This window comes from Lactuca saligna, chromosome 2 (genome assembly GCF_052625555.1).
Source record: "Lactuca saligna cultivar CGN05327 chromosome 2, ASM5262555v1, whole genome shotgun sequence".
NCBI lineage: Eukaryota > Viridiplantae > Streptophyta > Magnoliopsida > Asterales > Asteraceae > Lactuca > Lactuca saligna.
In genome coordinates, this window is record NC_136418.1 from 113,974,674 (window position 1) to 114,045,910 (window position 71,237).

General features: G+C 35.3%; 1 protein-coding gene and 1 pseudogene across 1 annotated transcript; one reads left to right on the forward strand and one right to left on the reverse strand.

Annotated features, from left to right (window-relative positions):
- The first annotated feature begins 43,690 nt into the window (after nt 1-43,690).
- On the forward strand, nt 43,691-45,593 carry LOC145031385 (NC domain-containing protein-like protein). Its single transcript, XM_078979928.1, has 3 exons — nt 43,691-43,884; nt 43,968-44,041; nt 44,774-45,593. Exons 1-3 carry the CDS (start codon nt 43,865-43,867, stop codon nt 45,508-45,510), a joined length of 831 nt encoding a protein of 276 aa, XP_078836054.1. The 5' UTR covers nt 43,691-43,864; the 3' UTR covers nt 45,511-45,593.
- A 1,674-nt stretch (nt 45,594-47,267) lies between these two features.
- On the reverse strand, nt 47,268-53,414 carry LOC145029995 (protein LEAD-SENSITIVE 1 pseudogene; annotated as a pseudogene).
- Between the last annotated feature and the right edge of the window lie 17,823 nt (nt 53,415-71,237).

Sequence of the window (71,237 nt, forward strand, 5' to 3'; positions counted from 1 at the left end):
GATTGGAGGTGATAAGGTGTGTGCTTGGTTGACTGGGAGGTAATTTATGGATACTTGGTCGTTCCTACATGGTTTACTAGGATTCTCGTTGTAAACAGGGGGGATATCAAGTCCTAGAGTCAACCATTTTGTCTTATCCTCATCGTAGGCCGTAAACACCATAGAGTGGTGGTGTTTACGCCCCAAATAACTCCTAGAATGGAGTTTTCACCAAAAGGGTGGTCCACCAAGGTGTTTACGCCCTAAAGTGAGTTTCCTTTTGGGTTTACGGCCAAGGGAGGTCCTACTAAGGAGTTCACGGCCAATTGGTGGTCCACTAAGGAGGTTCACAGCGAAATTCTTCCCACCAAAGGTATTCACGGCCAAATCATTCCCACTAAAGGTGTTCACGGCCAAACTTTGATTCTATTAAAGTGTTTTCGGTCAAACCATGGCCTATTAGAGGTTCACGGCCAATCATGGCCCAATGAAAAGGGTTTGTGGTCTTAGATGGTTCCCAGGAAGGTGTTTATGGTCTTAATTAATTAAAAACTCACATGTGTTGGCCTTATAGTTCGAGTGTTCAAGATTGTGGCACAATTACAAGTTCCTGTGTTAACATCTCTTTATCCTTGTTTGATTGAATTTTTACTGAAGACTTATTGCAGCTTGAAATCTAAATTTATTTGTCACACTTTGCCTTGCTAACTTGTTTACTTTTAAGAGGTTACCTTATATGTGATTTCTAAAGTGTATACTTTAATGTACAAGCACTTATGCCCTTTTTGTTTTCAAGGTTTTCTTTTTAATAGGGTTACAATTTAGACCGTGCTTAACCCAAATATTTCGGGTTGTCACATGCTCTATTTTATTGGATGCCTCTTGATGGTGATGGAAAAAACCTAAATGTTTTACAAAATCCCTTTCTTTGATTCAAAAATTGTAACAACCCGAAATTTCGTATTATTACTTGTAACTCTTTTCGTAACTCATTTCGATAATCCAAACGCCGTTTCCAATTTCGTCATTTAATTAGGTCATAATTGTGGGACTTCTATTATGACTTAATGAGTGTCTAAACGTGTTTAGAACTCACATTAGCACTTCATATTAATAATTGGAAACATTTTTGAATTTACCATATCGGGTTACGGCAACTTAATCGGGTGCAACCAAAAGTCCCGCCTAACGCCGATATCGGGTAGAATTCCACCGTGTCCAAAACTTAGACACTATATAAAGTGTTCTAAGCCTTCATTTGAAGCTTTTGGCTTCATCTCACTACTCTCTCTCTTTAACCTCTTTCCTCATCCAAAGATTCAATGTCTAAAACATTCAATTAAGTCTCCAAATCTTTGAGGTAACATCCCTAACTTGTTGTGTAACCTCTTAGGCCTTCAAATTTGTGTTTAATCTATCATTTTGGACCTGGAACATGTGTTTACAGTCAAGGAGTAAGCTTGGGCCGTAAACACATAATATTGGGGTTTTTGAGCAATTTAACCCTTCCAAACCAACATTGGGACTTAGATATGACCTTGAGGCTTGCAAACCCGGAATTGGAACACATTAAACTTGGATTATGAGGGATTAACATCAGTTTATGGCCAAGGTATGTGCTTGGGCCGTAAACTCCTCAAACATGGGGAGTAAACTCACTTAAACATGTTAGAATGCCTTGTAACTTCACCAATAGCCTTGGAATAAATCCTAGAACCATCTAAAAATAGTTTGGAGACCTTAAACACATCAAACTCTCTCCATTTGGTAGTTTACGGCCATAGAACATGCTCCAGGGCTGTAAACTCCAAATTACATGTCATTTGATGCCCTAAAGTCATACCAAGGCTTGGAAAATTAACTAGAATCACATGTGATTGTCCTAAGCACCTCAAATTAATTATGGTATGAGATTGGGGGAGTTTACGGCCGTAAACTCCCTTTTTACAGCCGTGAACTCCCATAAATGGTGTATAAGTCCATACAAATTAATCCAAGGCATTTGATAAATCCATTCTAGCATTCACCATGTCCTTCTAAGCCATTTAGCACTCAAAACCACCCAAACATGAGTTCACGTCCGTGAACTCATGTAAGTAAGAGTGTATGGCCGAAAACTCCATTAGGGAGTTTAACCTTGAGGGGTAAACTCATTTCCCAAGTCCCTCGCATCATTACACGTCCGAAGATGTCACCCGGGTCACTCCAAACACTCATTTTGAGGTGTTTTAGTTCATTGGAGTGTATTATCCTATCTAACTAGTGGTTTAAAGTCTAATTAGATACCTTTGGGTACCATTTCATATTGCATAGGAACACCGCGTGTTAACAAGCCCTGAACATACGTTTAGTGTCCGAAACAGTTGCGCCTTCTCGTCTGGTGAGTTCATACCCCTACCCTTTTTCACTGTTTTCAGGGGGGACACAAGCAAAGTACAAGGGATTACGTTTACTCAAAGCATGTTTTCATGTGTGTGTTTCACATCTTATATGCTTTTAACACTGATTGCTACAAATGATAACCATTTGAACATGCAGATCACGTAAACATATATTTGTGAAATGGATTTTTAAACTGTTACGTTTTACATATATTTCACAAATGGTTTTCCACATTTTATCAGTTAAAAGCATGACATTAGAACATTTGAACATAACACCTGTACACTGTTTTGTCCTCGATAACACTCCATAGAAATACGCGAGTGGAGGACTATCATATTATTACTAGTAAATTTGTTAGTCCTGTATGATTGGAGACACGTCCTCGGTGAACACTCCACAGAGATACGCGAGTGGAGGACTGCACCCGTAACCAGAATCTCTGGGATTTAGAGAGCGTGACTTGAGTGTATAGATCTATACGGGGTTGACTACCCTACACCTAGCTGCTAGCTACAGCCTAACCGAAATGGTTCAAGGGTGACAAGAGTCATAAGGTGATGTGGACTACTTATTGCCATATCTAGTCTATTGTATGGTTATGGAACTCGCAATTAGGATAACATAGATTTACTCAATAGTAATAATGAATAACGTAATACACCTTTTACATTGATAACCAACATTCAGGAAAGTATGGGACTTTCCTAGGGAAAACATTGAACATAACCACGTTTTACAGAGTACATCGTTTACATTGATAACCAACACTCAGGAAAGTATGTGACTTTCCTGGGGAAACATTGAACATAACCATGTTTTACAGAGTACATCATTTACATTGATAACCAACATTCAGGAAAGTATAAGACTTTCCTGGGAAATGTTTACATAACCAAAAAAGGGTAACAAACTGGATAACTTTACATCTTTCACAATTGGTAACACGCAATCAGGAAAGTATGGGACTTTCCTGGGAATACATTGGTACATAACCAGAATAGTATGTCATTCCAGATAACCTAACTGTACATTTTCACAAGAGTAAACATGTTTTCAGTGTACAACTTTACTTTACATGTCGAGAAACAATAACCAACCTTTTTAAGAAAATATGGGATTTTCTTGGTGTGAATAACATTTCAGAAACAGAAAGGAAACTTGGACATTTCACAACACAAAAACCGATTATGAACTCACCAGTGTTATGTTGATTTTCAAACCGCTTGTGTTCTCAGGTCAGCGTTAGAACAGGTACCCGAAGATCCTTTTTGTACGAAGACGGAGCACTCAGAAGACCCGTTTCATTTTGTTCATATATATATACTATGTATCACAACTGTACAACTTTACTTTTGAAACAATTATAAAACTTTTCTTTATGTAATGTAATGGTTGTTTTACTTTACTTACTATGTGCATTGGATTTGATACTCAACGTGGAGTCCGCCTCGGAAATGTTTCCACCTTTGGTTTTCGGGGTGTGACAAAAATAGATTACATACAGTGGGGATGTATGGGGCAACTCGCCCTTTATTTTAAGGAATTGACATATTTATTGTAACATCTATTTTCCAGGTATTTTTATTATCATCTCAAAAGTATAAAAATATTGCTAAAATGGTCCTTACACGGGGCATACACTATGTGTATGCTGGGAGTAACTCAATAACGATGACGGGGAGCTCATTGAGTACGTTGGGTGTACGTAAGGAGTACGCAACGCATATTGATGCTGATTCTAAAACCCTAAATTTTAGGGTTGATACCCTATTTAAGCACCTTAAGTCCCTTGATGCCTCTTCATGCTCAGCCCCTACTCTCCCTAAAGTACTCATTTCGAAACCATAGCTACTCTGTGAAGATCCTGATCATTTTGAGTGTCTTTTATGAACACGGAATGCACTAAAGAAGCATTGGTGAGCTTGGAGCTTGAAGATCCAGAACGTCTATCCTATTTCAAGCCTCAAAAGGTATAAAAGAAGGTATAAAGCTTGAACCTTTAAGATTCCTTGGTTTAGACCTATTTTCAAAGGGAATCAGGGGTGAAAATAGGACCTAGGGGTGAAATAGACCTATTATAGCCTTGGTATTAAGGGACTTCACTAAGCTTTGTACTTATGGTTTATGTTTGAAACGTTTTTCAGCTACTTCCGGTTCCAATGGGAAGAGATCGATGTGATTAACTCGCATCCACCAGTGTTTCACATATATGATATAATTTGTACTATGATTACTATTTTATACACTATCATACTTTGATTGGTTTTAGAATTAATGATTAGTGTTTTGGTTGTTTTCAAAAATAAAAATTTTACTTAGTATATTTGGAACGTTTCAAGTTGGTTAGAGATATACAGACACACTCTCAGGTGTGCTGAACTTAAATTGAGGAATTGGTAAAACCTTTTGCAAACAAAAATGATCTTCTAAAAAAGAATTCTTATAAGGGAAAAAGAGTGTGATGCTTGCAATCTGTAACATCCCAAAAACCAAGACCCAAAATTTCATTTTTAATTTAATAATTATAATACCATTTGTTTGAAAACATCCATAGTATCAACTCATATCAAAACCAATGTATCAATAATCAAAATGTGTCATGATAAAACAATATTAGAGTATATCTCCAAAAGATCGCATGTGTTGAAATCCTAGTGTGATGCGCTGCAATCATGTCGGCTCCTTTCCCTTTAACGAAGAGGTACCTAAAACCAAAACCGAATACCGTATGCAGAAAGCTTAGTGAGTTCCCCCATTATACCACATACCATATAATAAACATACTAACTATCATAACCGGGTCCTGTCCTACACCTTCTGTCTTTTTCAACCAATAACCGCCAAGCATATATGGGTGTCGGCCTACCCCCTTCGGTCACTGCCTAGCATATCTGGGTGCTGGCCTACCCCTTCGGTATCTTTCAACCATTCACGGGGACTATTTCATCCCTACCACTAACACATAATATCCTAGCATATAAACACATATATCACCTACTGCCTAGCATATATGGGGGCTAGCGTACCCCTTCGATCCTTTTGACCTAATATGGGGTCTAATCCACCCCTCCACCCACTATCACATAACATCATAGCATAGTAGCACATAAAGCATAATAGATACCGTCATACTAGAAAATTATCACAAACACAATCATCTTTACTATAATCAACTACTAGTAGGTCGACATTGGTGCCTTCAACCCAACTTAAAATCTACTTAGTGAAAGCGTGTCCTCACCATCATTTTCATGAATCGAAGAGAAACCTTATGACACTTAGATTTTATGGTGTATGTGTTCCTATCCATGTGAATTTTTCGTAACCACAAGGGGAGGTTAGTGACAAATCCAAACTCATATCGACCGAACTTGTGTAATCTTAATCTCTTACCACCAGGCTGCACAAGGGTCTACCATTGCGTCCAAGTAGTTGTCTAAACAATAATAACTTGTAGAACTCATATGTAGAGTCAACTTTAACTGGAATGGAAACAGAAGTAAGAATATGTCAACATGATGGGTTACAAACCTCAAGTCATGCGCTAGTGATAAACTACAGGCTTTATTCTTGATTAGTTCTTGAAAGTCTTTGAGGATCTTTAAGACTCCCACTGACCTCTTTTCATATAAGATTCTCTAGTTAAGAACCATTCCTTGAAAAAGAAAATATTCAAGAGTTAGTATGGATTCATATCAAGACAAACACTTCACACAATTGGCCTTAGTTGTTCTTTGTTTTATCCAAAACATCACAACTTACCAATTTCAAATGTATAAGAGTAGAACACATTTTACTCTTACATTTGACAAGTGTTATAAACCTTCTTTAAGATATGTCACTCAAGTTACAATCTTCGAGTATGACTCTAAGACTTGTTTTGGAAAGAAGTATGCATCTTCTTCATTTAACCGCTTCAACATCTTCTTCATACACCAAATATGTACACTAAGTTTTTCTATGATCTTTACTTTGTGAAATAGATCGATTAAACATAATTCCTGTGATTCTCATTTTGAAATCCCAAATCCTTACCGCAAATGTAAGAATTCCAAATTCCTGCCATTTAGCTAAATATGTTAGATTTTAAACTTATATTCCCTGATCCTCTTGTAATGATTATGCTCAAAGTCACAAATACTTGTCAACAAACATTACCGAGTATTCCAATGGAAATCAATTCCATGGAAACGAAGTCTCATATTCAAAGTAAATCCCTTTGAAATTCTTGCATTAAGTTTTTCTAATCTTACACATATTTAACGGCTAACTTCCACCTATGGAAACATTTCCACACTTCCATTTTGACTATCACTTCTGAACAAGAGTTTCCTCTTTTCAAAATATGTCAATATGGTCATTTCCAAAAATTTACACCATACTTCCAACTATCCATGAGCAACCAATCTTTGGTGAACCTGAGATTGTCCTCAACAACTGCTTAATCATTTTAATCATATCCAATTCTATACCTTTTCCCCTCTTAACGCTTTGAGCATTTGGAAAATATTAGAAAGGATAGATATTATAGCACATATAATCGATCCTATACTCGAAGATATATGGGACACAATTCATGATGTCTTACATAAAGACATGAACGTAGATCAGTCTTTTGCTACAATATTTTTTATTTGACATGTTTTCATAATTCGACTATGAAAAGGATGCCATAATCATAATCGAATTTGAGAACGCAATATATATATATATATATATATATATATATATATATACATATATATATATACACACACACACACACACACACACACATATATATATATATATATATATATATATATATATATATATATATATATATATATCCTTGACTAAAGATGATTAAAATCTTAATATAAGCTTTTAGAATTGAAATGAAGTATAATTCCTTTCCCTTAAATATAACAAAACAACTTTTCCCAATTGAATCTTTTGTTTTCTATAATTAACATTGCTAACTTGCAACACTTATCATAATTATCATGCTCCCACTAAATGATCATTATTAACATAAAACTTATGCTCCCACTAGCTATGACACGTATTCAGAAATCAGTTGGACTTCGAGAAATCAATACATTATTGACTTTCTTATCAAAGTTTAGATTTCTGATACGAAATGCTTTGATAAACATTTATCGAACTCATACACCTTTCCATAGATAGCTCATATGTATGTCTAAACAATTTCCAGACTATGAAAGGGATGTCGTAATATAATCTCAATTGTTCAGACTTTTTCCACTTCTCACAAGTCCACGTTAGTGTGCCGGTTAACCACACACGCTCCACTAACGATTTTGAGAATGCAAATATCATAATTGCTAACTGCTTAAAATCTACTTAGTGAAACCGTGTCCTCACCATCATTTTCATGAATCGAAGAGAAACCTTATGACACTTAGATTTTATGGTGTATGTGTTCCTATCCATGTGAAATTTTCATAACCATAACAGGAGGTTAGTGACAAATCTAAACTCATATGGACCGAACTTGTGTAATCTTAATCTCTTGCCACCTGGCTGCACAAGGGTCTGCCATTGCGTCCAAGTAGTTGTCCAAACAATGATAACTTGGAGAACTCAGATGTATAGTCAACTTTAACTGGAATGGACACAGAAATAAGAGTATGTCAACACGATAGGTTACAAACCTCAAGTTGTGCGCTAGTGATAAACTACAAGCTTTATTCTTGATTGGTTCTTGAAACTCTTTGAGGATCTTTAAGACTCCCACTGACCTCTTGTCATATAAGATTCTCTTGTCAAGAACCATTCCTTGAAAAAGAAAATATTCAACAGTTAGTATCGATTCTTATCAAGACAAACACTTCACACAATTGGCCTTAGTTGTTCTTTGTTTACCCAAAACATCACAACTTACCAATTTCAGATGTACAAGATTAGAACACATTTTACTCTTACATTTGACAAGTGTTATAAACCTTCTTTAAGATATGTCACTCAAGTTACAATCTTGGAGTACGGCTCTAAGACTTGTTTTGGAAAGAAGTATGACTCATTTTCTTCATTTAACCACTTCAACATATTATCGATTGTGGATGGTTTGAATAACTTAGTCATTCGGTAAGAATGACCTAGTTATTCTGGAAGTCAAAACATGCAAAGTGAAACACAAGAATAATCAAATCCAATATGGTATTAGAACTTATGAATATAAATAGAACACCTTTTATTTATTACCATATTAATTACACATTATTCATTGTATAATGTTTCATCTAATCAACTTTATACTTGAATCAAAACAATAGTCATGTCATACTCTAAGCATGCACACTATGATTATTCGATCAATAGTTATGCCATACATCAAATATGTACATTAAGTTTGTCTATGATCTTTACTTTGTGAAATAGATCGATTGAACATAATTCCCGTGATTTTCATTTTGAAATCCCCAATCCTTACCGCAAATGTAAGATTTCCAAATTCCTTCCATTTAGCGAAATCTGTTAGATTTTAAACTTATATGCACTGATCCTCTTGTAATGATTACGTACAAAGTCACAAAGACTTGTCAACAGACATTATAGAATATTCCAATGGAAATCAATTCCATGGAAACAAAGTCTCATATTCAAAGTACATCGCTTTGAACATCATTCTTGCATTAAGTTTTTCTAATCTTACACATATTTAACGGATAACTTCCACCTATGGAAACATTTCCACACTTCCATTTTGACTATCACTTCTGAACAAGAGTTTCCTCTTTTCAGAATATGTCAATATGGTCATTTCCAAAAATTTACATCATACTTCCAACTATCCATGAGCAACCAATCTTTGGTGAAACTCAGATTGTCCTCAACAAGTGCTTAATCATTTTAGTCATATCCAATTCTAGACCTTTTGCCCTCTTAATGCTCTGGGCATTTGGAAATTTTAGAAAGGATAAATATTATATCACATGTAATCGATCCTATACCCGAAGCATATGGGACACGATTAATGATGTCTCACATAAAGACATGAACCTAGATCCGTCTTTTGCTACAATATTTTTTATTTGCCATGTTTTCATAATTCGACTATAAAAAGGATGCCATAATCATAATCGAATTTGAGAACGCAATATATATATATATATATATATATATATATATATATATATATATATATATATATATATATATGTATATATATATATATATGTATGTATGTATGTATATATATATATATATATATGTATGTATATATATATATAGAATTTCGTTATGTTGAACCATTCCAACATAAAATTCATATATATATCCTTGATTAAAGATGATTAAAATCTTAATATAAGCTTTTAGAATTGAAATGAAGTATAATTTCTTCTCCCTTAACTATAACTAAACAATTTTTCCCAATTGAAACTTTTGTTTTCTATAATTAACATTGCTAACTTGCAACACATATCATAATTATCATGCTCCCACTAACATGATCATTATTAATATAAAACTTATGCTCCCACTAGCTATGACGTGTATTCAGAAATCAGTTGGACTTCAAAAAATCAATACTTTATTGAATTTCTTAACAAAGTTCAGATTTCTGATACGAAATACTTTGATAAATATTTATCGAAATCATACACCTTTCCATAGATAGCTCACATGTGTGTCTAAACAATTTCTAGACTATGAAAGGGATGTCGTAATATAGTCTCAATTGGTAAGACTTTTTCCATTTCTCACAAGTCCATGTTAGTGTGCTGGTTAACCACACACGCTCCACTAAAGACTTTGAGAATGCAAATATCATAATTGCTATCTAATTAAAATCTACTTAGTGAAAGCGTGTCCTTGCCATCATTTTCATTAAATGAATAGAAACCTTATGACACTTAGATTCTGTGGTGTATGTGTTCCTATCCATGTGAATTTTTCGTAACTACAAGGGGAGGTTAGTGACAAATCCAAACTCATATCGACCGAACTTGTGTAATCTTAATCTCTTGCCACCTGGTTGCACAAGGGTCTGCCATTGCGTCCAAGTAGTTGTCCAAACAATGATAACTTGTAGAACTGAGATGTATAGTCAACTTTAACTAGAATGGGCACAGAAATAAGAGTATGTCAACACGATAGGTTACGAACCTCAAGTCGTGTGCTAGTGATAAACTACAAGTTTTATTCTTGTTTAGTTCTAGAAACTCTTTGAGGATCTTTAAGACTCCCACTAACCTCTTGTCATATAAGATTCTCTTGTCAAGAACCATTCCTTGAAAAAGAAAATATTCAAGACTTAGTACGGATTCTTTTCAAGACAAACACTTCACACAATTGGACTTAGTTGTTCTTTGTTTGCTCTAAAACATCACAAATTACCAATTTCAAATGTACAAGAGTAGAACACATTTTACTCTTACATTTGACAAGTGTTATAAACCTTCTTTAAGATATGTCACTCAAGTTACAATCTTGGAGTATGACTCTAAGACTTGTTTTGGAAAGAAGTATGAGTCATCTTCTTTATTTAACCACTTCAACAATTCATGACTCCTCTTCTTAGCCATAAAAATGCACTAAGATGTCCTTAGAGGATGAATTTTTATATGGTCTCACAATCATTATGATGATCATAAAACATGATACTAAAGTACCCACCCATCTTTTCAGACTGCAGAAACTTTTGTCTCTCTGCCTAATTTGATTCTTCTTATTTGGTCTGCCTTACATTGAAAATCTTCCAATGTTTTTGAATTATAATTAAACTTGTAAGTATAATCATATTTACTAAACTTTAGTAAATCATGATGAATAGTCTTGTCGTTCTCTGTAGTGGACCTGACCAGCGCACACTCAAGTGTACCCGATCCTATAGTCCTTCACTTGACTCACATATAGATGTGATCAAGGAATTAATCTTAATTTCCCAAAGATGAAAATTCTCATTCACCATACAAGTTACATGATTCAAAATTTCTATCCAACTGAAACTTGGATGATGAGAATCTTTCCTTATTTGGCAAATTACAACACTACCACAAACGAAAGAATCAAATCCACTTACCAATATTGCTACTAATGGAATAAAAAAAGCAACAGTTTTTCACAAATTCCATTGTAAGGATATTTAAAATAAATAAAAAAAGAAAATTTTCTTTTATTTAAAAACTTGCAAAAAAAACGTATCCTTACAATGCAAATGTTTATGAAAAACTTGTTGTTATCTATTCCTATACAATATATCATAACTCTTAAACAACAGCTCAAAATTCATAATCAGAATCAGCATATACTTCCTTTAAGCTTCCTCTCTTTTATTTAAATCTTAAAATATCAACATGCGACCTAGTCCCATCATGTAATAAGAATTTCACAACAGGAAATTGATAGAGTTAGATAGCGGACTTTACTCGAAGTAGAGTCAAACTGTTTCACTTTATCAACGTTATGATCTTTCTGGTAGATAAGGAAGCTTCGCAACCAATGCCCCTTCCTTTGGCAATAGATACATATGGACTCTTTGGGAATGGTTCACATGACTATCTTAGACTTAGCCTTTCTCTTTACCATTTTGGTCAACTGATTTGAGTATGGTCGATCCCGTTCCATTGGGAAGAGAAAGCTTTCCTGGATTTCAATGTTACCATTGTCAAAGTCCATGGAAGTTTGGGAAGTCGATCTTCCAATCAAATTTGCTTTTACTAGTGCTCCAAATCATTGCTGATTCGGCAGTACCAAGAAAATAGGTAAGATCATTAAGGGTCATGTCATGGACTGACATATAGTAGTCCTAAAGGAACTCACTATGTGACGTAGAAAGTGATTGAAGAACCTAATCAACAACCAACTTCCTCAAGACCTTGACACTCAACTCTCCCGGATTGTCAATATGTGACTTTATCTCCAAGAAGTTAGCACACATAGACTTTGCTTGCCAATAGGTCTTGAGTGACATTGAACTTTTCAAGAACTTGTGGGTTAAGGAGAATAATTGGAGGAGGTGAAGAAAGAGAATTATGATTTCCATGAACCAACCATGGGACATCATCTTCATTAGGAAAGCTTGTTCCAAGGGATTTGGGAAGATCATAGTTGTCTAAACCAGACATCTACAATGGGAGATATTCAAGTTAGTTGATTTATGTCCTTAATATAATACCCAATATGAAATATTAAGGCTAGGACCCAACACAATACTTTTATAACTTGGAAGAGGGATTTCGTAATCCAAGCTATAAAATATTTGAAGATAGTCGAATGACGATTCACCAATTTCCACCATGAAAAACGAAATAGGTATTAGGTTTTAATTGGTTTGAAACTCCTAGATCTTTTGAGATTCATTTAAGAATTCAATGGCATGTTTAAATCTTGATTGTACCCTCTCAGGTTTGTGACTGGGATGTCGAGAATCAGAAACAAGGTGTGAATAACCATGCAAATATACCTGGTACCCTTAATATTTATCACTTAATCAATGTGTCGGTTAACCACACGCGCTCCACCGATTCTATGATAAACATTAAGTTACCCTTTGCCTACCTAGTTAAATCCAGGCTACTGTGCCGGTTAACCATACACACACCACTACCGACTTAAGCAAAGTGCAAAGTGTAATTTCATGGGTTAGCACAAAATTCACATTTTCCTAAAGTAACTAAGATTGGGAATTTATAAAAGGTTTATCTACTTTATATTTATCATTATACTTATAATGAAGGGATAATTATAGTCCTTGTCCTACCCGTTTGGCTAACGACCCTCCACCAGTCAAGGAAGCGGTGGGTGAGAGTGGAAACCCATTAAACTGTCATTTTATAGGTAGTAACCTTATACCCCCTTATAGAACGACTTTGTGAATGAGGCCTACTAACGGTAAGATGAATTTGTTCTTATACATATGTATAACTGTTAACTATTAATATTATAATAGTATAAGGGTTGAATTTTAACTTTTAAAATTCTAAGGGTTTAACTTGGAATTATAGTATTCATGGGGAAACTTTACAAATTCCAAAACTTGAGGGAAAGTTTTGAACAATTCAAAAAACTTTTCAATTTCATAACTTATGAGTTTAAAGTAGTTTTAATAAATAAATAAATAAATAATAAATAAAATAAATAAATAAATAAATAACTCTTCAAGTTCCATAACTTGAGGACAAGTTACGGAAGACTTTAAAGCATTAAGAATGAGACTCTTCATTTTTTTCATATCTTATGGAAATATTATGAGTTTTTTAAAAAACATAAATGTGACTTTTCATATAACTTGAGGACAAGTTACAAAAACACATTTTATGAACAACTTTTAGATTAATTTGGATTGAAAAAAAATTATCACATAATATTTCTATTAACCTAAAGAACTCATAAGAACAAGATAATTCAAATCAAACAATTTTCATGTAATTAACCTAACCATTAAACTAATACAAAACATGAATCTATTTGACAATTATCTATTGAATTGGATTAGAATGAACATTACCACATCAAAAACAGGTTTGTAGGTTCAAAAACAGCTTAGGGTAATGATTCTAGTCCAATTCCAGTCTGAAATTTTGAAAATATGTTGTCAGGGGCTTCTACTCATCGAGTGTATGAACCTACTCGACAAGTAGGATGAATTTCTTCTTGGAATTGGCGACTCCATCAGTGGACTCGGTGAGTCCAGTGCCCAGAAAGCGAGAACTTTCGATTTTTAAGCTATTTCAGCAAGTATAACTTGAAAACACGCCTTGGCTCCGATATCATTGATGGCCTTAGTATACTACAACATCCTATGTTGCACATACAACCCTAAATACCTTGGATATATGTTTTCACTAATTATACGTCAAAATGGATTTCAAGGCATTAAACTTATAACTAGCATGCATTTTCATATACCAAGTAAGATACTAGTTAGAGTCACTAACCTTTTGTGTTGTAGTTTGATTCCATGGAGCTTAAGAGCCGAGTGCCCCAAGTGTGACACCTCAATAGGTTCACACAACATCAAAAAAAAACTTGGAATAACTTGAGAGAAAAGTCCTTATGCTCAAAATCGGTTAGCCCTCTCATATGAACCCCTTAGGGTTGATTTCTTGAGCCATGGGGTCTTTATATATTATGGCTATTAGGGTTACCCCATGTAACTCATGTCCTTCCATATTCTTCATGCTCCATGGGTTAAGATCTCCATGGATTATCCATGGATTACTTTATGGGTTTAGTCCAACATGAATAACTATGGATCATAAGCCCACATATATAATAAGGGATGATTTACACACTCAATCCACATATATTTAATTAGTGTCTTTTGATCACAAAATTAATTCTTGATCAATACTAATTAAATAATATGATTTCATATTAATATATTAGAACTTATAATATATTAATAAATCATAAATATCCTTTTCTCACAAAAGCCTATCCAAATCGTTCCGATGCCATGCAACCCAAATGGACCATGCCAAGTCGGGTCGAATAGATACCAATAGTAGTTATGGGCTTAGACATCTAATCCAACAGTTAAGCATGAGAATCACAACATAGATATAATAAACATCATTCATCGTTCGCGAGGGGTTCCCGAAATGAAGCTTCGATGGTCTAGTTAGTAAATAGATGAGAGAATTAGGGTTTATCTGGAAATGGAGAAAGAGGTGATCCCTTATCTTAGAGGAGAAGCATTCTATTTATACCTATCTTCATGGGGACAGGGTCCCAACGATACTTCTTCGTCCCTTTTGAGGCGACAGGACATGGGAACATCCTATTGGCGGATCGTGATCTACTAATGGTTATCTGCTATTAGTGCAGAATCTTCAAAGGGCGGCACCCTAAGCACTACACATGTCACCCTGGGAGGCAACTGGTATTGTTTTGTCTTGTTGTTGACACGGGTTTCTTGTCTTGAAGTCATCCTTGATGTTTAAGCGCCAAGGGATAAGTACCAGGCCGCGAGGGTGAGGGCCCGAACTCGGCATCAAACAAGCGACAATCATTGACTATGTCATCCTTAGGCAATAGATCAGTTATTTTTGGCTTATTCCTAGAAGGATAAGTTAACAAGTCCTATAGGATAGTCAATATCAACATCTGTCCAGAGTAGCTGAGTTGTTCTATCTTGTATCTGGACATGTGTTTGGGGGGATGGCTTCTGATAGCCGCTAGTATAACAGAGTCGTTCTGCGTAGGCAGTTTTTACTATGAAAACTTCTCGGGTCTCCCGATTCATATTTTGAACTTCCCATATTTAGAGACGGTTGGTTTCTTTTGTGTTCGCTACACTTTTCTACCATCTTAGTTTTTCCTATTTATTCATTCTCTTGTGTCATGTTCTGTTCTTTGTTCGTGACGACGTTCGTTCGATCTGGAAATGACCCAACACCAGAGGAATTAGAGTCTTTGAAGTTCTAGTTTGGGTTTATGCTTGATCATGTGGTGCAGTTTCCAAGGGAAGGGGTTATTATTTATCAGCCACCAGCGGGGAAGGTCGGAGTTCCAATGTCGATTTTCGAGGCGGGGCTTCATCTTCCGATCTCAAATTTATTTGATGAAGTCAAGTGAAAGTATGGTTTTTTCAATCACGACCTTATGCCTAATTCTATTAGCAATATCTTTGGGTTAAGGTTGGCTTGTCGGGCCCTGGGTGTGCTTCCCCAATTATGGGTTTTCCATGCTTTCTTCAATTCATCCACCCAATCTAATGTTCACACTTTCTCTCAGCATCGTAACACACATACACACACGTTTATTGTTAACCAGAAGGCCCCGCAGAAGAATCGTGTTGTTACATAAAGTGACCCTCTTAAACTTAAAGAATCTGCAATCATACTTTTGTCTACCGCAATTGGAGTTTCTAACGCACTCAAGAGTTTTCTACCACATACGACATTAAAGAAATGACTTTGAAGAGTAGTAATCCACAGTGACTACCGCAAAGAAAAATGTTGAAGACTTGTATTATCTGACTTAGCGTATTAGCATTACTTTATCCAGTGAAACTTGCATGGTCACTTAAGTTAGTAGAGTATTAGTTTTTTATTTCAGTTGTAACTTTTTGGAACTCTATAAATAGATTTTCCTTTCTTCATGTAATTCACTAATTCTTCATGATCCGTTGAACTTTCACTGAAATACAAAGATCATTCTCTTACTTCTCTATCCTATCTAATATTTGATATCCTCTTCATCTTAAAATGATCGCACTTACTAACTTGTGTTTGATTGCAAACCGTGTTAAGAATCAGTTTGATGTTTACTTGATATAACTTGTTATTTATATTTCCTTTACATTTCCACACTTTATATTTCCACAACTAACTATCTAAAAACTCTAATTTATTATTGTTGACCTTATTTGATCCTTGAGATTAACTTATTCCGTAACTATTATCTTGTTCTAACATTTGTTCAAGTGTTTCTCAAAAAAATTTCTCTCAACAATTGGTATCAGATCCAAAGTGGTTGCTTTTTAAAAAACTTTGATTTTGAAAAGCCTTCTATACCACTAAAGGTCATTCTAAAAAATCGAACAAAACAAAGGAAATATGACACAAGCATTATCATTGAATGTTTCTAACGGTGTTGGAGACTCGAATAGAGTACCAATTATTGTTGCTAGTGAGTACCACCATTGGTCACAAAGAATGGAAAGGTATCTCAAGAGGCTCGGAAGAGATATTTGGAGATCTATTGAAGAAGGACCCCATGTCCCGATTCTCACTCCTGTTCAACCAGATTTATTTCAAGCCAAACTAGGTGAAGGTCAACCCGCAATGAAATGACCAACAAAAGATGATTGAGACAAAATGGAAAATAATGTCATTGCCTTCTATGAAATCTCTTGCGGTGTGGCTCCAAATAACTTTGATATTATCATCAACTGCAAATTGGCGAAAGAGATCTAGGTTGTGCTACAAAATCTCTATCAAGGATCAGAACAAGCACACGACAAGAAAGTCACCACGACACTAAACGAGTTTAACAACTTCAAAGCTCTTCTGGGTGAAGTCTCAACGACTCTTTCAAACGATTCAACCTCATTGTCACGAAGTTATCAAATGCGGGTATTGTCCGAAGCAATCATCAAACAAACCTATAGTTTCTCAACAGTTTGGGAAGACACTGGTCTACCACAAAGATGATCGTGCAAGGAGATAGCAATATCCGTACTTTGCCTCTAATCAATTTATATGGAGAACTTCAGGCACAAGAATCAACTGTGCTAAAAGATTGTACTGACCTCGGTAGACCTCTTGCCATGATTGCTCAAACCCCATATGCCAAAAATCCACAATATTCCTACCCCACAAACTCATCTTATCAACTTCCTTTTGACAACCCACCACAATAATATGAAGCAAATTTGGAATACGATGATGAAGAAGAATTTCAAAATGCCATCGCCTTGATTAGCCAACAATTCAACAGGCTACCACCATCATCATTTTGTAAAAATCAGCAGTTTACAAAACCACCTTTCAACCGTAACTTCAATCTTCAAAACAACCACTCAAGATATACCCGAAATCCTAACCATCCACCGTAACCACAAAATGCACATCACACAAAAGAGGCAGTACAGTCCAACAAACCATCAGACTCTGGTACCGCAGCCGAAGAAAAGAATGAAATTACCATATGTCACAAGTGCAATAAGGAGAATCATTTTGTCAAAGATTGCAAGTCGAACATGGTTAAGGACAAGGCATTATATCTAAGAATGGCCCAAGTAATGGAGGAAAAAGAAAAGGGAAGGGCATATGTTTCCCAAGTGAAGAGGGATCATCAAGTGTGGTCATTCGGAGATGAATACAAATAGTTTGACAACAAGATGAAAGGAAAGATCTGCATGGTTGCAACTGATGAAGAAGACGGATCGACGTAGCTGCAAAGGAACTACTACTATATGGCCAAAGATGGCATCCTCGGCATCGTCGAGTAGGTAAAAATCATGATCCATTCTAATAATTTCAGTGTGCATGTTTGTGAACAATATTTAGAAAGACTTAATGACACATGTGTTGTTGTCCTTTCAGACTAGAACAAAGCATTATATGAAAAGAATATAGCGACCCAAGAGCTGTATCACTTGAGATGAAGACTTGAGGATAAGATACTTAAGGTTGCTACACTAGAAAAAAAATTGTTAAAAAAGGATGCTAGAATGTTGAATGAGTTTCAGTTAGATATTACTTTAAATCAAAGGAATCTTACCCAGAAAGAAAATGTACCATTAAATCAATTAATAGAAAAGCTTTTTAATGAAACTAAAACAATTGAAAACTTAGTAAATAATGGATCCATAGATAACACCTACAACTGGGGTTGGTTCAATGGTACTTTACTGTAGTGAAATCTACTCCTCATTTCAATGCTCAATGTCCATATATCCCTCCGGATCGTGAGTTTCATTATCTAGTCAATAATAAAACGTTCCCCGAAGACATAAGATGTCATTTTGGCAGACTTCATGAACTGGGTAACAATTGTGTTATCGAGGAAATTCTTCCTGAATCCTCTAGTCAACTACCCGTCTTTGACACAAATTGTAGCAATTTTCAGTCGTCTTCGGATGCAGATAAAGAAATAGTTATGGAAGGAACATAATTATTGTCAACTATTCACCCTTGCCTTCCATAAAGTTTTCAAACAATAACCCGTCCTTGACATATTTTGTGGTAGTCCAGTCATCTTTGATGCAGACCGCAGTCAAAAGCACAGTAACCATTCAACCCATTTTTCATGAAATACCAATCAAAAATTTCGAATATGTTCAATGTTCACAAAGTCCTGAACCTTATATTTCGGATGACTCAAGTCCATATTTTTCAACTCATTCAAATACTTTGAAGAAATAGTAGTTAAAGATTTCTGATTGCAGTTCTCCAAAAAAAAAAAAAAAAATTATCTTTCAGATAGGAGCTCATGTCCCGAGGTAAAAAGTATTGGATTAGTGTCTAAGTCCATAACTATTTTGGTATGTACTTGACCTGATGGTGCATGGTCCTTTTGGGTTGCCTTCACCAAAGCAACTTGATTGGAGAAATGAATAAAGAGAGAGAGGATAATATGATTTATTAATATGTTATACGAATAATATATTAAAGGAGAAATCATATTTGTTTAATTAATATTGGTCAATAATTAATTAAGAATTAGTTTTGTGATCAAATGTAATTAATTAAACTAGAGGGGCTGATTTGTAATTATGTGATAGTTACAAAATAAGGTAAGGATTATCTTATTTATATGGTGGACGAATTTAAGGTTGGAAAGCCTTAGAATTCGAGTATGATAAGGATTTAAGGATTATCTTATTGGTTGCTTAATGGATAATCAACTAGATAAGGATAATGACTGAAACCCTATCTCTACACCTATATAAACACCCCTAGGGTCATGAATTCGTGTATCCCTTCCCAAGAGGTCCTAGATACGAATTCTAACCTCTTACCTATTTCTTTATACCTTCTCCATTTGCTTATGGTGTTTGTGAACCATTAGAGGAGTGACACTTGTGACTCTAAGCATTCCAAAGTCAATTCAAGGAGATTTGTGATTGTTATTGCTACATAACAATCAAGGTAACACTATAAACTTATTCTCATGTTAATATGATTATATGTATGCTAGAATTAGGGTTTATAGTCTTGGATTCAAAGCATGTACAATAGAGAAACCTAGATCCAAGCATTAGGGTTTGTATGAGCACATAGGATGTCTTATGACCAAAACCCATCAGTGGTATCAGAGCCTAGCTTGGTTTCAATTGTATTGATGCATTGTATAACTGAAAAATTCGATTTTTTGGATTGTGGAGGTTGGACTCGCCGAGTCCATGGCTGAACTCGCCGAGTCCATGCCTGACTCGACGAGTCAACTCGTCAGATAATGCTTATCTCGGGATTTCTTGCTGTTTTTGCATATGGATAGTTACCTTATCATGTTAGATCAATATAAATCCGATTTTATGATATATATGACTATATTCTTGATCTAATTAAAGATAATTATCAATTAACAAGATAATTGTTTCCTTATAAGATAATTGATTAATTATTTTGAGTAAATTGATAAATTGTTTTGCAAGAAATCATTAAACAAATCAAATATGGATAATTATGTAACTAAATGTTAGTTTAGATTATTTATTATTTGATCCTTGTTATTATGAAAAGTTTCATATTTTCCCCCTTTAGGTTTTATAGTTTAAATTTGAACCCAAAAGTTTTGGAGTTTTGAAATTTAAATAGTTAAAACCCTAATGTTTTGAAAAAGGTCTCAAAACTTGCCCTCAAGTTTTGGAATTTAAAAAGTTGATTAAAAGGTTTAATTAGAAATGTTAAATTCTAAAACTCTAGTAATGTTTTGAAAAGTTCAAATCACACCCTTATGGTTTTATTAATTAATTAAGGAGTATAATTAAAAGAGGTTTAATAAATCCATAAAAGTTTAGGTTAACCTTTTAATTGAATTAAAAGTGTAATTGTTAAAGTTAACCATATAGTATTTTAAAAGTATAAAATACACTCTATACTATATATAACATTAAAAGTCTAACATTATATATATGTATGAGTAAAAGTCAGTCTTACCGTTAGTAGGCCTCATTCACGAAGCTGGTCTATAAGGGGTGTTTAAGGAAATTGCCTATAAAATGGCGATTGAATGGGTATCCACTCTTACCCACCGCACTCTTGACTAGTGGAGGGTTGTTAGCCGAACGTGTAGGATAGGACGAAACCTTCCATTATAAGTATAATGAAATACCAAGTAACTAAATGTTTTTCAAATTCCCAATCTTAGTTACTTAGGCAAAAAGTTAATTGATGCAATTCCATGAAATTACACTTTGTGCCCTTGCGAAGACGTTAGTGGAGCGTGTGTGGTTTACCGGCACACTAAATGGTTCTAAGCAAAGGTAGCAAAGGGTGACTCAATGTTTTTCATAGTTCGGTGGAGCGTGTGTGGTTTACCGGCACATCGAATAGGTGATTGTAACATGTGAGGGCACCATGTAGTTTGCATGGTTATTCACACCCGCTTTGTGATCCTCGGCATCCCAGTCACAAACTAGAGGGGCATATCGAGATTTAAACATGCCATTGAAATGTTCAATGAATCTCAAAGGATCTAGGAGTTTTCATAGATTTAAAACTTAAATTTCTTTTTCGTTTTTCATGGTGGAAATTAGTGAATCGTCATTCACTTACCTTCAAATGTTCTGCAATTTGGGTTACGGCATCTCTCTTTCGAGTTGTAGGATATTGTGTTGGGTCCTAGCCTTGGAATTTCATTTGGGTGATTTACCAAGGACTCAATCAATCAACTAACTTGAATTCGTTTTTCTCCCGATGTCAAAGTTCGACAACTATGGTCTTCTCAAATCCCATGGAACAAGCATTCCACATGAAGATGATATTCCACGATTCGATCGAGGAACAAGAAATCATGCTTCACTTCCTCCTCCTCCTCCAATTATTCTCCCTAACCCACAAGATTGTAAAATTGAAAGGTTCAATATCACTCAAGCCCTTTTGGCAAGTAAACATAAAGAGGGCAAGTCGGTGTGTGCACACGTCTTAGGGATGAAGTCACACATTGATAGATTAAGAATGATGGGATCCGTTGTCGGTAAAGCGATGGTTGTTGATTGGGTTCTTCAGTCACTTCCTAACTTGTATAGTGAGTTCGTAAGAAAGTACTATATGATGAACCGCGATGTGACCCTTATAGATCTCACCTATATGCTTATTGTTGCTGAATCAGCAATGGTTTGGCGCAATAGAAAAGCAAAGTTGATTGGTGAATCTGCCTTCAAGACCTCTATGGATATAGACAATAGCAATGAAAGACATGCAATGATCGAAAAGTTTGATCATAAGAGAAAGGCAATGTCTGAGGTAGTTCCATGTGTTGTTCCAAAGGAGTCAATTTGCTTTTATTGCCAAGAGAAGGGGAATTGGAGACAAAGTTGCCCTATTTACCTAAGAGATCTAAGAGATGGGAGAGTCAAAAGTATGACTACGCTTTAGGTAAGAATCCACTATCTAACTCCATTAAGTTCTTATTCATTGATTCTTAATACATGATGTGATAAGATTGCATTTGAATGTTTTGAAGGATCGGTGAAAAGAAAGGAAGCTTGATAAGAGAGCAAGATGAATCTAATCACAAGAGATGGATCTCGATCTCATGGACTTGAAGATTGGATTTTGAGCTTAGATAGTTATGATAGAGTTGTTAGAAAATTTTCTTTTACATAGTTTTCAATAGATTTTGCATTGTAAGGACAAATGTTTTTCCGCTGCTTTTATAAATAAAATAAATTTTGTTTGACTTATTTATTTATTTGTTTACTTCCTTGCAATGAAATCGTTATGTGAAAATTGATGTTTGCATATTTCTACAACGAATGGATATGATTCTTAGTTATGTTATTTATGGAAATGTCGAGAATTTACCAAATAGGGAGAGTTTCTCATCGTCCAAGTTTCAATTGGACAGAAACTTGGAATCATGCAACGTGGATGCACGATGAATGAGAAATTACGTATTTGGAAATTAGACTAACTCATTGACAAAGTGTCAAGTGAAGGACTAGGAGATCGAGTACACAAAGTTGTGTGTTGATCAAGTTCACCATAAGAGTAACAAAGATATTCGTCATGATTTACTAAAGGCTTAGTAAATATGATTACACTTATAAGATTAAGTGTAATTCTGAATTGATTAAAGAGTTTAGATCAATAGTAGAACGAATAAGAAGAATCAAGTAGGCAGAAAGATAAAAGTTTCTCCATTCTAAGAAGAAGGGAGAGTAGCTTTTATGCTTTATAATGTGTCTTAATGATTAAGAACTATATCTCAATTGATCCTCTAAGTGAATCTTAGTACAATTGTATGTCTAAGAAGAGGAATCAAAGATTGAAGAAATGGTCAAATCAAGAAGTCAATCATACTTCGTTTCAATAACAAGTCTTAAAGTCAAGATTGTGACATTGAGTGAATAGTATTAAAAAGGTTTATAACATTCATCAATTGTGGAAAGTTGTGATGTATTGGATAAGACAAAGACCAACTAAGACCAAAATTATGAAGTGTTTTAATAAAAGCTACACTAACTCTTGAATATTTGGTTGTCAACAAATGTTTATTGACAAGAGAATCTTATATGTCAAGGAGTCAGTGGGAGTCTTAATGGTCTTGAAAGGTTTCAAGAACAAATCAAATAAACCTTATTGATCATCACTAGCACACGAGTTGAGGTTTACAACCTATCGTGAAGACATTATTTTGTTTCTGTGCCAATCCAATCGAGTTAATTATGCATGTGAGTTCTATGAGTTCTCATTTGAATGCATAAAAGGCAAGGACCTTGATCAATGGAAAGTACATTGATAGGAAAAGGTGAGCTGCTTAACTACTTGGAAGACGTGGTGGGCAGCTGTGCTACCATAAGGCAAGAAATCAAGATTAAGGAAGTTCGATCCATATGAGTTTGAATTTGTCGTAAACTTTAGTTTTAACAAATTCACATGGATAGGAACACATACACCGTTTAAATCTAAGTGTCATAAGATTTCCTCCTTCATGAAAAATGATTGTGAGGAAATGCTTTCACTAAGAAAAAATTTAAAGGATAGTGATTGTAAAATTGCATTCTCGAATTCAATCATGGTTACGGTATCCCTTTCCATAATTTGAATTGTGAGGTTTGGAAATTAGTCTTAATTGTTTCGACACACATATCAACTATCAAAGGCAAAGGTGTACAAGTTCAAGAAGCCTTGATAAAAGATTATCAAAGCACTAAGTATTAGAAACATGAACTTAAGAAATTCAATAAGTATTGTTTTTCTGAAAGTTAAGATGTTTATAAATACATGTCGAAGCTAGTGGGAGCATAAGTGTTATGTTTTATAATAATCATCATGATAGTGGGAGCATAAATGTTATGATTGTATGATTATTAAGGCACGTATTGCATAGTTGGCAATATTAATTATAGAAAACAAGAGTCATACTTTGCAAAGTTGTAAGAGTTGAAAGGTTGTTTTGCTATAATTAAGGGAGAGAATATTATTCTTCATTTCAAATCTAAAGGATTAGGTTGTGGAATGTTAATAAATTTAGTCAAGGGTACATAGTGTGTTCTTAAAATTTCGATTATGATTACGACATTCCTCTTCACAATTCGAATTTTGAGAACATAGCAAATAAAACATTATGCATCATGTCCCATACGCTTCGAGTATAGGATCGATTGCAAATGATTTAATGTTTGACCATTCTAAGATTTTCCAAATGTCTAGTGCATTTAGAGGGAAAAGGGACTAGAATCGGTTTTGACTAAAATAATTAAACAACTATCAAAGGACAATCCAAAGTTCGACGAGGATTGGTCACTTGTGAGTAGTTGGAAGTATAGTATTGGAAATAATGGAAATGTTTCCATATTGGATGGACAATATCGACATCATTACGAATAGATAAGATTCTATTAAGAAATTAGTTGTCATATGGAAAATATGGAAGCGTGTCCATATTGGGAAGTAAATATTGAAAATCTATGACTAGATTAGAAACCTTTATGCAAAAGGATGTTCAAAGGAATGTACTTTGAGAGAGAGACATCATATCTAAGGGATTGTCTTGTAACAATCTCCGATAGAGGACTTTGTAATATCATTGGCAATAGTCTTTGTGACTTTGGTGCAGTGACATTACGAAAGGATCGTTGCATAAAGTGTTAGAATCTAGCATATTCTATAAGTAGCAAGAATTTGATATTCTTACACTTAAGAAAATGGATTTGGAGTTGTAAAATGAGAATGATTGGAAATGTGTTCAGTTTGTCTATTTCACAAAAGTAAGAACCATAGGTAAACATTGTGTGCATGCTAGGAGCATGGGACAAGTGTAATAATTCAAGTAAGAAGTTGATTACCCGAAACGACAAATAATGAGTAATCGATATGGTGATAAATAAAACGTGTTTTGTTTATACTCAAAGGTTTGAGGCCATATAGGATTAGTATTATTCTTGTGTTTCACTTTGCATGTTTTGACTTCCAGAATAATTGAGTTTATTAAGAATAATCGAATTATTCGAACGGGCCACAGTCGTTCATATGTTGGAAGTAGATATGAATGAAGACTGTCATGAATTGGTGTGTGGATTGTCTAGAAAAGTATTAGACATAAGCAAATGTTTGCTGCAACGTTCATGAGTGCTTATGAATATGATTTGAGCATTGGATTAAACCCACGCTCACTTGGATCACTCCATGAATTGTATTACGAGTGATTAGTGAGACGATAACATCTTATATTCTTGAAACCGAGATGTGTGAGTTGTATCTTGTGAATTGGTTGCACATTGATAATATGTAAACGCACCAGTAACTTGGTGTTATAAAACATATTGTTGTGTGTAATTCGGTGAGTGAGTGCAAGCGAGCATTGTATCAAAGTTTATCCGTTCCTTTTATCCAAAGTAGGATAAAAGCGATATCTTTGGGCCCCTCGATGGTTTAGTGATGACATACGTAAATGCTCGGCCGGGCTGAGGCTAATTTGATTTGTTCAGTTAGTCTGTCGTCATAAATCAGAAATCGAGAAGTAGTACAAAGAGAATGATTAAAAATCATATCTCATACGATATCTAGAATGGAGGAATATATGATCCCTTATCTAAGGACACGCGTATCTGATATGATCAGAGTTGACAACGGCTTTGGAAAGCTACGATTGCAGATCAGGATCTGAAGTCATACGCAGAATAGTTGTTAGACTTATCCAAGTGGGAGACTATTGGATTAGTGTCTAAGTCCATAACTATTTTGGTATGTACTTGACCTGATGGTGCATGGTCCTTTTGGGTTGCCTTCACCAAAGCAACTTGATTGGAGAAATGAATAAAGAGAGAGAGGATAATATGATTTATTAATATGTTATACGAATAATATATTAAAGGAGAAATCATATTTGTTTAATTAATATTGGTCAATAATTAATTAAGAATTAGTTTTGTGATCAAATGTAATTAATTAAACTAGAGGGGCTGATTTGTAATTATGTGATAGTTACAAAATAAGGTAAGGATTATCTTATTTATATGGTGGACGAATTTAAGGTTGGAAAGCCTTAGAATTCGAGTATGATAAGGATTTAAGGATTATCTTATTGGTTGCTTAATGGATAATCAACTAGATAAGGATAATGACTGAAACCCTATCTCTACACCTATATAAACACCCCTAGGGTCATGAATTCGTGTATCCCTTCCCAAGAGGTCCTAGATACGAATTCTAACCTCTTACCTCTTTCTTTATACCTTCTCCATTTGCTTATGGTGTTTGTGAACCATTAGAGGAGTGACACTTGTGACTCTAAGCATTCCAAAGTCAATTCAAGGAGATTTGTGATTGTTATTGCTACATAACAATCAAGGTAACACTATAAACTTATTCTCATGTTAATATGATTATATGTATGCTAGAATTAGGGTTTATAGTCTTGGATTCAAAGCATGTACAATAGAGAAACCTAGATCCAAGCATTAGGGTTTGTATGAGCACATAGGATGTCTTATGACCAAAACCCATCAAAAAAGCGGGACACTCACTTTAAAAACAAAACTTTCAAACAAGCCAAATCTTCAAATCACTAGAGTTTTGAAATCCACTACTACCAAAAATATTTCAAAAGTTACGGCAGTCAAAGGATCAAACAAAAAGGAATGTACAGTAACAAAAAACCTTTTCAAACACTCTGGCAAAATCTCAAAAGAAGGCCATGTCTTTCCAAAAGTATTCATTTCAAAGTTATTCCTTAAATGATCCAAATTGGAAAGGCATCTTACCAACTCCTGAACCATCAAAATCACATCAATCTGTTAAAAAGTCAAACCTAGGAGTAACTCACGTGTCAAAACTTTTTCAAATTCCAAGAGCACCGTAGTAAAAAACAACCCACATGTTGGTCACAAGACTCTAACCACACCCTTCGTACCATTGACCAAGTATGGTGTCTGTATAAACGAGAAAAATCTTTCCTTTGGATTTTATCTGCTAAAATCGTATCGTCCAATCCAACTTCATAACATTCCAAAAGTTAAGAAATATCTGGAACTAGGTTTAAAAATGGACACAAAACCTGTTCCTAAGTCCAACGTGCATATATCCAGTAAGAAGGTTTATCATGTGTCCTCAGGCTCCAAACCTGTTTAGGTACCCAAACTAACCCATTATTTGTAGGAAATGTGCAAAGAGGAACAAGAAGAGGAGTAGTTAATTAATAGTGCCTGCTCCTTGCACATGAAAGGAAGGTTCGAATACCTTCACGACTTCAGGCCAATCTATAATGGAGGACACGTCACGTTTGGAAACAATGCAAATGGAATCATCAAAGATTATGGTGTACTGACTATAGGAAATTTCTCCATCCAAAGAGTTTCTTATGTAGAAGGCCTCAAGCATAACTTGATCGATGTAGGCCAACTATGAAAAGCCGATCATCAAGTTGAATTTGATAGTAAATATTGTTACATCATGACAATCGATAGAAACACCTACTTTATCGAATCAAAGGCCGAAGGAACAATGTATCCTTCGGATGTCTCATTGATCATTGGAAAACTGCAGTTGTGCTTTCTGTCATAAGTCGTATCTATGGTTAGTTGGTTGTGGCACCGCAAGATAGCTCATCTAAACTTTCAGTATATCAACAACTTGGTCAGTGAAGAACTCATTCGTGGTCTCCAAATTTTGAAGTACAATAATGATACATTGTGCCCAACTTGTGAGTGTAGAAAACAAACCAAGGGAAGTCATGCGTTGATTGTTGACTAGTCAGTCGTTGAACCTTTGGAGCTACTTCATATTGATCTTTGTGGTCCATCTACCGTAGCCAGTCTTCACCACAAGAAATACATACTAGTTATAGTCGATGACTATACTCGTTTCACTTGGGTCTTCTTCCTGAGGCTCAAATATGACACACTGTAGATTCTGATCAACTTCATAAAAGAAATTGAGCTCTAGATCAAACTACCAGTTAGAAGGATAAGGAGTGAAAATGGAACCGAGTTCACTAATCAACTCTTGAATAGTTTCTTGGTTTCAAAGTGTATTAGTCACAACTTCTCAGATCTCTACACACCGCAACAAAATGGAGTAGTAGATCGAAGAAATCGCACATTTGTTGAAGCAGCTAGATCAATGTTAAACTTTTCCAACCTTCCTCTTTACTTTTGAGCCGAAGCAGTGGTAACTGCAAGCTTTGTTCAAAAACCGAAGCCTCATTTGCAAACGTCTTAACAAAACTCTATATGAGAGCCTCAATAATCGTAAACCGAATGTCAGATTCTTCCGTAGTTTTGGATGCAAATTTTTTGTGATCAACAACAAGGACCACCTTAAAAAATTTGCACTCAAATCAGATGAAGGCATTTTTCTTGGCTACTCTACCAACAAAGTGGCCTATAGGTCTCTCATTAGACGTACAAGACTGATAGTCGAAAGCTTCAATGTCAAATTCAATAACTATTATGTCTGCAATATTGTTCCTCCAACTGAAACAGATCATCCTGGAAAGTGATATCCCAGCCTCCTCGGATCCATTGAATATAGAAAATCAACTACATTGATCTATTTGCTCACGCAGAGACGACCCATCTCTCTGAAATCCTTGTGTCTCTGGTAGCTCAACAACAACATGCAGAAGTATATGGTCCAACCCTATCTGAAGAATTGTCATTAATACTTCCACATCGTTGGTTAAGGGGGGAAAGTTTAACTCTGGTTCAAATGAAAACCATCAAGGTTCCAGTACTCGAAGATGCAGCTTCGGTTTCTACTCACAGAATCATTTCTCAATCAAATGCTTCCTCGAACTCTGATGATGAAGAAATTGAGAATATTGACACAAGAACAGATCCAAGGGTTATCACTTATTCATCAACCCAGGGGGAACCATCTTCGGTTCACGGGGAACTCCCATCCGTAATTTAGGGGGAATCTCCTTCAACTACCGCTCAAAACCCTACAATCCAAGATACTTCTACGGGTTGCTCCCAAGTCAAGGGGGAACTAGAGTCCTCTGAGGTTGAATATATTCCCTGTACCGCAGTTGTATATCACCAACAACCTCATGTTCACAATTGGAAATTGGATCACCCATCAAGTCAAATCAATGGAAACCCATCCGCAGGAATACAAACTCGATCCTCTAGTGCTGCCACTATGCAACCTTCATGTCCTCAGTTGAGCTTCGAACCATAAAAGAAGCTCTCATGGAACCCGACTGGAACACCACAATGCAAGAGGAGTTAGTGAGTTTGAAAGGAACAAAGTGTGGAAAATGGTACCAAAGCCAAATGGCCACCTAATCTTCGGTACTAGATGAGTATACAAAAAACAAGCTTGATGAGTCTAGTGTGGTAGTATGAAACAAAGCAAGGCCAATTTTTAAGGGGTGCAGTCAACTTGAAGGCGTTGACTACGATGAAACATATGCCCCCGTAGCTAGATGGAAGCAATACGCATTTTATTCGCATATGCGGCACAAAAGAATATCAAAGTACATCAAATAGATGTAAAAAGTGCCTTTCTGAATGGGGAACTAAAGGAAGAAGTTTACTTGCAACAACCTCCAGGCTTTGAAAGTCAAGAATTTTCAAATCGTTGCTACAAACTAGAAAAAGCAGTATACTGTCTTAAACAAGCTCCAAGGGCATGGTATGAGACTCTTTCTGAGTATCTTGTCATGTCTGGTTACAAAAGAGGTGTGATTGATCCCATATTATTTAGAAGAGCAAACGGGAATCACTTAATGCTCGTCCAAATATATGTGGATGATATCATCTTTGGCTCAGCAAATCAAGGTATGGTGAATGACTTTGCAAAGCTCATGACAAGTAAATTTCAAATGAGAATAAGTAGGGAGATCAACTTCTTTCTAGGTTTACAAGTGAAACAAGTCCCTAAATGGATATTCATTCATCAAGAAAAATACACCTCTGAATTGCTGAATAAATACTCAATGGACAATTGCTTCTCAGCCAAGGTCATGATGGCCTTTGGATACAAGATTTTTGCTGATGCTATTGGAGAATCAGTTCACCACAAAATTTATTGAGGAATGATTGGGTCATTAATGTACCTCACCGCAAGTAGACAGGATATTGTCTTTGCAACAAGCTTATGTGCTAGGTACCAAGCTGACCATAAAGTATCTCACTTTACATCAATCAAGAAAATTCTCAGATATTTAAAGGGAAGTAAAGCGTTAGACCTCTAGTACCCTGTGGGAAAAAACTTCAGCTTTCAAGCCTTCACAAATGCGGATCATGCAGGATGCAGATTAGATCAAAAAAGTACTTCTGGTGGTTGTCAATTTCTTGGAGGAAGACTAGTCAACTGGTCTTCAAGGAAGCATAATTGTGTCTTGTTTTCCATCGTAGAGGCAGAATATGTGGCCATAGCCAGCTGCTGTTCTCAAGTTCTATGGATGAAGACTCAACTCATGGACTACGGATACAGAATGTTGTGGGTACCAATTTAATGTGACTCGGAGAGTGCAATAACGATTTCCCATAATCCTATTCACCATTCAAAGAAGAAGCACATTAAACTACGGTACCACTTCATTAAGGATCACATCCTCAAAGGTAACATCGAACTAATTTTCGTTCCCACTCACGAGGAAATCGCTGATGTTTTTACAAAGGCACTTGATACTACAAAATTGAATGACTTTCTCGAAATGATAGGAATGATGAACCTAGACCCGCAATTCTTTCTAGATTAATAAGTACCGTAGACCACATTTGGTCTCCAAATGTGAAGAAAATTGCTCCTTTTCTTTTCAAAATTAAAACTCTTGAAGCATTCTTTTCACTGCGGCTCCAAAATAATATATTCATCATATATCTTTTCAGTGTACCTAGTATACCGCAATCATACAAGATCTATATATCCTTCGGGTCCTTAATTTCTTTTGTTTCTAACTTCATGTTCAAGTGCTCTTTCAGTTTGTGCTACCGCATCCAGACAACATATCACCGTAGTCATTTGAATTCAACCGCAATTGCAATAAATGATTTCACAATCACTTCATAAAAAATATAAAAAAAAAAAAAACTAAGAATTTTGTGTGCTATTTAATGTTCCTCAATAAATAAATAAAAACAGTCCTCATAACATTTATCTTGTAGCATACAATGTTTCAGTCTCTTTCAAAACCCTTTTTCTTGATCAAGCCTATTTTAGGCTAAAATTCAAATAAATCATTTTTCCATAAAACGCAATGTAACATCCCAAACATACAGTCCAAAATGTTCATTTTAAAATCATTTAAGAAAACCATAATTCATCAAACATCACAATAAAGATCATAATTCATGTATCTCAAATCATCATAACAAAATATTGTATCAAAATCATGTGTCCAAATATTAGAGTAAATCACCCTAGGCTAAAAGTTGTGGTGTGTGTCATGCAGTCATCCCGAGGTCTTCCCCGTGCTAGTGGAAGTATCTGAAACCAAAATTGAAAATTGTAAGCACGAAGCTTAGTGAGTCTCCCCAAACTACGACATACGATACACATAATCACATACTGCAAACATTAGGCCTAGCCCGCTACATCGGGCACTGCCTGGCATCAGACCCCGTCTGGCATCGAGTCCCGCTCAGTATACATATCTATTTCTACTAGGCCCTGCCTGTCTTTGGGCCCTTCCCGCTATACACATACAAACATATAAGCATAACCATGCTAGTACATAACAAGAAAACACAACATTATAACTACTATTCTCATGGCCCCGCCTATCTTGGGCCCCATCCCTAATCTGCTAATAATGAGATACGGAACCCCATCCACATTCAGCTAGTGATGAGATACAGGTCCCCACCCACACTTCTGGGATGTTCTTTATATCTTGAGTCTCTTGGATCGTATCAACAACAGGAGCAAGGAATGCATGACATTCATTTCGTCAATACTTTTAGGCTTGTATACTCGAGTTGATACGAAGGTTCATTTTGGGTTTGTCGCCGTAGATAACTAGGGTTTCGTTAGATGGTAGATTAAGGCGAACGGCCTTCTTGTAACACATGATGTCAGCACGATGAAGACTCAACCAATCCATGCAAATAATGACGTCGAAACTTTTAATTGCGACCGGCATGAGGTCGATTGGAAATGAATGGCTATCTAGAGTTAGGGTGCAATCTATGTATATACAACTAGTGCTCTCAGTCTTTCCATTAGCCATTTCTACAGTGAACGGTTCTTTAAGTTCCCGTGGTTTTTGTTTAAGTAAGTGAGAAAAATTCTGGTTCACGAAACTCCTCTCCGCTCCACTATCAAACAATACGTATGCATTAGAGTTATCGAGGATTAATGTACCAGTGACCACTGTGGGGTCGGCTACTACTTCCTCGTGACCTATAGCCAAAACTCTTCCTACGCCACCCGCGTTCCCTACCTTTGGGGAGTTTCTTTTGTAGTGACCCACCTCGCCACATCCGTAGCAAGCCCGACCCACAACAACGTTGGGGACTTGGTTGATTGGCCTTGCCGGAGACTTGCAGAAACGGGCAGTGTGCCCCTTCCTGTTGCAGTTAGCGCACTACATTTCCCGACAGGGTTCGTTGTCATGAAAGCTGCACTTGTTGCACATTGACAAGCTTCCAACATACTGTTTCGTTGGCGCAGTAGCAGTTGGCTTTATCGCAGCATGAACATCCACGACCTACTGCTTTCTGGCAGAGTTATGCGCTACATTCTTTTTCTTGTTATCCTAGGACTTCTGCTTGTTGTCAGCAGCCTTGGAGGATTCTGGGATAGCCAAGGTTGTTGTTGTTGTCGGGTTGCGGATTCCATGATCGATGAGCCGCTATACCAATCGCTTGGCACTGTCAAAGGTAGTGGGGTTTGAAGCTAAGACGTTCCCCTTATATACCTCTCGACTTTCTTTCCCTCATTAGGGACCATTCCCGGACATAGTGCCACTAGATCGGTGAATTTGGCAGTGTAGGTAACCATGTCAGAGCCCTTCATGGTTAGGCTCTACAGTTCCTGTTCAAGTTTCTGAACCTCACCCCTCGGGCAGTACTCTTCAATCATGAGCTCCTTCAGAGCTTCCCAGCCCATAGCATTAGCCACTATTAGGGTTAGTGACTTGACATGGCTATTCCACCATGTGAGGGCTCTATCCGTGAAGGTGTAAGCAGCAAATTTTACTTTGCTTCCTTCCAGACGGGAGAAGATCTCGAAGATCGACTCCGTTTTCTCGAACCATTGTGAGAGGGAAACGATCCTGCCAGTCCCGTTAAAGGACCTAGGCTTGCAGTTAGTGAAGTCCTTATACGAGAACTCTCTAGAGTGCACTGGAGCATCCACTCCCTCTAGTACGACTAGCACTGAATTGAGCTAAGGCTATCGAAACAGCCGCAACCACTGCAGCTTGGATAACTGTTGGATTATATTATGGAGGAAGTGGTGGTGGTTGAGTTGGAGTTATCGGAGGATCACGCCTTGTCACTCTTCGTGGAGGCATTTCTTGACTGAAAGTTTAAAAAGATAACAATGATAGTAAGAATCAATTGAGAGTACAGTGAGATTGGTCCATGCACTAAATCGCCATAGACCAACAAAACAGATGAGAGTATGTTTGGAAAAAAGATCTAACAATAGAAAGGAAAAAAGATCTAACAATAGAAAGGAAAAAAGATCTAACAATAGAAAGATGTAAGAATTAGGATAAATGTTTCCCACAAGATTAGATATTTGTCAATAATATTGACATTAATGATGTAGCAAGTTCGGGAAAAATGACCTAGAAGTAGGTCTTATATCAAACCATATGTAACATCCGGAAATTTCAGGTATTATATTTATTCTTTTTATTTTGAGTTTTGAGGAAGAACTCGGCTAGTTGGTGCGTAGACTCGCTGAGTAGGGACGCGATTTCTCATCCGGATTAATGACCGGACTCGGCGAGTTAGCATTGTTTGATGAAACCCTAATTTCTCGGGTTTGGGGCCTATTTAAAGGGCCTTATGGCCGTCATTTGTGCTCACCAGCCCCTAGAGCGAAACCCTGGTGCATTTGAGCGTGTGGAGTGAGAGAATGAGCCATTATCAACCTTGGAGGCGTTGTTTAGCAAGGGAAAGGAAGTTTTAGCTAAGAGGAAGCAAGAGGAACAACTTCCTAAAGATTTGAGGTCCAAAACATCACATTTGAGGTACCATTTCCGAACCCTTTTCTGTTGAGGTGATGTTCATGTTGATTTAGAGTTTGTTGAGCCCTTTTGTGGCTAGATCTAGTGCCCATTTGTCCCTTAAGCGAGTTAGGTTTTGGATCTGGACCCTTGGAGGTCCATAGTGTCCCTTTGTCCAAGCTTTTTATGAATCCATGGAAGTTTTGGTTTGGGATCTTTGTGTTTGAGGTCAAAACACCATTTATGAGTCATTAGGTGTGATATGAGCACTAAGACATGAACTTTACGTGATAAATAAGCTTGGAAGGACTTGATCTATGAGTTAGTGAAACAGATCTGACCTCAGAAGGTCGTTTGGGGTTGTGCATGGAATACACTCGCCGAGTCCTTTGGCAGACTCGACGAGTTGGTGCAGGTTGTTCATAGATTTCGAACCAAGGGTTGAGTAACCGATTTGGGTGAGTGACTCGGTGAGTCGGAAGGGACTCAGAGGAAATGGGGTCCTCGTAGGGACTCGGTGAGTCCACGCCAGACTCAGCAAGTCGGGGTTGACCATTGATCATTTACCAGAGTTGATCGGTGTTGACTTGATAGAGTTAGTCAACCTTAATTAGGAAGTGTTGGGTCAAGATATCGTTTATGCTTTTCTTTTGTGGGAAATTATATTTTTCTGTAATATTTCTGGAGTTTACGGCCCATGTTTACGGTTGAGTTTACGGTCGTAAACACCTTACGGCCTTAAACCCATTTATGGACCACGTGTTATCCAACCCATATTCCAAGTATAAATAGAGGTGTTAGGGTGAGGAGGAGACATTGATGAACCCTAGAGAGTTGACGGCTAGAGAGAGAGAGAAATGAACGTTTGTGTGTGTGAATCTTGTGTAAGGAACTTAATTCATATTATCAATACATTCAAGATTCATCATATTCTTCTTCTCCTTCTCTTCTATTTGATCTGACATCATCCGTTTGATTGGGATTCCGCACCATCAAACGGATCTGATTGATACACGGGCAGATTTTGGACTTACAATTGGTATCAAAGCCAAGTTGTATCAGTCAATTTCGTCAGATTTGGGGCATTATTTGATCTTATTTTCGAAATATTCTTGCGTTTTTGGATAGATCTCGCAAAATTAAGGGGGGTTTATTCTTCGTGTTTTTCATAAAAAAGGGTTTTTGATCGAGTTTTAGAGCTTCAAAGTCGAAAAATCGTTGTTTTCACGAAATCGTTGAAGGGTTTTCGGCCGGAGCTTACTGTCGTAAACAGTTCACGACCGGAGTTTACGGCCGGAAACTGTTCACGGCCGGCGGCGGGGTTCTCGGGGGAGGCAAGGATTGAACACGCGACCTCCAGATCAAGAACTTCGCGCCTTATCCAACTCGGCTAGCTGATAAGTTGTTACATTCCTTCGAAAATTAAAATATAACCCATCTTTTTCGCACCAAAATTCGAATTTGACACTTTTAACTCAAAAACTCAATTTCTTTTATTTTTAAATTCTATTTTCATTCAAAATAAAAAAATATATAATAAAATAATAATAATAAATAATAATAATAATAATAAATTGTTTTTATTTTTTCTTTTATTTTTGACTTTTTATTTCAAAATTTGATTTTGACTTTCAGGTTTGACCTTTCATTTTAAACTTTGACTTTTTCGTTTAACTTTTAAAATTTCAAATTTAGCTTTTCGGTTTGACTTTTAAGTTTGACTTTTCAAGTTTGATTTTTTAAATATGACTTTTAAGGTTGACTTAAAAAAAGGCATTTTAAATTTGACGTTTAATTTTTATCTTAGCTTCTAGTTGTGCTTTTTAATTGAGTTTAAGGTCTACGAGGGAGTTGATAACATGAAAGAGAGTCGTCAGGATATCTTAAGACAAAATTTCAACCAGCGATTTACCACACTCACTAGTGAGATGAATATTGTTGGGATCTAATTGACCAAATCTGAGATAAACTAAAGGTTATTGAATTCACTTCCAAAATCGTGGGATATGAATGTAGCTGTCATCAAGAAGACAAAAGATCTCAATCGTCTTAGTATTGTTGAAGTAATTGAAGAGCTTGACGCTTTAAAGAGTTTTGTAAACCTTCCGGTCAATGAAGTGTCATGTTCTCATTCATGTGAAGTTTCATGTTCTCAATCATATGAAGATACGATTAAATTTCTTCGGGATCAAATTGATTTATTTAAAAGAGAAGTTGAGGACCTGAGATATGAAGGATATCAACTTAGGAAAGGACAGAAACCCCTGAAGGCTGAGTTGGAAGCAAAAACCAAGGACTTTAGAAAACTTCAGGGAGAGTACAGCAACAAGTGTGAAAATTATGATTATGTTAAGAGACAACTTGCTGTTGTAACTGAAGAACTTGACACTTTAAAAATTAAGTGTGGAAAAACTGATGTCAGTTTCAAAAATTATACTACGTCAAGTCAGACCGTCGAGTCCTTATATGAAACCCAATTAAAATTCAAAGAAAAACAAAACAAGGGTCTAGGGTATGATAGTGTACCTCCTCCTTATAGTCATAACTACACATCCATCCCTATGACACAGGACGAAACTGACAGGGAGCCACATCTTCGATATGGCAAACGAGCTGGATTTGTGTCAGGAGGAGTTATTAATATTGAAGATACTAATGTTGCTACTTCTTGTGCAGGCAAAGTAACAGAGGATGAGAACAAGGAGAGTTCTTCTGAACAAACAAACGACCCCTTGAACTCTAAATCTGTTGCTTCTAATCAACCTGTCGTTGGTAAATATAGGCCACCATTTCAAGCTAAATAGAGTGACTGTTGCAACTGTGTGTGTGGGAAAAGCAAGAGACAAGCCAAGGATATGCCACCAGGGGCAGGAAGAGATAACTTCACAGTGAAGAAAAAGACTTATTGTCACTGTGGAACACCTGGACACATTTCCATAAATTGTCTTAATTGTGCATATGTTCCCTACTATGCACAAGGCTGGCAGAATGCACCAAGAGGGAGATACTTCAAAAGAAACCCCTCAAGGTCACGTTCAGACAATAGCGATTGGAACGCACAGAAGGCTAAGAATCTAACCCACAAGGCAAAGAATCTGAATCCCAATGGCAAGAAGGAAATGTCTGCCAAGAAGCCCAATCCAAGAGATGCTCCAGTGAAGCCAAGACTGGTTAGGTTAAAGTCACCTCGAAGATCAGCTTCAAGTTCCAAAGCAAGTGACGAGGCACCCATCAGATCGAACAAAAATGGGTTAAACCCGAATATAGATGGGTACCAAAGGTGAAAACTCCCAAATCTTTTAATGATTCTAATATTTCATTGTCTTCTGTTTGTGATAAGCAGGATATGTCATGGGAGAAAGTATTGTGTGTTGATGACAAAGGTCGACCCAGTTTCAAAATGGACTGGGTTCCAAAGACCAAATGATCCCGCTCTGTGTCGGAACAGCTATGGAGGCAGATCATCAGACTTCGGTTTTGTTGGTAGTGGCTGTTCCAGGCACATGATAGGAGACATCTCTCAACTGTACAACACTTAGAACATTATTTGAGAGTATGTGTCCTTTGCGGGAAGGGAAGAAAGGAAGAAATCACTCATGGGGTTAGTTCTTAATGACGTAAAGAATTTTCGGATTTGTTATGAGATTACGCATGCTGTTCTCAGCCCTTCTGAATACATATTCAAATGGTGAATTACGGTTTGCGTTTTCTTCTCTATACTCCTGGGTTCTTCTTAAGTTGATTCGCTTCAAAGACAAATTTTTGTTTTAGGATAGTTTAAATTTGCGCATTTACTTTCGTTTCTCTCCCATGCACAAATTTAAGCGGAGAAATAAAAACAATTAGAAAATTTTAAAAATTTCATCAAAAAAAATGTTGGTTATGAAGTGTGCTTGAGGGAGATGTTTTGGGAAGTGATATTATCAAGTGATAATAGGCAATCTGAGTCTGCGTAACGTACCCAAAGTTGAAGGGTCTATGCTCTGGTTTGATGCGTCGGTAGGCCCGAAAGATTCTAAATGGACTTGACTAGGCAGAGTTGAACTTAGGAAATTTATAGACTTGACAAATTTTGACCTAGTTAGATACGTTCAGCCTGACAATACGACGCTCGGATAGGTTGAGCAGGGAGATATATATGGGAATCTACTCATCACATTAATTGAACCCGTACTTGGAACCGTGGTTTAACTTTTCCTCGATGTGCGGATTTTGTCCTTAATTCCGGTTGGATGGGACGACTGGTAAATTCCGATAAATTAGGTCTGTAGAATATCATTTTCTTTCTTTCCGTCTGTTAGTCATATGTTGTCTCCTTTGCGTGACTTCAAATCCGACCTGGTACACAACATATGCAACTCTATTTCTCTGCAGGTTATATATGTGAAATACTTCTTATCTGTTAGCCATATGTTGTCTCCTCTGCGTGACTTCTAATCCGACCTGGTACACATCATATGCAACCTTCTTCTTCTCAGCCCTCTGAAGTAATAAGTAATAGAATTCTGAATCTATCCTTTCTCTGAATAGTTGTCTACTCACCCAGTGTAAGGAGTACTCTGGAAGTTCTTGATGGTTGGGGCATATCAGGAAACGGGAAACACGTTCTAGTACACTTAAAATTGAACACATACAGATTGTCTATAGATCTCGCTGCTCAATTTAGGTGGACAACAATATCCCTGGTCGTCGTCAGATGAATGGTCCTTAAGATATAGTATTTAAGGAATTAGGATCAGATATAATTACTAGGAACATAAGTTCACCTTGTCTTGTAACAAATAGTATGTCCTAAATTTGTCACAATTTTTCGTGTTTAAGTGGACAACAATACCGACGATCGACCAGACAAATATGTGAATATGAAAGGTACCGACAAGTGGATAAATGTTTTCTAAAAACTTTGATCCCAAATCACTCTTAAAGTTAGATATTATTTTTGTTTTTTGTTAAATTTGTCATAGTTTCTTCTAATTTAAATATTAGGGAGAGTAAAAAAATTAAAAATAATTAAAAATAAAAAAAAAATAGAAAAGTTAAAAAAAAAAATCCAAAAATATTTTTGTTTCTGTTTTAATTTGTGTGCTAAGTTTTCTTTTAGTTTTGTTTTGTCTTGAAAAGTGATTTCAGGTATAGATAAGACTCATGGAGTTTGTGTTGAAGATTTCTGAGCCAAAGCCTCATCCGTGAGCATCAAAGAATTCGCATTCGAAGGAACAAGAAATGAAGATTATTCTTTCAACATTCAGTCCTTCAACCCCAGAAGAAAGGTCAAGCTAACTTGAAGAATATGTGATGGATTGCATTGAAGCCTCCTCAATCAGTCTACTGCTATCTTAAACCTGCTGAAGTGATCTAGAAGATTAGTTCTCTCTGAAGATTCTCAAACTGAAAGCGCCATCTTTCAAGAATCAGTACGTCAAGCCTCCTCACCCAATGTGCGTTCAATGCCAAATTCTGAAGAAAACCTCAAGTGCTCAAGATGAAGTCATTCATTGAAGATTCATATGTTCATCCTGATGCTGTGAAGAAATCGAAGGTTAAAGCTGAAGCCAAGATCTCATTGAAGATTGACAAGAAGAGCCAGCTACTTTTTAGGGGGAGCTTGTTGGGTCAATTAAGAAAATAAAGCTATAAACCAAGGGGGGGGGGATTTTAGGGTCAAGATATGGTTTATACTTTGCTTTTGTGTGAAATTATATTTTTCTGTAATATTTATGGAGTTCACGGCCCATGTTTACGGTTGAGTTTACGGCCATAAACACCTTATGGTCGTCAACCCATTTACAGCCCATATGTTATCCAGCCTATATTCCAAGTATAAATAGAGGTGTTAGGGTGAGGAGTAGAGATTGATGAACCCTAGAGAGTTGACGGCCAGAGAGAGAGAAAGGAACGCTTGTGTGTGTGAATCTTGTGTAAGGAACTTAATTCATATTATCAATACATTCAAGATTCATCATATTCTTCTTCTCCTTCTCTTCTATTTGATCTGACATCATCCGTTTGATTGGGATTCCGCACCATCAAACGGATCTGATTGATACACGGACAAATTTTGTACTTACAGGAAGTGTTAATTAGAGATGTATTGTGTTATAGGAGGACTATACCTCGGGAGATCGAGCACTAGTGATTTCAGGGATTTACGAGTTACCGAGATACGCGAGGTGAGTCTTCTCACTATACTTTACCTTGAGTAGGTAAATAGAGTTATGTGATACAGTGCTTATATATATATATATATATATATATATATATATATATATATATATATATATATATATATATATATATATATATATATATATTGTTTGTTGTTTCAGGTACTAATGAGGATCGTGGGAATGCGTTGGCTTGATCAGTACACACACAGGATTTTATGATACGAGATCTTGGGATATTGTTATATGTTATACATTGAGTTTCAAACAATGATGTTTTTATGATTTACAAATGAATTATGTTTTTATAAATGCGAAAATTTATTTTGGAAATTTACGGTGTTACACCATAAAAGAAAATTTTGACAGTGTAGAAAACTAATAGACTGAATGTTCAAAGTTCTTAACATACGAGGGAAATTACTACTAGAATCTAAGCATAGACCTAAATTTATCCCAAAGAACTTTGACTTCGGCTTGCATTGCAGTAAGTTCTCTCTGTAGGGCCGCATTCTGTTTTAGGGTCCTTCCCTGAGCAGACTCCAGATGGCAGATGTGAACAGTGTTGACTCCAGCTTCGGCATCGACCTCCATGACCCGATCGATGGCCACCCTTCCCTATTCCTCAATGCGAGCAATCCTACGGACCATAACAGGCAGGAATCTGTCTGCTGAGCCTCCCTCACTCAGATTGTAAAAGCTTCAGTCTCCGTTGTAGGGTAAGGGTTGACCCTGCTCGTGACTTCATCTGTTCAAGTTTGTTGTCCAAAGAGTGGTGGGCCTTGAAATCCTGGTTAAGGATTAGGATTTGGAATGGGATCCACCAGGGGCAGATTATTAACTTATGGCTTAGAGTTAGAATCCTCCGGGAAGTTCTTAGCGAAGTCATCATCCAAAGGAATTTCATTATTCTCCTCGATCTTTGCGTCGAGCCATCCACCATTGCCTTGGTTGGGAAAGTACAGGTCGCCGGGGAGGTTGAATCCAACCATGTTATCTACGCGAGAATAGGGATAAGACAAATAGTTAATAGACGTACTACTTACGATAATTATAGGATGATCCTTACCGGTTACTTTAATACTTGTGTAGTGCATACCAGTCATATGTAACCAAAACAGGATAGACCTTCGAATAAGTGATCCTAACTCTAAGTCCACAACCAAACAAGGAAAAGGAAATACAACAAAGATCATAGATTCTAAGTTTATGACACCCTAGCTACATATAACCTTAGCATATCCACTCAGCAACTACTAACCTACTGATAAAGACCTTTTAGTTCTCAAATAAGTAATTATAGTAACACAAAATACTCCCATAGTATTTTAGGTTTTATGTTATGTTCTAAATTTTTCATTGTAGTAATGTTGCTAAGTTTTTAGACTTACTGCAACACCACAACCATTCGTATGCACATGCTAATCACTTGTCAGAAAGATATAGTTGATCATGCTATATCATTCCCAGATATGATTATATATCCCCAAGCCTGCTTGTGTTCTCCAACAACCGTAATACTTTTGTTCTCTGACAGGGTAGGAATTCGTGCCGCAAACTTTAGAAATTCATATCTCTCGCATACGAGTTCCGATTTTGACGTTCTTTATATTCACGAGCAGGTGATATTATACTCTACAACTTTCGTTTAGACCCCGTCGGCTAATTTTGAATTTTATTTTTAATATTATATTTTTAACAGACCGAAACTTGAAAAGTCCGTTAAAAATTCATAACTTTTTTTATCCGACGTTCGTTTTCGTCTATCTTTTTACCATTATACTACTATTGTCGAATTTTTCGATTCTTGTTTAGGTTGTGCCGGCTAAAAGTCGCTCGATCTCTATTTCGAGTTTTTAGTTGTCTACTGCTATATCCGAAACTTAGAAAAATCATAACTTCCTCATACAAAGTCAGATTTGGACATTCTTTTCATATACATGTACGGTTTAATGATATCTACAACTTTCATTAGATACCTAAGGCTAAAGAGTATTTTATTGAAATTTCGCGTTTTATGCTTAACAATGTTTTACCGGTTTTGTTGCGGATCTTTGATTGGTCATAACTTCTTCGTTATAACTCGGATTTTAGTGTTCCTTCTATTTCTGAAAACCTTGTTACGATATCTATCACTTTTTATATCCCAATTGACATTTTTGAACATTTCATTTTTTACTCTATTCTTATTATTTTAAAAATAAGTTACAATACTTGATTTTAGATTGTTACATTGACTTTAAAAATATTGGGTTGTTACACAACATACCACCCAAATAGAACTCAACATGTTTATGTTTTACAACAAAAACTTACTTTAAGGAGGTTTGAGACAATTCCTCGACTGTATTCGGAATTGCTCAAAAACGTATATGAAATGCTAGTTGTTTTTTTTTTAAAAATAGCCAATTAGTTATGTGGCATTTATCATCATGTTAGTTTTTTTACACCATATTAAACGAAAACACGGTGCGAAGTATCATATGTTTGCAAATAATAAGACAAATGAACTAAAATTTTAGATTTTTTTTTTTTTTTTTATACTTATGAAGCTGCTTTGAAACATACTATAAGTATTTGCATGGTGCAAACTTTTAAGCATATCAAGACCCTGATTTTGTCCAAAATTAAATTAATAATTTTAACAATACTTTTTAATGTTTATTTAACATTTGTAAGAAGAATATAGTTCAAAAACTAATACATGTCCACGACTTTATAATCAAATATAATCCAATTATATATCCATTGATGTTAATTTGTTTACAAGTGAGTTTTCCCTCTTAAAATCATGTTTAAAAAAAAAAAACAAAAAAAACTTTTATTGGGCTTCAGGCTTTACAGCCCATCATAAACTACACACACATAACGGCCCGTTATCCGGATTAAAGGACACGTGGACGACAACACGGGTCTCCGCCGTTATCTTGCCGATCGTCGACGTCCATCCCCGGTCTAGTATTACTTAAGCAGGAAGAGAACGCGTTGAGGGATAAAATCGTAATTTCACTCGATAAGGAATCCTATCACTTCTGCAATTCAAAGCGGTTAATAAGAGGGAGGAAACCCAATTTCTTCTGAAAATAATCAAACAAATAAACGATACAGAGGCTTCATCATCGTTTTCAGAAGAAAAGATGGGGCTTCTCTCGAACAGGTAAAGCTTTTAATTTCAATTTCAGGTTATTTGATTATCTTGGTGGATTAATTGATGAAAAAATTTTATTTTGCGTGATGCAGATTGGATAGGGGGAGTCTGAAACCAGGAGATCATATATATTCATGGCGTACTGCTTACATTTATGCTCATCATGGTATTACTCTCCCTTTTTCGCTACTCGTTTTTGTTTCTTCATCAATTTCTCTTTACAATCGAATTTATTCGATCGAAATTTGAATTATTTCGTATATTTACAAACCCTAGTTTCCATTAGCTTTTTGTTCCTTCTCTATTCGATTGCGTTTTCTTTACGCGCGTTCTTGCTGTAATTTTTACTCATTGATTGGCATTTTGTTTCTGGACTTGACTACTAAATTTTTTGTCAAATTTCGATAATTTCGAATTTGCATATCCGATGTTGATTCGATCATGTATTGGATCTTCGTGCTAGCTTCGAGTTATTATTATCATCTTCTCACTACAAAGTTTCAAGTTTCAAAGTGTAGTTTTTAATCCCGAGTATTCTTGAGTCCCTTCTATGAACATGGCACCCTTTTCTTTATCAAAATTATAAAAGTAATCGAAACATTGATAAATGATAAATTCTATTTGTTCTGCATCTTGTAATATCTATCTTTGCATATTAATACTTACAACAAGTTGTAATCTATTTTGCATGCATTAGCCTGACACACATGTCAGAATAGGTTGTACTGTATCTGACATGCATTAATTGTATTTGGCATGCATTAGACTGACGACCGTACATGATAGAACAGGTTGTACCGTATTTGATATGTATTAAACTGACTGTACATGATGGAACACGTTGTACTGTATTTGGCATGCATTAGACTGACACCGATACTGGAACTAACGTTGCCAGGTATATATGTCGGTGATAACAAAGTCATTCATTTCACCAGACGCGGTCAAGAAGTAGGAACCGGAACAATTCTAGACGTCCTCCTAGTCAGCTCAACCCCAACGCGGTCCCACCTCCCCTGCGCCACATGCACCGAATCCGACGACACCAACGGAGTCCTCTCCTCATGTCTTGACTGCTTCCTCGCCGGCGGCGCCCTCTACCGTTTCGAATACTCCGCCACGCCCGCTCTCTTCCTCGCCAAAGCCCGCGGCGGCACTTGCACTCTCGCCGCCACCGACCCACCGGAAACCGTCGTCCACCGCGCAAACTACCTCCTTACCAACGGCTTCCGTTGCTACAATGTTTTCAAGAGTAATTGTGAGGATTTTGCAATCTATTGTAAGACGGGGAAGCTTGTTGTTGAGCAAGGGACGATTGGGCGGAGCGGGCAAACGGTTTCCATCATCGGTGGGCCCCTGGCGGCGGTTTTGGCATCGCCGCTAAGGCTTGTGACCACGAATGTTTATGGGATGGCGGCGACTGCGGTTGGTGTGTATTGTGCGAGTCGGTATGCGGCGGATATTGGGATGAGGCCGGATGTGGTGAAGGTGCGAGTGGAGGATTTGACACGGAGGATGGCGACTGGTGAACTTAGGGTGGTGGAATCGGGGATTCCGGCATTGGCGGAATCCAGGATTCCGGCTTTGGCGGAATCTAGGATTCCGACTTTAGTGGGTGGTAATAATAGTATGTAGTGTTGGATTGTTGTTGTCAAGACTTTGTGAAGTTTGTGTGTTACTTTGGCCAAGTAATAATGTGTTTTGGCTTAATGGATTTATTCTTTTGTTGTGTATGGTTTTTTTTTTTTTTGGATTTACAAATGATTAGGGTTTATGTTATATACAGAAGAAAGCAATTGTTATATGTGTGGATATTAAGTCTTCTTTTAATCTTTTTTTTTAATAAGAACCTTTCACCCAAACATAAAGTGGACCTAAATCTCTCCCTTTTTTTTTTAATCTTCTATTCGGCATTACAAGTTTGACAAAGACAAAGAATTCGTGTGCAAAAAATTTCGTATAAAGAATGTGAAGACGCTCATCAAAGCATCAAAGTCTATTAGAATTTGTATGCTCAACAAAAACGTATTCGTTTCCATTTTTGTTGATGTGATAATACATAGGGATGTTGATAAAACTGACCACATATTTTCTGAAAGTCTTATTTAAGTTTTTTTAACCTTAATAAAATCCAATCCGTTTTCATCAAAGCATTAAAAAATCCACTATATTATTTTTATAGTACATCAAAATCCTTATATCTTTTGAAATTTTTTAATCTGATGGATTGTAACCATCAAACCGTTGAGAATCGATTAACTAGCATTTTCTGCTATCTAAAATTTACCGAGCTCAAAGCTTTAACTTAGCTATTTTAAAAAATATAAAGGCTTTAACATACAAAAAACAATATAGTGGTTTTTTTAAGGAATTGATGAAAATATGTTGGGTTTTTCTAAGGTTTTTCCTATAAGATAATTAGATTATAAATATTTTGAAGTTGTTCAAAATATGGACGTCTCTGAAAAACTTGAACGGAACATGACACCAAAAAAAAAAAAAAAAAAAAAAAAAAAAAAAAGTTTGAGAATAGCCAAAACTCCTAGTTTGAAGGAAAGTTGATCTTATTAAAAATAAAATGAATTTTTAACTATTTGATAACTATCACGGAAAAAATAGGAAACTAATGTTCTCCAAAATAAAATGGAAAACATTGATCCTAATCCAAATGATGAAACACCAAAATTATTTGCAATCCACTCAAGTTATTAGAGGTCCTAACAATATTTTTTTATTAACATATGTGAGTACAAAGCCCTAGGTGTCTAATTGTTCAGATGTAGAATTTCTAACAGAAGATTTAGAGTTCAAATATTACTTGCTCAAAATATAATCATTGGGTTCCATGGGCCACTTAGATTGCATGTGTTACTCTTTTTTATGAGATGTTTAGAGTTTAGAGTTTAAATTAGTTTATGACATCTTTGATAACGTTTTTTAATTGGAATTTGGATATTTTTACTAACCTATTTATGAGTTATGATTATACAATAGTCCCTATCTAAGTAATTTGTTTCCATAAAAACCGTTTGAGGTGTTTAACTAATAAGTTATCTGAATCTTATTTTCCTGTTTGAGTTGTACTTTAGATCATATTTTCTTGTGATCGACTCAAACAAACTCTATACGAATTTGACACATTTCGTTTCACCATTTAAATCTTGGAGATAGAAAACTATCAAATTGTAGGAATCCAAGTTGATAATTCTTTATAACTACAACTTCATTAATTACATGCACACAAACTCCCTAAGTTGTTAAAATCCATAAGTCATTTTGTCCGAATCATATAAAAGACAATCATACATAGGCATCTAAGTTAAATAGTGAACACATAAAGTTCATCAAGTAAAAAAGAAACAACCCGATACTAAGTACCATTATTGTTATGCCTACTTATGTGGGAGATCCTGCACATCAACCTTAATCACATCACTCCTTACACCAAAATCATACGTATAGCGACTAACATAATACATAGCTGCACCGATACCACACCCGATGTTGTCTTCGCAACCTTAAACAAAACAGAAACGACACCCATTAGGGATCCACCAATGAAGGATGATGTTGTATGTCCGCTTTGACTTGTTGACTTTTTATCCGAAACGAGAAGGCCCGTTTTACAGTATAAAGCAAAGTCTACACAATTGTTCTTGAAAACATTGTAGCACCCAAAGCCATGCTCAAGGAGGTAGTTTGTGCGGTGGAGGGTGGTTTCTGGTGGGTCTGAGGCGGCAAGAGTGCAAGTGCCGCCGCGTGCTTTGCCCATGAAGACCGCAAGGTTGGCAGAGTATTCGAAACGGTAGAGGACTCCGCCAGAGAGGAAACAATCGAGACAAGAGGAAATAACTCAATTGGTGTTCTTGGTAGGCGTGCAATTACGGCATGGGATTAGAGTCGGTGGTGGTGCTGAGCTACCCGTTAAGACATCGAAAACCGAACCGGTTCCTGCTTCTTGACTGTGTCTCGTGAAATGAATCACTTTGTTATCACCAACATAGATAGTGGCGGATCCAAAACAAAAATAATACAGTTATATATATATATATATATATATATATATATATATATATATATATATATATATATATATATATATATATATATAGTATTTTATAAAAGAAATCTAACTATTTCTAAAAATAAACTGATTATAATAATAATATTTTTTAAGACGTCCAAATGATGAAGTTGATAGTACAAGTAACCATTAATAAAATAATATTAAATTTTAACCACGTTTTAAATTCAAATCTTCTTATATTTCTCAACAATTTGATATGGTTTCCTCAAATCCAGGATTCATTCAAATTTTGAACCCTTTTAGATATACTTAAATTTAGCATGTTTATTCAAATATCTCTCACATCTCATATACCTCTTTGTTCCCTCCACTACTATAAAGCCCACCATCCAGGAACAGAAAATGACTTCATCTCCCGTCTTCTATTATCCCCAACCATCGGTTCTATGACACCGCTTTCTAACGTCTTTCCTTCCAAAAACGACTTCACCACAGGAATCCTAAATTACTCTTGGAAGCTCTCCCTCTTCTCATTCTCTATCTTTTTTCTCTCAAGTGGCATTTAGAGTTTTGATTTGTCATATGTGATGCCGTCCACCGCGGCCATGACATTTTTTGATCGTTTTTACACCGTCGCTTCCAGTCAAACCCAACCATTCCCAAATGTCGGCCTGATCAATACACACTTTTGTCGTTTTCATGGTTATGCCTTTAACCACCCAGCACCATGGTTTCCAATATATTCAGGTATATTTCTAGATTATACATTTATGTAAATCTTTATTGTAATTTTGAAATATTTTAAATAGATACTTAGTTTTTGACCGACTTCGATTTTTCTAAACATCGAGGTTCAATTTTGTGGAAAGATCTATGTTTGATCTTTTTCATTTTCATGTTTATTGTATCATTTTCCGAATTGAGGATGTTATTACGAAGCTCAAAATCTAGAAGAAAAAATGAGCAATAGGTGACTGGTGAGAGTACAATCTTTCATTTGACCCTAATTACCTGTCTATATTTTTCTTTTTAATCTAGATGACTCTAGGTGGAGTCCATGCTTTTCACGAATAATTTCATTTTGGAACTACCTTTTAGTTTAGTTTTTTTTGGTTCATAAGTCTTTAACCATTTTCGAATTTGTTGTTGTTTTTATTTTATTTTTAGCTCTAATTTGCTTATTTTAGTGTGATCGAGGTTCAATTTCTTTTGCAACATGTATGGGCTAGAGAGAAGCAAACACAAGTGTCCAATACATTAAAGAGAGAAGCAAACGCCCATTTTTCTATTGTTTTCTTTACTTAATCTAAAGCTCTTTCCAACATCTTTAATTTTCGTATTTTATGATTATATATATGTTTGAGATTTTACTTTTGATTGAATTGATTAGTGTGATTAAATTGATTAGTGTGAAGACTAACAATTATAAAAAAAAAAAATAGATCTAAACTTTATGAAGAAGATCGATGTTTTGAGGGGTTCATTTTTTTTCTTACTGTGTTAATTTTGGAGGTTTCTTTTTAGGTCCAAAAATTTGGAACGTAACATCCCATGAATGATGAACGAAACACGATTTTAACCCGTAAGTTTATTCCTATCGGTTTATTTTTGATTTGTTATATACTTTTTCTCTGATATTCTAGGTTTAGATTTCCATTTTTTTTCTATCATTTTTGTTTTTTGATTCTTGAAGTGAAGAAGAACAATCAAGATCTGTAAATATGTTGTTTGATTTTCCAGCTTTTGAATCTTCATCATGTTTGTAGATGCTTTGGATTTTGGGTTCTGGTTCATTTTGAAATGAAGACCCAGCATTGAACTTGTAAGCATGTTCTTTTCAATTCAATTTATGATTATCATCACTTTTACCCTTTAGTATCTCAGCTTTTAATTCCTTTTTTTTCCCTTACCATCAATTTTTATTTTTTAAATTTCGATTTGAAGAAGAAAAATCTGATTTGTAATGTTTTGTTTGATTTCCCAGGTTAGAAATTTGCAAATATTCATCGAAAAATTCTGAGATGAAAATTCTTGGAAGCAATAAGGGTTACATGAACTCGAATGTTATCTCTCATTTTTTATGCATGTTGGACAATCGGATAAAGTTGCATAGTCATGTAACTTTATAAGTGGACATTTGGCATGGTTATCCTTCTGTAAGTTTGCGTAGTCATTTTTCATGCATCTTACACATTTTTCAATAATTTAAACGCCATTAACTAATGTAGTGCTCTTTGACTTGTATTTAGCATATGTATCAACTGTTTCACTAGCTTTTTAGATAAATCTCGCTGCTAATTGGTGAATTGTGCAGGGCGTATGTTGTATTTGCCACTTGTATTTCTATCAGCTGCTTTTGTTTTTTTAATGCCACTAACAAGTCATTTGATGATCTTTGGTTTTTGGGGTTATGAAGTTTGATGTGTGTGTGTGGTGTTTGTATTAAGTATACAAGTGTGGTTGTGTCTCTTGTGTGTGTATTTGTCGATGTACATATGTGTGTGTGTGTTTAAAGATAAGATGGGTGAAATGCAGGAAGGACGAAGTCGAAAGAATGTATAAGCCAAGAAGAAAGTGGGAAACTTGCACCTATATTGTTGAAGGGAGCATCGACGGACCCAAGATTTCGTAGTAGCACAAATGTAGAAAAAAACGAAAAATTTGAAAATTTTTACACTGTATCCGGAAAAATAAGGGGTTGCCGGTGCCACTATGGGCACCATAGTGTAACCATCCCTGGAAGGGAGTTAGCGCTCTCTGCAGATCATGATTTAGTTTGTAGGATATTCAACTATTTTCATCGTAATACTGGTACAGGTAGCAATATATGATGTTAAATTGTTAGTGTTGTGAGATCAAGACTAGAGTGTAGATTGAAAAATTTAAATTGTGAATCCTTGACTATAGGATCAAGATTGTTTAATTGAGGTTTTTAAATATGAATTTTGTATCAAAAGCATCCGGTCATTATGAGTTGAAGTTGCAAACTACGGACCAAAAATAATTTCATATTATTAATTGTAAAAATATGGTATGTGAATGTATAGTTATTACATAAATATAAGACATTTGATAATCCTATAACTTAAAGGTTGTCAGAATATATTAAAAACGGGTACTTTCCATAGCATGAATATTAACATGCTGGTATGTAAAGAATAATGTATGAATTAATTTTTTTATTGTATAACTGCGTCTCCAATCCACTTTAATTATGTCAAATATGGTGTAATTAATTTCGACACATTGTGATTATAGTACTATAATTGTTTCAAAGTCAAAGGATGCAATCTTCACAATGTTTTCTTTGTCAAATAAATATATACTTTTAAATTATAATATATAGTCCAGTTGTATTTATTTCCATTAGTTTACTATTTGTTAAAGTAATACCAAGTTTATATTATTATTATTATTATTATTATTATTATTATTATTATTATTATTATTATTATTATTACACTTCTTTTTTCCACCTAATAAAATTAACACCAACACGTAACTAATAAATATTAATCTTAATTATAAATCGTATTTGACTATTTATTGTATATTTATATATTAGATATGATATTTTTACGAATGGCCAAATAATTCACAAAAATAGATGATTCCTCGAAAGAAAATTATTCACCGTCCGCAAAAGAAATTATAACTAACTAATATTTTTTTGAAATAAAACAGACAATTTAGTTGCCGAAATGAAACTGAGAATGTACACACACACACACACACACACATATATATATATATATATATATATATATATATATATATATATATATATATATATATATATATATATATATATATATAGCATTTAACATTGATATTATGATGTTAAACTAATGAAAAGACTAAGCTAAATATATAAGAGTTTAAGACTTTCATTTGATTAGATGACATTCATATTAAAAATAAAGGAGATAATCATTGCCAAAAGGAAAGTGTTCACTCAAATAAATATATTTGACGTCTGCGGAAAGAAAGCTAATCATCTATTGAAACTAATTGACGATAGTGAAAAAAAAACTAGCCGTCGTATCCAAATTTATGGCATAAAAATCCAAGTTAGTAATAAAATCATAAAGAAGATAAATTTTAAGTTTTTTTTACATAATATTGTTTATACTAGGGACACAAAAGTATTAATGAAGCCTAACGAAAATTTAGAAGGTGATGAAGTTTATACATCAAATGTGGTGTATAAAGAAGTGTTGTACGATTAATAATATATAATTAGTCATGTGTTATTACAGATTTTCATATTTTGTGTATTCTTATAATTCTTTATTTTTGTTTGAATAGCTTAAACATTTCATATTATATGTCTTCTTGACCAGTTTGTTTTTATCGATTATTTGATGCATCATGTAACAAATAACACCATAGTTTGATTATTTTGTCTTCGACATGTATTTTCTTTTGTAATCTAACATTTTTGTAGAGAAAACATATCACCGAAAGAATTTACACGCCCCGCCGCTTTGCACGGGTACATTGCTAGTATATATATATATATATATATATATATATATATATATATATATATATATATATATATATATATATATATATATATATATATATATATATATATATATATATATATAAACACACATAATTCAAGGTATCAGATGTTATCCTCCGTCCTCTCTAAAATCGAGGGTTCAAATCATGTTGTGGACATTGGTGTATTAGGTGTTAGTTTACGAGTAGATCATATTTACCGGTTTAAAAAAATTAAAATTCATGGATTTTTTTTTATTTGTAAGAAAAAAATGTCAAATAAGGGTTTTTTTTTTCTTTCATATATGGGTTTTTTCATTTACTCATTTATCAAACTCATCAATTATTTATATCGTTTTATCATGTATATATAAAGTTTGTATTTACATTTTGTTGAAAATTCAAATTCATGGGACACATCACAATACTTGAAAAAGCTCACTAGAGCATATATATTGGCAAAGTTATTTAAAAGGTTATTAAATATTCCATATCCAAACCGAAATTAGGCTCTTGAGAAAGCTCATTGTGATGCTCTTAACTAAAATATTCCATATCCAAACCCTAAATTTCAAAATTATCGAAATCCATAGAAAATAAATAAATAAATAAAATAGAAACACCAACATATTAGTAAAAATGCTTAAGTAAAAACAGCCACAAAAACATGAGTAGAAAACAAGTGGGATATAAAGCTAGGGTTTTATGAGTTGTGACTCGATGAAATAACGCACATTAGATCTGTCGTCACTCAAATAAACTTGATTCCAACAAGAATTTGATGAAGAAACAAAACAAGTAGTAAAAACAGAGAGAATAATACCATGATGAGCGTAAATATAAGCAACACGCCATGAATATATATGATCTCCTGGTTTCACACTCTCTCTGACCACTCTGCATTAAGCCAAATCGAAGTCTTTTCATCTACATTACATTATAATCTAATGTTAAAACTGAAAACTATTTGAAAATACCTTTACCTGTTCGAGAACAGCCCCATCGGTTATTCTGAAAATGGTGATGAAGATGCCCTTCACGTTTATAGTGAGAAGAAGTTAGGACTCCTTTTATTACCGGGAAAATGACTTATAAGGGTAAGAAAGTTTTACAAATGTTCAAAACAAACCATCCAAGTTTTCATTGTTCAAAAAATACCATCCGAATAACAATATTGTATAAAAAATACCAATAAAATATATGGTTTGTTCAAATGTTACCTATGGTAACCGGTTGTTGTAGGTTAAGGATTAAAAAATTGTTGATGTGGCTTAAAATTAATGACATGGCATATAAGTTTTTATTGAAAACGAATTAGGGCTTTTGCATAATTTGGGACGAGCACTACTGGTTTCTCTCCTGCATCGTCTCCTTCATCAACATCTTAATGGCTTCATCTTGTTCTGCCAAATCCATAATCTCATCCTCAAGCTCTAACGTTTCAAAGACAAAGAAGATGGTTGATGATTCATACCCTTGTGGTTGTGGGTTCCCATCGCAAATTTGGACTTCAACCACTAAAAAGAATCCTGGGAAAAAATTTAGGGTTTGTCCCAACCGACTGGTAAGTTATCATACCTTTTGTATACATACTTCCTTAGTTAATGTCGTTTTCCCTCTTCAGATGGTAATTTTTTTTTTCTGCATATGAAGGATCCAAACACACCAAATTGTTCTCTTTGGAAATGGGTTGATGACGATGAAGGAGTAAGAAACACGAATAAGAGAGATGAAACAGAAATAAAAGTAGATTCCATTGAAGTGAGGATATCAATTTTGGAAAAAGATTTGAATGAGCACAAAGGGATAGCAAAGAAGGAATATATTACTTTAAGTAAGGAATTGACACAAATGAGTAGGAAATTACGATTTCAGAAGTGGTTCATAATCATGATTTTTGTTGTGTTTTTAATGAAATTAATGATGTAGTATATATATTTAAATCATTGCAATGTACTTCTTTTAGTATGTATGGTAAGTTGTAGTTTCATTTTGATTTCCCTTTTAACAATGTTAGAAGAAATATCAATGTACTTTTTGTAGTTTCACTTTGCTTTTAAGAATGTTTAGAAGAAATATCATTGTCCTTTTAGTATATAATGGTTGTTTGTATGGATGGTATAACTGTCATCAAGCCATTATAATGGAGGAGAAATAGCAATGAACTTTTATTCAATGATATAGAACCGCATGCAAACCCTCACACATGGCTGCTATAACAGGGGTATTTTGGTCATTAATTTCGAAACATAGGCATCTTGGTCATTAATTTAGAAACATGAGTAGTTTGGTCATTCTTGTTGCATTTTTGGCGAAACTAAAAACAAGGGTAGTTTGGTCATTCTTGTTGCATTTTTGGCGAAACTAAAAACAGGGGTATTTTGATCATTCTTGTTCCATTTTTGGCGAAACTAAAAACAGGGGTAGTTTGGTCATTCTTGTTGCATTTTTGGCGAAACTAAAAACAAGGGTATTTTGGTCATTGTTGTTCCTTTTTTGGGGAAACTAAAAACAAGGGTAGTTTGGTCATTGTTGTTGCATTTTTGGCGAAACTAAAAACAGGGGTAGTTTGGTCATTCTTGTTGCATTTTTGGCGAAACTAAAAATAGGGGTATTTTGGTCATTCTTGTTGCATTTTTGGCGAAACTAGTGAAGCTTCCATCTTCTTATGGACAAATTCGAAAATTTGGGCGTGATTTTGGTAACACAAAACCTAATTTCAGAAAATGATAAAGCAGTTGTCAAAAAAATATATGGTTCAATGGCCAAATATTAGTATTGATGTAGTGAAGTAAATGACCAAAACACCATTTCTGAAATAGCATCACACTTTCAATTTGTACGTTATTATTTCTTGCCCACCTCATGCTCAAACAAAGTATTGGTCACATTATGCCCAAACAAAGGATTGGTAAATAACTATTAAAATCACAATTTTTCAAAGCAACAAACAACAATATATGGACAGTAAGTATTGATGTAGTGAAGTAAATGACCAAAACACCATTTCTGAAATAGCATCACACTTTCAATTTGTACGTTATTATTTCTTGCCCACCTCATGCTCAAACAAAGTATTGGTCACATTATGCCCAAACAAAGGATTGGTAAATAACTATTAAAATCACAATTTTTCAAAGCAACAAACAACAATATATGGATAGTAAGTGATAAAACAGTAGATGTACAAACAATTTAAAGGGCATAAACAGTAAGTGATATTCATTCAAAACATGTGCATCCGGCACTAAATGTTGGTAAGTGTGCACAAGGCACCAAAAGAGGAGCCCTTACAATACTTAATTGTTTTTAGTGTGCACTAAGCACCAAAAGATGTGCCATTTCATAGTTTTTGGCATAATTTAAACAAAAGCTAATATCCTAGATTAAGGTGACTGGATTATCAATACTTGACCCACTTCCATCTTTTGTAACCACCTTTCTCATCAACTTAAGCTTTGTGATCCTCTGAGAAGGACCACCCTTTCTCCTATTACACTTTTTAGCAACAACTTGTACATGTTGAGCAACTACATGTTCAGCTGCTTGCTCCTCATTTGGTTGCTCATCATCCACCATTTGTTCAACAACTTCCTCAACAACCACTTCTTCTTCAACCCCAACCTCCTCAGCAGCCACTTGTTCTTCAACCCCAACCTCCTCGGCAGCGACTTCTTCTTCAGCCCTAACCTCCTCAGCAACCACTTCTTCTTCAGCCCCAACCTCCTCAGCAACCACTACTTCTTCAGACCCAACCTCCTCAGGTAGTTGTTCATCTGTAAAGCAAAAAAATTATTAGTGTCAAAATCTTAATAAAGAAAGATTGTAATTAGGAATCAAACCTTGTTTCAGCAATGGACATCGTCTCCTGTTGTGACCTTCTTGATGACAATTACCACATTTTGGAATGCCCCCCTTCTTGCTAACAGTATGTTTTCCTTCTTTTTCTGTACGGCATTTCTTTCTGTTCACTTTTGGTCTCCCGGGCATTCTCCTATGCCTTGGTGGCAAGATGCTTTGAAGACCTGTTTCCGGCCACATGTCAGCTCCATTAGTTGGTTTCACGTTATATCTATAGCAACTTCCAAACATATTCGTTGTGAACCAAACGGCAACATACTCCTCTGCATTCCCATTCAAAAAGAAGATTGCAGCAATACCATGTACACATGGTATACCAGTCAACTGCCATGCTCTGCACCCACAGGTTCTTTGGTCCAAGTCAACTGCATAAACCTCATGTAATTGTCTCACTTCATATATCTGTGGACCACTTGGAGTAACATCCCAATACCTATGATTAAATGGTATAAAGTAAGTAATTTCAAATAAAAAAAAGTTGCAGTCCAAGTAAGTATTATACCTCTGTTGTTCTTTAAATGTCTCAATCCTCCTTCTAATGGAAGGACATATATCCAAGTTCCATTTTTCCCCCTTCCCTTTTTGTTTGTACATCCTCTCCATCACGTACACTCTGACTTCTTCCAACATTGATATAATAGGTTTTTTCCTGGCCTCTACAATTGCTGCATTAAAAGATTCTGATATTCCATTTTCCATAGCATCACAACACCTATCAAGCTCAAAAAATGCCTTGCACCATGTCTTTGGGTCTCTTTCCATTAGGTGATCATAAGCATGTGTGGACATCGCATTGATTTCCCTCATATAAGATCGGAAAGCTGACTCGGTTGTGGACTTTGCAGCTCTCCAGAATAACTTCCTAAACTCAACACCTGTGTATTTCTTCTTAAAGTTAGCATAGACGTGTCTAGCACATTGCCTATGCTCACATGCTGGTGCTCTTTCTTTAACAGCTTCTACCAAACCCTGCCAGATGAAAATATTAACATTAAATATAAAATAACATATAAATAAACATATAAAGCACTAAGTTATGTATTTATAAGAACAAACCTTATGCTGGTCAGAAATAATGGTAAGACCTCTGCCATCTCCCATCCCAATGTCCTCAAGTAGCAGATCTAAGAACCATTTCCAAGTTTCCTTGTTTTCTACTGACACTACTGCCCATGCCAACGGGTACATTTGGTTGTTGGAGTCCCTACCAATAGCTGCTAATAGCTCACCTCTACAAATACCCTTCAAAAAACATCCATCAACACCAATCACCCTCCTGCATCCTTCAATCCAACCATCTTTCACACCCTTAAGGCAGACATACATTCTTTTAAAGTAAGCTGTAGAATCAGGCATAGGATTCACTTCTATTAAGACTGTTGAACCCGGATTAGAGCTCAATAACTCCGCTCCATAATCCCACAACTTTTCATAGTGTCCCACCAAGCTACCTGAAATTTCATCTAGTGCAAAACTCTTGGCATTTCTACATTGCCCAACACTTACATGCAAACCAAAATTTTTCTTAACTAATGCAACCATGTTCCTGTAGCTGATGCAGGGCTTTTCCAAAATGTCATTCGTTAACATTTTACCAATCCACCTGTATGTCACAATAGACCCCAAATTAACTTGCCTGCAACAGTTATGTTCATCAATTAGCGATTTGATCTGGAATGAATCTTCACTACTCATTGGAGTAGCCCATAGTCTAAAAGGGCAAGCTGCCTTCCCTTCTTTATTTTTACATCACCTCACTAACAATCTAGTTGAGTCATTTTTTTCGTACCACAATGCATACCCTTTAAAGACAGCATAATTTGTTATCATTTGCTTGAGTTCATATCTGTCAGAGAATCTCATGCCTAATACAGGTACCATTGTGTCCCACTTCTGGTCGGGATCATGAATAGGAAAGTGGTGGACCTCATCATCAACTTCCTCATCTACCCCTCCTTTTGGAATAAGATTTTTCTTGGATAAAAACGGATCAACAGATTTAGGAATTTCTATAACCTCATCATCAACTTCATGGTCTACCGATATATCATCTGACATCACCGAGTCCACATCATCAGAAGATGGATCACTATCACCGTACACTCCATCTTCGGCTATCTCTTCTTCAATCCATTGCATAAGTGGCTCATGGTCGTGATCAATGTAGATACTGATTCTTCTCCCATTTTTATATCCAGCATCAAGAAACCTTACATAATCATCTTCATCTCTCAGCTCCCTCAACCCATCTACTAAGGCCCGATTTGGAAGACAGTAGTACATATCATGACACATACCCTTCGTCAGATTACGGATGTAGATTTTGAAGTCCTTAAACTCCAGATTTCGTAAGTCTACCTCTGTGATAGAAGTCTTATCAGGATTGAAGTACATCAAGGGCTTAGGAACAAACACTCCTTTATGGAAAACATCTATACTCAATGCACCATCTGTTGAGAACGACATTCTTGTTTTAACGGCCAAAGTCAACTACAAAGGTCATTGTTAATGATTAGCAAGTAACATAATCATATAAGATAAATAAAGGTTGAACATATGACTAATTAAAACAATAAAATTTCCAAGAATGTTCAACACAGTTCAAAAGTATGCAGACTGATTTAGGGTTTGCTACCCCTGATTTAGGGTAAGTTACCCATGAGAATAAGTGATGGTCTGATTTTTATCAATCAACGATGAGTCTACAAACCTCCATTCTATATCCAACGTTCGATTGATTTAGAGGGGTGGGGTATCGAAGCCAGTGTTTGAAACACAAAAAGAGACACAAGAAAAGAAAAATCGTTTGCTAAAAGAGGGAATGTTAAGAGTATAACTTACATGAACATATCAGACTTCAGAATTTCTTGAAGGATATTTGATCGATCGAGCCCTAGAAGAATCGCCTTCCCGGTCTTCGTGTTGTTGAGAGAGAAGGGTAAAACCCACATATATGTTAAACGATCGTATACTCCATGTCATTTCCTTTTTTCTTTTTATTTTTTTAAACGGTTGAATAAGAGAGGTAACCTACACCTGCCGGTTACCATAGGTAACATTTGAACAAACAGTATATTTTATTGGTATTTTTTATACAATATTGTTATTTGAATTGTATTTTTTGAACGAGGACAAACTTAGATGGTTGTTTTTGAATATTTGTGAAACTTTCTTACCCTTATAAGTCATTTTCCCTTTATTACCATAGTAAAAGAATGGAAACCATTTTGAATTACCATAAATAAGGCTTAATGCCGTTATTTATATGTCTTTAAAATGGTCGGAAGATTCTAGAATTTCATTCTTATTTAACTTTTTTTTTTTTGGTAAAAATCAATACTTTTTTAGAATTCGTATTCTTTTCTACTTTTAGGACTAAGCATGAGTTAATTTTGGGATAAAATCGAAATTAAATCATAAGTTTTTTTTTTTTTTTTTTTTTTTTTTTTTTTTTTTTTTTTGGAAAATGATTTAGGAGGCTAACAAAGTGTTGCATGTGGTCTTTTATTTTCTTAATTATACCATTGAACTTGTTATTCGTGCTCATCAAAACCCTTGCGATCGGTTATCACCTGCTTTTTCGGTTTCCTTATTTTAAAACGTTTAATTATTGATGACATGTCGTATTATGTGGACTTAGAACACATTTCTTCCCCGTTTCTCTTTCACCCCCTTTCTCCTTAAACTTAGGGTTCATAGTGTAATTGAAGACAACAGTTCAATCCAAGATTACGGTTATGAAATTGAAGAGAACCGGTAAATGCGAGTGTTATAGTGAAGAAGATGTACTCCGATTCCAAACGATGTAAGTATTTGACAGTTTATGTACATTATAATGGTTTGTTCGCACCAAAACCATTAGTGTATTTAAACGTTGTTGTTTCAATCTGTGATGTCGCTATTGGTGCAATGGATCTCAAGGAGTTTATTTTTCTCCTTGAAAAATTGGTTGAAGGCAGTTGCGATAATGTATATTAATGCACTAGAAATTAACCATTGGTAGAAGGTATTATGAGAATTGGGAATGATGCTGACAACTTTGAGTTTATTGATGCGGGTTATAGTGATGAAAATGGTCTAAGAATAAATGTGTATATAGACCACGAAAATGAACTTGTACTTGATTGGGCTGATATGGAAGTAGTAAAAGATGATGAAGGGGATGATTCTGAGCAAGACCCGGATGATGACAACGATTCACAACTTTCTGATGATATTTCATATGAGCATGAAGCAGATGTTGAGATTCCTTCTATTGACAATACTACTGGTGATGAATTTTTGCATCGGGTGTCAGGTATTTGTAAAAATAAAAATGATGAGGTTGAAACCAATTATGGGGATGACAAACCAGTGTACCCTATCCATAATGAGAATCAGAAATAGGAAAAAATGTTGCCAATTTTATGTATGAGATTCTCTAATCCTTTAGGATTGAAAATTTGTGTGACTAACTATGTAGTGAAGAATGACTATAACCTTTATTTTGAGAAAAATTATAGTCAGAGGTTGTTAGTAAGATGTTGTAAAGACAGCAATAACCACCCCCTATCCTTTTAGACCGTGGGCTTCCTGGATAAGTAGTGAAAGGTCTTTCCAGATTAAGTCCTTAATTGATGAACATAATTGTTCAAGAGTCTTCAAACTTGGTTCCATTGTAACATATAAATGGATTGCAAAGCATTTTAAGAATAAGCTATTGCAAAACCCCAAAATGAGCATAATGAAAACGAAAGTTAAGGTAAGTACAAAGTTTAACTTGATTGTTAGTGTGAATCAATGTAGAAATGCTAGGAGATATGCTTTGGATGAGATAGAGGGTAGTTTGATAGAACATTATGGTAAATTATGGAGTTATGGAAAAGAAATAATTAGGACAAATCCAGGTTCAAGAGTAAAGATGGATGTGGATGACATGCCTGATTCCAATACTTACTTTTCTAAAATGTATGTTTGTTTTAAGGGTGTGAAGGATGGGTAGATTGCATCCTGTAGGAGGGTAATATGGGTAGATAGTTTTTTTTTAAAGGGTATATGTAGAGGTCAACTGTTAGTAGCTATGGATAGGGATACAAACAACGACATTTTCCCTATTGAATGGGTTATGGTGGCAGTTGAAAATAAGGAAACATGGAAGTGGTTTCTTGACCTCCTATTAGATGACATTGAAATGGGACTTAGTCATGGATTGACCCTCATGTTAGACAAACGCAAGGTATATTTTATGTTATGTTTTGTTTCAGTTGAATGTTTTTGTTATGTAATCTATTACTCAACCCTATTTCAGGTTTTCTTTCAGGGATTACTAAAGGCTGCCAAAGAAATGGTTCCAGAAGCAAAGCATAGACAATGTGTTAGGCACATCTATGCTAACTTCAAGAAAATATTCAAAGGTAAACCATATAGGAAGTTGTTTTGGGTTGTTGATGGTAGTACTATTGTGCCTAAATTTGAGGCAAAAATGAATGAAATAAAAAATTAACCCTTGGGCTTATGAACTGTTGGGTTATGAGCATTCTAACACTCCTAAGTGTACATGCAACCCTAAATACCTTGGATCTATGTTTTCTCTATTATACATGCAAATATGAACGTCCAAGGTATTATCCTAATCTAGCATACAAAACAATCAATAAAGCAAGATAGAATACATACCTCTTTGATGTAGAATGTCTTCATGAAGCTTGAGTGCCTAGTGCCCCAAGTGTGACACCTCAAATGGTTCACACAACACCATAAGCACTTGGAATAACTTAGAGAGAAATTAGAACACTTCATGAAATCATCTAGCCCTCATACACACACATATTAGTAACGATTTCTTGAGCCATGGGTTTCTTTTATATGGTGGCTATTAGGGTTACACCATGTAACTCATGACTTTACCCATTCCTTATGCTCCATGGATTTTAACCTCCATGGAGTATCCATGGGTCACCCCATGGACTTAGTCCAACATAAGGAATCTTGGATCACAAGCCCACATATATAAGAATGAATGATTTACACAATCAACCCATATATTTAATTAGTCTCCTTTTGATCACTTAATTAATTCCAAATTAATTCTTGATCAATACTAATTAAATAACCTTATTAATATATTAGAACTTATAATATATTAACAAACCTTAAGTGTTATTTCTCTCATTATAGTCTATCCAAGTGCATGATGCCATGCAACCCAAATGGACCATGCCGGGTCGGGTCAAGTCTTACCAATTATAGTTATGGACTTAGACATTAATCCAACAGTCTCCCACTTGGATAAGTCTAAAACTATTATTGCGTATGACTTCAGGAACCAACTGGCAATCGTAGCTCTCAAAAGCTTCTGTCGAACTCTGACCTTGTAGATGAACTCTGATCTTGTCAATGACTTGTCCATTAGATAAGGGATCATATATTCCTCCATTCTAGATATCGTATGGACTGAGACATGGATTATAATCATTCTCTCTGTCCATTTGTTGTTTCCCGATTTCCGATTTATGACGACTGACTAATTGAACAAATCAAATCAGTCCTGGCCCAGCCGAGCACTTCCATTTGTCATCATCAAATCATCGAGGGGCCCACAGATATCGCTTTCATCCCGAAGGTAAAGGAATGGATAAACTTTGACTCATATGGCTTGTTCTACTACTTGTTGAATCATACACAAAGATACGTTTTATAACATCGAGTTACCAATGCGTTTCGTGTAATCAATGTACTATCAACTCATAGTAACAACTCATATCTCTAGGTTTGAAGAATATAAGATATTATCGTCTCATGATCACTCGTGATAAAATCCATGAAGTGATTCCAATGAGCGCGGGTTGAATCCAATACTCAGAACTTATGAGAACTCATGAGTGTTGTAGCCCTTTGTCCAACAACTTAGACCTCTACAAGCCAACCCATGACAGTCTTAATTCATATCTACTTCCAACATATGACCGACTGTGGATGGTTTGAATAACGTAGTCATTCCGGAAGAATAACCTAGTTTATTCGGGAAGTCAAAACATGCAAAGTGCAACACAATAATAATTGAATCCAATATGGTCTCAGAACTTATGAATATAAATAAAACACCTTTTATTTATCACCATATGATTGATTACACATTATTCATTGTATACTGTTTCAGCTATCAACATTATTCTTGAATTTAAAACAATAGTTGTCCCATGCTCCAAGCATGTACACTATGTTTTTCTAAACACTAGTCATGCCATACACCAAGTATGCACACTATGTTTGTCTATGATCTTTACTTTGTGAACTAGATCAATTGAACATAACTTCAATGATTCTCTTTTCACACTCCCAAATCCTTACTGCAAATGCAAGAATTCCAAATTCATGTCATTTACTGAAATCTGTTAGATTCTAAACTTATATGCATTGATCCTCTTATAATGATTATGCACAAAGTCAGAAAGACTTGGAAACAATCATTACAGAGTATTCCAAAGGAGATCAACTCCTTAGAAACATCCTTCGTGCATTAAGTTTCCTAATCTTAAACAGATTGGAAAAATTCTAACTTTGAAACATTTCCAGATTCCATTTTGACTATCACTTCTGAACAAGAGTTGCCTCCTTACAGATTATGTCAATATGGTCCTTCCAGAATTATCACTACACTTCCAACTGTCCTTGAGCAACCAATCTTTGGTAAACCTTAGATTTTCCTCGACAATTGTTTAATCCTTTTAGTCACATCCAGTTCTAAACCTTTTCCCTTCTTAATGCCCCAGGCATTTGGAAACTTTTAGAACGGATAATTATAGCACATGTAATCGATCCTATATCCGAAGCATATGGGACACGATTCATGATGTCTCACATAAAGACTAAACCAGTCTTTTGCTATAACATTTCCATTTCTATTTGCCAAGTTCTCATAATTCAGATTATGAAAAGGGATGCCGTAATCATAATCGAATTTAAGAATGCAAATAATGGACCCATATACAGAATTTCCTTATGTTGAGCCATTCCAACATGAAATTCATATATATTCTTGACTAAATGATTAAAACCTCACGATCTAAGCTTATAGATTTGAGATGAAGTAAATTTCCTCTCCCTTAATTATAGCAAAACAACTTTTCCCAATTGAAACATTTTGTTTTCTATAATTAACATTGCTAGCTTGCAATACTTATCGTAATTATCATGCTCCCACTAACATGATGATTATTAGCATAACACTTATGCTCCCACTAGCTTTGACATGTACTCAGAAATCAGCTGGACTTCTAGAAATCAATACTTTATTGACTTACCAAAGTTCAGATTTCTGATACTAGATTGTTTTGATAAGACTTTATCAAAAAACATACACATTCCTTAGATAGCTTATGGGTGTGTCAAAACAATTTTAAGAACTATGAAAAAGGATGCCGTAATCATAGTCTTGATAGTTTTGACCTTTGCCATTTCTCACAAGTCCAAGTTAGTGTGCCGGTAACCCACACACGCTCCACTAACGACTTTGAGAATGCAAATATCCCAATTGCTAGTGGAAGTGTTTCCTCACTATCATTTTCATGAATCAGAGAGAAACCTTATGACACTTAGATTTATTGGTGTATGAGTTCCTACCCATATGAATTTGTCAAAACCATAATCACAAGACAAGGATAATGACAAATCCAAAACCATATGGATTGAACTCAATCTTAATTTCTTGCCACCTGGCAGCTCAAGGGCCTACCATTGCTTCCAAGTTGTTGTGCAACACATTGAGAATGCTAAGAACTCATATGCGAAGCCAACTTTAACTAGAATGGGCACAGAATATGTCAACACGATAGGTTATAAACCTCAAGTCGTGTGCTAGTGAAGAACTTCAGGTTTCATTCTTGATTAGTTCTTGAGAATTTCAAGACCTTTAAGACTCCCACTGTCCTCTTGACCTATAAGACTTCCTTGTCAAACATCCAAGAGATAGTGTGGATTCTAATCAAGACAAACACTTCACACAATTGGCCTTAGTTGGTCTTTGTTTTATCCAAAACATCACAACTTACCAATTTCAAATGTACAAGAGTAGAAAACTTTTACTCTTATATTTGATAAGTGTTTTAAACCTTCTTTAAGACATGTCACTCAAATTACAATCTTGGAGTATGACTCTAAGACTTGTATTGAAACGAAGTATGACTCATCTTCTTGATTTAACCATTTCAACAATTCAAGATCCCTTCTTCTTAGTCATAAGAATGCACTAAGACTTCCTTAGAGAACTAATTTTGATATGGTTTCTTAATCATTAAGATGATCACAAAACTGATACTAAAGTACTCTCCCATCTTTTCAAATTTGAGAAACTTTTATCCTTCTGCCTAACTTGATTCTTCTTATCCGCTCTGCTATGCATTGGAACCATTTCCAATGTCTCAGAGTTACACTTAAGCTTGTAAGTATAATCACATTTACTGAGCTTTAGTAAACTATGACGAATATCCTTACATCCTTTTTGGTGGACTTAATCAGTGCACATGACTATGTGCTCGATCCCTTAGTCCATTACTTGACTCACACATCCATGTGAACAAGTACTTAGTCTTAATTTTTCCAATACTTGAAAAGTTCTCATTCATCACGCTATACAACTTGCATGATTCCAAGTCCCGGTCCAATTGAGACTTTGGATGATGAGAATCTTTCCTTATTTGGTAAATTTAGACATTACCACAAATGAAGGAATCAATTTCATATTTCCACTCTTGCTATTAATGGAATCATATAAGCAACAATTTTTTTTCTCAAATGCCATTGTAAGGATATTTTTAAAAATAAATAAAATCAAAATTTTCTTTTATTTTAAAAAACTATGCGGAAAAACTTATCCTTACAATCCATATAAAAACTTGTTGTTATCTATTCCTTAGCAATATCTCATAACTCCTAAGAAGTAGCTCAAGAATCCGATTTTCGAACTACGCGATAGAAATCCATCTATGCGATCAGATTCAACATATTCTTTCTTTAAGTTCCTTTACTTTTCCTTTGATTCTTAAAACATTACCATGTGACCCAGTCACATCATGCATCAAGAATCTCAGAATAGAAACTTAACAGAGTTAGAGTAGTGGACTTTACCTGAAGTAGAGTCAACCTTATTGACTTTAACACCCTTAGGTAAATTTGGCAGCTTCGCAAATAATGAACCTTTCTTTGGCAATATAAACATATGGACCCTTTGATAATGGTACACAGGACTATTACAGACTTAGCTTTTTTCTTTACCATTTGTTCAACCGAGTTGACTATGGCCGATCCCTTTCCATTGGGAAGAGAATGCTTTTTCTGGATTTCCTGTGTCACTATTGTCAATGTCCATAAAGTTTCAGGAAGTTGATCTTAGCAAATAGATAAGATCATTAAGGGTCTTGTCATAGTCTGTTTCATAGGTGTTGCAAAAGAACTCACTATGTGACTTAGAAAGTAGTTGAGCCACTAACTTTCTCAAGACTTTGACACCCAACTCTCCCGGCTTGTCAATATGTGACTACATCTCCAAGATGTGATCACACCTAGACCTTGCCTTGCCATTAGGGCTTGAGTGATCTTAAACTTTTCAAGAACTTGTGGGTTAGGGAGAATAATTGGAGGAGGAGAAAAAAGTATGATATCCATGGGACATCATCTTCATTAGGAATGCTTGTTTCAAGAGATTTGGGAAGATCATAAATGTCTAAACCAGACATCTTTTGGGAGATATTCAAGATAGTTGATCTAAAGTCCTTAATATGACACCCAATATGAAATATTAAGGCTAGGACCCAACAAACTATTTTATAACTTAGAAGAGGTATGCCGTAATCCAAGCTATAAAACAATTTGAAGGTAGGTGAATGACGATTCACCAATTTCCACCAAGATAAACGAAATGTATTATTAGGTTTTAATTGGATTTGAAACTCCTAGATCTTTTGAGATTCATTGAACTGTTCAATGGCATGTTTCAATCTCGAGTGTGCCCTTCAGGTTTTGTGACTGGGATGCCGAGGATCACAAAACAAGGTGTGAAGTAACCATGCAAATTATTGGGTACCCTTAAGTGTTTATCCCTCAATCGATGTGCCGGTTAACCACACACGCTCCATCGATACTATGATAAACATTAAGTTACCCTTTGCCTACCTTGTTAAATACGAGTTAGTGTGCCGGTTAACCACACACGCTCCACTAACCGACTTAAACAAAGTGCAAAGTGTAATTTCATGGATTAGCACCTTATTCACATTTTCCTAAGTAACTAAGATTGGGTATTATTTAGAGTTTAGTTACTTAGTATTTATCATTAATACTTTTAATGAAGGGAGAATTATAGTCATGTCAAACCCGTTCGGCTAACGACCCTCCACCAGTCAAGCAAGCGGTGGGTGAGAGTGGACACCCATTAAGTTGCCATTTTATAGGCAACAACCTTATACCCACCTTATAGACCGGCTTCGTGAATGAGGCGTACTAGCGGTAAGACCTACTTTACTCTTACACACACACACACACACACATATATATATATATATATATATATATATATATATATATATTATTAACTTATAATATTATAAAGTATAAGGGTTGAATTTTAACTTTTAAAATTCTAAGGGCTAACTTGGAATTAAAGTATTCATAAGAGAAAACTTTACAAATTCCAAAACTTGAGGGCAAGTTTTGAAACTATTCAAAACTAATTAATTCCATAACTTATGTATTTAAAGTAGTTTTAATCCAAAAACTCTTCAAGTTCCATAACTTGTGGACAAATTATGGAAGACTTTAAACTAATAAAGAATTAACCTTTTCTTTATTTTATAACTTATGGAATTAATTAAGGTTACATATTTTATTTATTTATTTATTAATGAAGTGACTCTTGAACCTCCATAACTTAAGGACAAGACTCTTCATCTTTTGTAACCATTGCCAACTTTTATGAGTTTTTATGAAACTTAAATGTGACTTTTCATATAACTTGAGGACAAGTTACAAAAACACATTTTAGAATCAACTCTTAGATTAATTTGGATTGAAAACAACTTTTTTCACTCAACTTTTCTATTAATCTAAGCAACTCATAAGAACAAGATAATTCAAATCAAACTTTTTCATGTAATTAGTCTAACCTTTAAACTAATACAAAACATGAATCTATTGACAATTATCTTTGAAAATGGATTAGCATGAACATTACCACATTAAAAAACAAGTTTATAAGTTCAAAACAACTTAGGGTAATGTTCCTAGTCCATTTCTAGCCAAAAACCTCGAAGATATGCTGTCTGGGGTCCAACTCGTCGAGTGCATGAACACAACTCGGCGAGTTGGATGCATTTTGCCTTGGACTCGTCGAGTCCCTTCATGGACTCGGCGAGTCAGCTGGGCTGACAGCATCAAAACTCGATTTTCAGCTTCTATTGCAGGTATAACAAGAAAACAAGCCTAGGCTCTGATACCACTGTTGGGTTATGAGCATTCTAACACTCCTAAGTGTACATGCAACCCTAAATACCTTGGATCTATGTTTTCTCTATTATACATGCAAATATGAACGTCCAAGGTATTATCCTAATCTAGCATACAAAACAATCAATAAAGCAAGATAGAATACATACCTCTTTGATGTAGAATGTCTTCATGAAGCTTGAGTGCCTAGTGCCCCAAGTGTGACACCTCAAATGGTTCACACAACACCATAAGCACTTGGAATAACTTAGAGAGAAATTAGAACACTTCATGAAATCATCTAACCCTCATACACACACATATTAGTAACGATTTCTTGAGCCATGGGTTTCTTTTATATGGTGGCTATTAGGGTTACACCATGTAACTCATGACTTTACCCATTCCCTATGCTCCATGGATTTTAACCTCCATGGAGTATCCATGGGTCACCCCATGGACTTAGTCCAACATAAGGAATCTTGGATCACAAGCCCACATATATAAGAATGAATGATTTACACAATCAACCCATATATTTAATTAGTCTCCTTTTGATCACTTAATTAATTCCAAATTAATTCTTGATCAATACTAATTAAATAACCTTATTAATATATTAGAACTTATAATATATTAACAAACCTTAAGTGTTATTTCTCTCATTATAGTCTATCCAAGTGCATGATGCCATGCAACCCAAATGGACCATGCCGGGTCGGGTCAAGTCTTACCAATTATAGTTATGGACTTAGACATTAATCCAACATGAAAACCTCATGGAAAGGGGCCCTAAAAGTTGGTGCAAGGCATTCTTTAAAGTAGACAAGGCTTGTGATGCTTCCGCCTCGCATATAAATACGACCCTCATTATCATATTCGAGGTTAGACGATTCTAGACGACAGAATACCCTTCTGAAGACGATTTTTGATACCTTTCAGTGATTTCTGAAGATGTGAACGTTGCGAATCAACTCATTTGTTTAGTTTAGAAGATTGATTAGTTCGTTTTACTTTTTACTAGTTTTAGTTCGTTTTTAGTCATTTCTGGCTAAAAGCTTAGTTTTAAGTTCTGCATAGATTAGTACTTTTCATGTGATTAGTTTTCAGATATGGTTTTCTTTTTGTGTTTCTATCTATATTTTTACGTTTTGAGCTTAATGAACATTTGCTTTTAAATTCTTGTTAGTCTGATCACCTAGCTAGGGTTTTATCAATCTAGTTAATCAGTCAATAGAATCCGTAATTGTTCTTGTCAATTGGTAAAAGTAACAAGTATCAGATTGGTTCCGTGTTTGGGATTGAAATTAATATAAACTGTAAAAATCATATCTTTACGTTTCCGAGCTTGTGAGAAGTATTGGATATTGCTGGGAATTTTACACAAATCATAAAGCTGCTTTTTTTTATTTAATTAAGAGCTTATTTAATTGAACAGTAAAAAGTTATGGTTAATTCAAAGAGATTGTTTCGATTAACCAGTTTAGGTAAAAGAGATTATACTGAAGCTTGTTAGTTTTTCTTGGTACCAACTTAGATAGAACATATTTTGAATAACCAAAATGATTGCATGATTAGGAAAGTCGCAGCAGAGCTGAAATCGTTTTTATTATTGATTTTCATTTGGTTTATTTTCACTTCAATTTTAGTTTTTAGTTTAATTTAAAAAACCCCCATCTTAATAATTTATGTTTTGACTAGATTGTGTATGATGTAAAAAGGTATTGACCGTTAGGCTGTGTTCCTGAGGATTCGACCCTGCTTCCCTGTGCCATATTTTTATTGTAACCAACAGTGATTAATTTATTTATTTAATACGCCTGAGAAAGCGTGTTAACACAAATCGTTTACTTCAAACTCATAGAAACATGCAAACTTTGGTTCGGTTAATGGGTCAAGGTTTGATACGGGTTTTACCCATATTTTCCCTGATTCTTTATGTAACACCCTGTTTATTTAATAAATAAATAGATAAAATTTATTAAAGAGTAGTAGCCCTAAAATCCATAATACTCGGTGAGGTGTTGGTTTTGGGAGCTAAATGTTATAATTTTATGAAGTCCGGGGCTCCATGGTAATTATTTGGAATTTATTCAAAATGAAATGAGGTGGAAGGGCTGAATATGTCATAATTAAGAATTGGGGGCTGTTTGGTAGAATTTGTACCTAAATTGAAAGGAATTTAGAATGTGGAGGGCTAAAGAGTAAAGTTCAAACTTCATTTGAAAGGAATTGGGAGTGATAGGAGCTAAAATGTAACTTATGGAGCTGTTTTGAAGAGTTTATGTGATGGAGGGGTTGGAAGTGATAAACTCGCATGGAGTTTGTATGAACACGTGATAAATCAGGCCATCCGTTCCATATCGTTACACCACCCTAACCCTAGCCTCGTTTACAGCCGCCACCATCTCACGATCTCTTTTCTGCCGCTTGTCAAATCTCCAACCGCACACTTCCTTCTCATTTCCGATTGATCAAGACCACCAGGCGTAACCATTCTAGCCTCCAC

Coding starts and splice junctions, on each gene's coding strand:
- LOC145031385 (XM_078979928.1), top strand. CDS start 43,865: ATGGGGCTTCTCTCGAACAG. Junction 43,885..43,967: donor ATGGGGCTTCTCTCGAACAG/GTAAAGCTTTTA, acceptor TGCGTGATGCAG/ATTGGATAGGGGGAGTCTGA. Junction 44,042..44,773: donor TTACATTTATGCTCATCATG/GTATTACTCTCC, acceptor TAACGTTGCCAG/GTATATATGTCGGTGATAAC.